General features: G+C 41.2%; 4 protein-coding genes and 1 long non-coding RNA gene across 5 annotated transcripts in view; 2 read left to right on the top strand and 3 right to left on the bottom strand.

Annotated features, from left to right (window-relative positions):
* Positions 1 to 1854: 1854 nt before the first annotated feature.
* Positions 1855 to 15781, bottom strand: LOC115578673 (major histocompatibility complex class I-related gene protein-like). Its single transcript, XM_030411750.1, has 7 exons — positions 15729 to 15781; positions 13488 to 13757; positions 2982 to 3242; positions 2538 to 2840; positions 2300 to 2401; positions 2069 to 2086; positions 1855 to 1904 (listed from the first exon to the last, which is right to left on the bottom strand). The coding sequence occupies exons 1-7, from the start codon at positions 15775 to 15777 to the stop codon at positions 1855 to 1857; spliced, it is 1053 nt and encodes a 350-aa protein (XP_030267610.1). The 5' UTR covers positions 15778 to 15781.
* Positions 15782 to 28440: 12659 nt separating this feature from the next.
* Positions 28441 to 33263, bottom strand: LOC115579323 (major histocompatibility complex class I-related gene protein-like). Its single transcript, XM_030412826.1, has 5 exons — positions 33111 to 33263; positions 31529 to 31795; positions 30843 to 31121; positions 28719 to 29021; positions 28441 to 28574 (listed from the first exon to the last, which is right to left on the bottom strand). Exons 1-5 carry the CDS (start codon positions 33157 to 33159, stop codon positions 28441 to 28443), a joined length of 1032 nt encoding a protein of 343 aa, XP_030268686.1. The 5' UTR covers positions 33160 to 33263.
* Positions 33264 to 41754: 8491 nt separating this feature from the next.
* On the bottom strand, positions 41755 to 45734 carry LOC115578678 (uncharacterized). The gene is made up of 3 exons (XR_003983499.1): positions 42916 to 45734; positions 42345 to 42398; positions 41755 to 41917 (listed from the first exon to the last, which is right to left on the bottom strand). It is a non-coding gene; the product is annotated as an uncharacterized LOC115578678 (long non-coding RNA).
* Positions 45735 to 50026: 4292 nt separating this feature from the next.
* Positions 50027 to 54251, top strand: LOC115578668 (major histocompatibility complex class I-related gene protein-like). Its single transcript, XM_030411746.1, has 7 exons — positions 50027 to 50075; positions 50901 to 51170; positions 51579 to 51857; positions 52041 to 52343; positions 53194 to 53295; positions 53414 to 53428; positions 53521 to 54251. The coding sequence occupies exons 1-7, from the start codon at positions 50027 to 50029 to the stop codon at positions 53592 to 53594; spliced, it is 1092 nt and encodes a 363-aa protein (XP_030267606.1). The 3' UTR covers positions 53595 to 54251.
* A 1429-nt stretch (positions 54252 to 55680) lies between these two features.
* Positions 55681 to 60948, top strand: part of LOC115578663 (major histocompatibility complex class I-related gene protein-like) — an 11967-nt gene continuing 6699 nt past the window's right edge. Inside the window, exon 1 of the mRNA XM_030411739.1 lies at positions 55681 to 55825. Within this exon, the coding sequence (XP_030267599.1) occupies positions 55741 to 55825 (85 nt within the window). The 5' untranslated portion in view covers positions 55681 to 55740. The remainder of the gene's footprint in view (positions 55826 to 60948) is intronic.

The raw sequence follows: 60948 nt of genomic DNA, 5'->3' as shown, positions 1-60948 counted from the left end.
GTTCCACCAGTCATACCATAGATAACAACCTGCTGGTGCGAGGAACCTTTCATGGATCATGTCCAAGATCAATGTGAAAGAATCGGTTTTGGAAATATTTTATGTAGTTAGCTCGCTAACCAGAAAGCTCCAGACACACACCAACACTCCCCCATTGGTCTGAGTTCACAGAGCGAACCACTAGCTGCACCACTACCTGAGCTAACTAGCGAATGGCAGCTACAGTTAGAAGCAGGTAGTGGTTATTCTGGTCATATGCCGTCGACAGATGGCCAATTCTTCACACTGCACCTCTAAGTTTTTAACAACTAGGCTACCTCATGTCTCACTCACATGTAAGAAAACAAAGAACATCATCAAAACTATGTTCCGCACAGATGATTTGACTCATCGGGGCTGCCCCGATAATATCAAACAGGTTTGATGGTCACCAGTTACAATCTGTATTTTCTGAATTGGACCACATCAACTAATGAGAGAGGCATCCTGAAAGTTTGATGATGCAGCTAAGCAAGCACAAACATTCTGGTCCTCAAGGCTAATGTTAGCTAGCCAGCTATTGTTGTTAAAAATCTCAGCACCTTAATGAAGGATAGAAAACCTGCACTCACCACACCTCTCCACTTTGTCTTTCTGCAATGTGATACTCCAGGAAGTTTTTGCACGATGCTAATCTCATGATACATCATCTAATCTCTCATCTTTTTATATCTGCTTACCCATGATATCACCTCAGAAAGATCATGTGTGAGCCAGTTTCAGTCATGTCGTTTGTCCAAATTGCTACAAATTTGACAATGCACTTCCTTCAGTCCTCAGCAACAAACCTGCTGAGTGTGAAGTAGATCAAGTGAACGTTAGCTGCTGCATCTCCGGCGTGCGGCCGTCATGGCAGGCAAAAAGTGTCGATCCCTGAGCCTGCCATGACGGTGACGCGCGGGAGATGCAGCAGCTAACGTGAGTAGTTCAAAAACCTTCTTTTTCATAAACTCTGTGTACACAAACAATGTTCTCAATGCTCGTGTTCATGAGTAGAGACCCTGGTGATGCTACGAGCAAAGTTTCATGTTGTGTCGAGACTTCTTAGTGTTTTGATGCTAACGTGTTGTGCGTTGTGTGTTGTACCCCGAAAACGCAAATACGGTAAATCTTAAAAGTGCCTCTTTCGTAGTAATTATGCTTTTACACAAAGGTTTGACTCATATTCAATCGCAAATAAAGCCTCGATTGCTTTTTGGCGAGAGTTTCACTTTAAACGACCTCATTCCAGCCATTTGAACATCTGGGGCTTACTAGCTGTTTTCTTCTAAGGACAGTCACAAAAATACTTAATTTCAAAGTCCTTCTAAAAAAGTAGTTGACGAGGCCCGATGTAGCCTGTCTTATCATTTCATGCGAGTCGAGTGAAACGGTTGGATTTTCATCTCTTTTTAGCTTAAATTGTTCATTAACAACTCCTTTAAAACAAACTATTTGTAACAGAAAGAACACAAAAAGGCTCAGTACTTCTATTTCCATTCACACGGACAAATCAGGTATAAGAAGTCCCAAAACCAAACAATCGCACTGTCTCTTCACATAGTGAGGTGTATCACTTTGCTTACTCTCTCTTACTTAATACTAATTAGAGCTGCATCATCTGGCATTACTTCAGCTATACATCATTAGAGAAAGAAAAAGACAATCAACAGAACAACCAATCAGAGAGATAGAACATAGAACAGTATCACCTTTTCAATCAGTCCTGTAACTTTACAGTTATTCCAAGAAGCCATCTTTTACTCTTTTACTATCTTTAAGTTCATCAAAGCTAAATAAAGTGTCACCAGGAGAGTCACTGAGTGTGTTTGTCATTCAGGTCTCTGGATTCAGCTGCTCAGAGAGCTCTGTGCTGTTGTCAGGAGCTGCAGGTCAGAAACAAACATCCTGTATTGAACTTTTATGAACAATAAATACAGGAAACAGTGTTGAAAAGGTTCATCTGCACAATAATGTGAAACATATTTAATCTAAAACATGAAGTGTGAGTCAGATCAGCTGAAATAGAACCAAAGTAAGTTTTACTTACAAGATGGAGGGCTGATGGCTGAAATCAGAACAAGACAAATAATTTCAGTCACAGTTGTAAATACCAGATTATCTTTAGTCACTTTATTCCTCTCTTCTACTCACTCAGACTAGACAGAGAGACAGAGTATCTGTTTAGTGCTTCTCTATTCTTAATTTTGCAACCTGAATAAAATGAATAAACTCAGGGACTGAAATGAAAGTAGTGAAATCTTTCCTTTTTCTCTCTCACCTTTCTTCTTTTGGTAAACAATGAATCCAGCAGCACTGACGAGAATGAGAGCAAGAACAACCACTGCAGCAGTGATGAGGACGGTCATGTTACTGGGCTTCACTGTTGAATACAATAAATTAACACTGGTGCAGATAAAGCAGGTTAGAACAAATTAAAACAATTAATTAGTTTAGTATTACTTTTTTGTTATTGTTCCCATGCACTCCCCTTCAGCACCCTGTGATCTCACTCTTACCTTCGTTGCTTCTGATCCGATCTTTCTCCAGTTTGGTGATGATGTCCTCCTTCACACCAGAGAGCTGAAACACACAGTCGTACCTCGTCCAGTCTTCAGGTGTGACTGATGAAAGGTTCAGGTCAACACTCATCTGGAAGGTTCCATCGTGGTTGGGGAGGATCTCTCCGTGGTCCACCTCCTCATGAAGCTCCTCTCCATCTTTCCTCCAGACGAGTGAGGCTCTGTGAGGGTAGAAACCTGTAGCGAGGCAGCTGACTGGAGAGGAGGGAGTCTTCTGGAGGAGAGACACTGAGGGAAGCTCTGGAGAGAGTTTAATGAGTATTAATGGGAACAACAATGTAATGTCAGACTGACTGGAGTGAAAACACAACAGCAGTTCAGTCTGAGCAGACTGTATGAACAATTGTGTCCATTAAACAACATCAGGTCACGTGATTTTACCTGTTCTCAGCAGAAAGCTCCTCCCATAGTCCACATACTTCTTCAGCCAGAGGAAATACTGACTGAATATCATTTTAGCTTTGTCAGCATCCCATTTCATTTTGGTGATGACAGCCTGTGGTTTTGGAGCGATCCATGTCTCTGTCTTCAGGTCAAATGATATGAAGTCTTCTCCATCATAACCATACTGATTAAAACCAATAACCTCTCCGGTCTCATCATCCCACTCACAGCCATTTATCCTCTGTAAAATGTGAACACCTGAGACAGAGACAGAGAAAGAAACACCTCATCACTCATCACGTTGGTTTAACATACCAACAATGAACAGTGATGCAGTGTCGCTGGTTTGAGTCTAAACTATTACAGCAGGGACTAACACTAAAACAGTTTTCTCAAGTTTTGTACAATAACAGTTGGACATATATGCTGGGTGTGACCTGTATGTGTTTCTGTGTGAGACCAAGCTGCCAAATGTTAGTGTGTTTGAACTTATTCTGCCAATTTGCTCCTGACTTGGGGAATCTCGTCGGAGAGACTACAGGAAGCACCGAATGTGACTTGGCGAAGTCATGCGAGAACACTGATTCCGAGGTGTAATAAACATTGCGATTAGCATGTGTCCCGTCCGACTCGAAGCTCCAACTCCTTTTGGATGCGAGCGCGGGATAAGCTATAGTGGACAGGCATGCTGCTATCACACAGCGTTGTCAACCTGATGGAAGGACCAGACCTCTGAATGACTGTCTTGTACAGTGTTCCTCTATGGATCCAAAACAATAAAAGAATATTCCAACAAAAACGAAAGTAAAACAAAAACAGTCTCTGTCTCGTCCAGTGAGGAAAGAACTGAAGCCTAGGCCAAGCGTAGTGAAAAACGCTTCAAATACACCCTTACGGTAAGTACTGAATGAAACCGGAGGGTCTTCACAGCATCACGTTACCCTGGGAATGCGATGTGCAGAGGGGTCTCCTGACCTTTAAACTCTGAGTGAGGTCATGGTCAACCTGGCGGAGTTTCCTGTCCTGTGGCCAATAGGGACCGGGTGAAAGTTTTGGGGTGTGTCATGCCTTGATTGACAGTTCTTGACACCTTTTGGGCTTGGTTCAGTTCCTTTGTTCTTCAACTCCTCATGTTGATAAGGTCCTAGTAGTTAGGCTTTTGATTTCCCCTACAGGCCTTCTCTTTGTTTGAGCTATGTGGCATGAGGCCCAACAGCTGTTTAAATGCAGCCAGTATTTATAATGTGTATCTGCCTGGAGTATAGTTGGTAGGGCTGTAATAAACCAAAGAAATTCTTGGTCGACCGAAGCCGTGAAATTTCGACTAAAAATCGAGTATATATCATAGCCCATGATTTCCAAAAATATACTATGTCAACTAGTGATATCAGCACAAGAACTGTTTAGGGATATTTAGGGGGCCAAGGCCGAGGGGCCAAGGGAACGCAGTGCAATTTGGAGGGTTGGTCCAGACTCCTGCGAATATCTCAGACACAAAAAACTACATATATCTGCCTGCAGGGGGCGCTATAACCTAGGCCAACACGTTTTTGCCTATAACTCCCAAACCATATGTCATACATTCAAAAACCTTGTATCCCCAGATTCCCTGAATGGAGCTGAATCACTTTGCGATTGGCCACGCCCACTTCCGGTTAGGAAGTTTTTTTTGCAAAATCGCAAAAACTGGAAAACCTACTTTTTCAAACTCCTCCTTGGGATTTTGTCCGATCTGTGTGAAACTTGGCACGTACACTCTACAGCTGGATCTGATCTAAAGTTATGAATGGCTACACGGATTTTTACGAAATTTGGTCGGTATGATGTAGGGCCAATCCTGAGGCCATATCTTGAACGTGGTCATGACTGGTCAATGTGGGCTTGGCTTATTACAAGATAAACAACAAACATTAATTTCAGCCAAAATGTTATGCTGAGAGCTTTGAAATGTATATGGTACAGATAGAATAGGACACAGTTCTTCCAGACTACAAATTGTACTTGTACTCCACTAGGTGGCGCGATAATGGATGCAATTGCGTTTTTGCCTGTAACTTCCACATTGTAAATACCACTGCAAACCTTATATCCATATGTTCCCCGAATAGAGCTGGGTTTTCTGTCATAGGACACGCCCACTTCTGCTGCACATTTCTTTCGCTAAAGCGCCACATATGCAAAACTTACTTTTTCGAACTCCTCCTTGGGAATTTGTCCGATTTGCGAAAAACTTGCCACGTACACTCTTCAGCTGGACCTGTTCTAAAGTTATCAAAAGAATTTTGCTCCGTCAAAAAAATGCGCAAATTATTAACGAACAAATTTCTGTAGCTAGCTATAAAGATTTAAACTGTTTGATATCTCGGTCAAATTACATGCTATTAAAGGAGTCATCACCCAGAAATCGCAATTTCTCTCGTTAAATCATGCATATTGGTGTTGGACCTCTGTTGAAACTTGCCTGAAAAGCTGGAGTTTGAAAGTGGCTTATTTTTTTCGCTTTGGCTCTTTTTCCGAACAGGAATAGCGCACAGTAGTGCGCGTTCCTAAAGCATGAGATTTTGACTCTGCTCCTGTGGTGACGTTACCACAGGAGGCTACTTGCATATTAAGCATCGGCTCACAGCCGTCCTCAGCCAGAGTGAGCACGCCGAATCTGCCTATTTCTCTGTCATTTTCACACCATACATCGTTTCCGCCAGCATTAAAACTCAGGTCTTACATGTAAAACACAAGTGTGAAAAGTAAGGAAAAAAAAAAGAATTTACCATTCAGAGACGTCCTGCTGTAAACGTGTCTCTTCCACCGTCTCTGCCTCTTCACTCTCCCGTTCGGTTTCCGACTCCGGCTCGTACATAAATGCCTGAATTCCGTAAGGTTCGTCATTTAGTGTGTGCGCCATGACAGGGGGCTGTTTATGTTTTGGAGTCTGTGTGCATGCAGGCTCGCCCCCCATTCCGGCTCTGTCCTTCCTGCGGCCAATCAACGTGCGCCTCATTACATATTAATACAATGCACATCCGGACCGTTCAAAACCTCGCACATAATCTCGCGTGAGAAAGTCGCGGTATGAAAAAGGGTCAGAACAAGCTCTATGTTTGATTTTTTTCAATAATTTTTTTTCTAATAAGTTTTAAGAATTGATCCAAAGCGATCCAAGAGGGACTGGATATGTAAAAAAAACCAGGTGATGACTCCTTTAACACCAAATTTCAGTTCCTTGGTTGCCATGACACTGGGAACGGATGAGCCAAATTTGGCAAATTTTGGCCACTAGGGGGCGCTAAAAAGATGGGAACTTTATATCTCTTGAACGGCCGATTTTTACGAAATGTGGTCGGTATGATGTAGGGCCAATCCTGAGGCCATATCCTGAAGGTAGTCATAACTGGTCAATGTGGGCGTGGCTTAGTAAAACAAATCCAAATCGGCACACATTCAGCCTTTTGCACTTCCAGTGCACTTCCCATTACAGCGAATACCACGGCTCAGACGTTGGCCTGTGTCTTCACTTTTGCCCAAAGCCTGTCATCCTTTGGGCCAACTTCTGTGGGCTCTGCGGTGCATGGGGTCTGAGTCGCGCGGGGGGGGGTGGGGGCTTGGCCCCCGTTCATAACTACTTGCAGTTCTAGTTAGACAATTGTTTTTGAAATGTTATAATAATTGACAGACACTATCATTTCTGACATCATTTCATTAGAGACTGAACACAGGAGCTCAGCTCCATGGCTGACACGAACTATTAACCTAAAACTTTTACTCTTAAACACAAAAGACAAGTCCACTTTAAGAAAAAATCATTGTTCATATACTTAAAACGTGATATACAAACTGTTGCTTACAAACTTTGCATTCAACTTTTTTTCCATTTTTATAAAATGCTGCCACACTGCTGATGTCCTTGACAGAAATGTCTGTAAATGAAACGCTTAAAGATAAATAAATATTTAACAAATCACAGGACCTAGGCCTTCTAGTACGTTCTTCAATCTGTTTGTCTGTAGGTGGTTGGGCTAATCCAAAACAGTGAAAACAAGGGGGGTGTTCTGAAGACACACTTGTACCTGTGAAACAGGAGTGCTCTGAAAACACCCCCATTAGCACTTGGTACTTTCCTCCTGTTACGGCCCTGAATTAAACAAAACAAAGACTCGAACAAAAAAAAAGGCCAGTAACATATAAAGGACGCCGACTCAGCACAGTCAATATAAATGTGTTTAATTAAAGAAAGGAAAAAGGCAGGAGTTCCTGGTCAAACAAAAAAAAAGAGAGAAGAGACCCCAGACCAGCCTTGGCCGTCGCATCCGAGGAATCCTCCCGACTAAGGCTGCCTAACAAAAGAAACAACTAACCTATTAAGAGAAAAAACAAATAGATTAAGAAGATGGACAACCAGGAACTCATACCCAAATTGAAACAACAAAGGAGAAAACAGCAACAAGACTGTGAGGCCAGCACAGCCTCCCTCCTCCTGCAACACACCTGTAATGAGAGAGAGAGAGAGAGAGAGAGACGCCTGATACCGCCTCCCTTTAACTGCTCAGGTGATTACCCACACCTGAGCTCAAGAAGGCAGAACAGGGTGGAGTCAGGACACACACACATACACACCTGGCCACACGTAACACCCCCACCCTAAACTTGTGAATACCGGGGAGGCAAACTTGAGGAAACCAAAGAGAAAAAAAACAAATTTCACAAGCCTAACAGCGTGACAACGTGTCGGCCAGGACATTGTCCCGCCCCTTAACATGTTTGATCTCTATGTTGAATGACTGCAGGAAAAGCGCCCAGCGCATCAGCCTCTGGTTTGAGTTTCGCATCTGATTCACAAAAATCAAGGGATTGTGATCAGTGTACACAACAGTTGGAAAACTTGCAGAACCGACGTAAACTTCAAAATGCTTCAGAGCCAGAACTAAAGCCAACGCCTCCTTCTCAATAGTAGAATACGCCCATTGGTGCCTATTAAACTTTTTAGAGAAGTACGAGATGGGATGTTCAACCCCATCCAAACCTTCTTGGAGCAAAACTGCCCCAACACCAGCATCACTTGCATCAACAGAAAGTTTGAATGGACGATCGAACATAGGGGCAGACAGGACTGGAGCATTTGTCATCAAGGCCTTAATGCACTCGAAAGCACGCTGACAACCCTCAGACCAACGGAAACACCCCTTTGGGCTCAACAGATCAGTAAGGGGAGCCGCAACTGCAGAAAAATTTCTGCAGAAACTGCGGTAGTAACCCGCCATTCCTAGAAAACGGCGCAATTCCCGTCGCGAGCTAGGAATAGGAAAGGAGAGAATGCCCTCTACCTTCGAGTGCACGGGCCTGACCTGGCCCCGACCAACCACTTTGCCCAAATAAGTGATCGTAGCCTGGCCAAACTCGCACTTAGCAAGGTTCAAAGTCAAATTAGCATCACGCAAACGCCCAAACACAGAAAAGAGCTGCTGAATGTGCTCAACCCAGGACCCCGAGTATACAACAATGTTGTCTAAATACGCTTCACAACCAGAAATACCTGACAGCACAATGTTCACCAGCCGCTGGAAAGTTGCTGGTGCGTTACGCATGCCGAATGGCATCACTGTATACTGGAGAAAGGCGTCCGGAGTCACAAAAGCAGAAATTTCCTTCGCCCGAGGAGTCAGCGGCACCTGCCAATATCCCTTTAAAAGGTCCAGCTTCGTCACATACTTAGCACCGCCAACATGATCTACACAATCCTCAACTCGAGGAAGAGGAAAACAATCTGGCTTAGTGACTCCGTTCACCTTTCTAAAATCGGTACAGAACCTGTCAGAGCCGTCAGATTTTATAGCCAACAGGCAGGGAGAACTCCACGGACTACAACTAAGCTCTGCAATGCCATGCCCCAACATGTAGTCCACTTGTTCCTGCAAGCGTACTCGTCTAGCTGGATTAACCCTGTAAGCATGTTGTTTTATTGGAGCGGTATCTCCTACATCGACATCATGCTGCAACACATGGGTCTGGGAAGGCACATCCGAAAACAATGACATATGCAAATTAATCAAACGGACTACATCCTCACGCTGAGATGGGGAGAGATGCGAAACGCAACCATTAAGGTTAGCTAACATTTCAGAGTTTTTTAAACGGCCATGAACAACAGCGTTGGACAAGGCAACATCACAATCCAAATCTGCAGACTCCAGCAGATCAGCACCGGACAGTGCCGCAGCGGCCTCAGCCTGATCAATAACTTCAGCACCGGACAGCGCTACCACAGATTTCAGCACAACAGGGGATGGTGAAACAGACTCCCTTTCCATATAAGGCTTCAGCATGTTAATATGACAAAGCCTATTCCGCCGTCTGCGGTCCGGGGTCGCCACCACATAGTCACGTTCACTGACCTTCTCCTGGACAACATACGGCCCACTGTAACGTGCCTGCAACGAGGGCCAGGAATGGGCAGCAACACCAACACCTTATCACCGGGGCTGAACTTACGGCTCTGTGCATCTTTGTCAAACCAGCGTTTCATTTTTCCCTGCGCAACAGCCATGCTCTCTTTAGCCAGCTCACAGGCACGGTGAAGTTTTTCACGAAAATTGCACACATAGTCAAGCAGATTCTGAGGCTCGGGGGGCCAACCCACTTTTCCTGAAGCAGTTTCAGTGGGCCACGCACAGTATGGGCAAACACAAGCTCTGCCGGGCTAAAACCCAGTGATTCCTGTACCACTTCGTGCACTGCAAAGAGAAGCAGATGGACCCCTTCATCCCAATCGTTACTATACTCAAGGCAGTAAGTGCGGAGCATAGACTTTAACGTTTGATGAAAACGCTCAAGCGCACCCTGGCTTTCTGGATGGTATGCACTAGAGTAACTATGGGAAATATCAAGTTGTTTCATGACCTGTGCAAAAACCTTGGACATAAAGTTTGTCCCCTGATCTGTCTTTACCACCCGAGGCAGCCCAAACAAAGAAAATAACTTCGTCAGTGCTTTAATGACTACAGGAGCGGTGATCTTACGCAGGGGAATGACCTGGGGGAAACGAGTGGTGGAGCACATGATAGTTAGGAGAAACTGGTCACCAGCCTTTGTGCGGGGAAGAGGGCCTACACAGTCCACAATGACATGTTCAAAGGGTTCTCCAACAATAGGAATCGGATAAAGCGGAAACGGGGGAATCGTCTGATTGGGCTTACCGGACAGCTGACACACATGACAGGTCTGACAGTGGTGACGCACATCCGCTTTAAGGCCCGGCCAACAAAAACAACGCAACACTCTGTCATATGTTTTATTGACTCCAAGGTGACCAGCTAGAGGATTATCATGGGCCAGCTTCAAAACCTCCTGGCGGAACCGCTGTGGGACTACAACTTGCTTCACAACCCCCCAATCATCTTGTGGCTCAATATTAGGCGGCACCCATTTACGCATTAACACACCCTCCTTAAAAAAGTAACTGGGAGACCCACCCCCACCATCATCACCAGAACCCACACCCCTAAAAAGAGAAATAAGTGTGGGATCACGCTGCTGCTCAACAATAAGCTGTTCACGTGACATAGAAAGTTTCCTGTCTGACTCCTCCACTGGAAAAGGGGGAAATAGTGGTGGGGGAGAAACCGGGCCTAGGGAAGAAGCAGGCTGTACAGATAAGTCGCCGTCAGCCATGAAACTATCACCCAACTCCACCTCCCCATCACCAGACCCATACAGCGACTGACATTGCTTCTCTGCCATAGCGCGGGTAATAGCGCAGACGGAGAACACCCCTGGTAACTTTTCCACCAAGTCATCCGGGCACTCAGACTGGGGCACAGCTGTCACTTCAGGATTAAGCAGGACCTTCCCACCCGCCAAGTCGTTCCCCAGGATGAAAGACACCCCCCCCACAGGAAACTCATCACTGACCCCGACAACAACCAGCCCGGTAACTAACTCTGAGTCCAGATAAATGGTGTGCAGCGGAACCCCCACAAATTGCATGTCAAACCCACGGACTAGCACAGTTGACTCAGTTGAAGATGTTTCAGACAGGGGCAACACTCCTTTCAAAATAATAGACTGAGAAGCTGCACTGTCCCTCAAAATAACAACAGGAACTTTCGGTCCACCAGCAGTCAGCGAGACTGAACCCTTCATAATGAAAGGCAAAAACACCTCATCAGGTTTCTCTAGAAGAGATGATTCAGGAGGGGAGAGAGTTGAACTGGACCTGCTGTGAAACTGACCCAGTGAGTGTTCGGTTTTTAACAGATTGACAGCTTTAGGAGACGAGTTTTTTTTGTTTAAAGCGAAACAGTAATCAACAGTATGACCACGCTTTTTACAAAAAAAACAAACCCTGTCACTCTCCTTAACTCCTGACGTCACACCCCCATCCCCACTCCCCTTCTGTAACGCAGAAGGCCTGGGTGCAGAAAAACTGCGCTCAAGGGGGGGCTGCGGCCTATCATAAGTGTCCCTATGCGTCAAAACGTACTCATCTGCAAGCACAGCAGCTTCAGACACATTCAGTGCTTTACGGTCATTGATGTGTGTCACAATCCTTTCAGGCAGGCAATTTTTAAAGTCTTCCACAAGCACCAAATCACGCAATTTATCAAAATCAGAAACCTGCAGAGAACTACACCAGCGATCAAACTAAATTTCTTTCTCGTGGCCAAATTCCACGTATGTCTGGTCATCCGACTTTTTAAAACGTCGGAACTTCTGACGATATGCCTCGGGCACCAACTCATACGCCCTCAGCACCGCCTTTTTAACTTCCTCATAATCCAGGCTCAGCTCCGATGACAAAGATACATAGGCATCCTGAGCTTTACCTGTGAACACGCACTGTAAAAGTAAGGTCCACACCTGTTTGGGCCACTTCAAGGTTTTGGCGACACGTTCAAACAAGGTGAAATATTTATCAACATCTTTATCATTAAAAGACGGAACAAAACGGATGCATTTACCGACGTCAAAACCACTGGAGGAGGAGTGAAATGGGGATGCGGTGGACTGCTGCAGCTCCAGCTCTTTCAGTCGAACCTGCCTTTTTGTTTCTTCCTCCATCTTCCTCACCTCCATCTCATTACTCAACTCCTTCTCTTTCAAATCTAAACGGCGCATCTCAGTCTCCAACTCCTTGAGACGAACTGCTTGACCCACATCAGAATCTGTACCCTTCACAGTCTCTTCACTCCGCAGAAGACCCTTTTTAGACAATACAGACGAGATTTCAGCTTTAAGAGATTGTTTCTTCATTTCCTTTGTCACTGGAATTTCAAGGAAACTAGCCAGAGATATTAAATGCTCTTTGGTACATAAGTGAAACTCCTCTAATGTCGGACAACAAATTTCTCGGCATTGAACTCCATAATGGCGCAAAGAAGAAAAAACACCCCCAAAAAAAAACACGGTGCACGAGTGCGCAGCTTGACAAACACACCAAAACACAGGTTGTAAACACACTGCAAACCAAACAGTACTATGAATGATAGTGCCCACACACACGTTACGACATGGCTTGAACAAAACCAAACCAAGAACAAGCCAAAAAAACGTGTGTCAGTAACAACAAAGGCACACCACAAAGTCACCCAGGTACGGCTTATACAACCTATACAAAAAAAACACCGGCACTCGGTTGGACCCCACAAAAGAAGACCCAACATGGAACGGACGAGCCCCCAAATATGTTACGGCCCTGAATTAAACAAAACAAAGACTCGAACAAAAAAAAAAGGCCAGTAACATATAAAGGACGCCGACTCAGCACAGTCAATATAAATGTGTTTAATTAAAGAAAGGAAAAAGGCAGGAGTTCCTGGTCAAACAAAAAAAAAGAGAGAAGAGACCCCAGACCAGCCTTGGCCGTCGCATCCGAGGAATCCTCCCGACTAAGGCTGCCTAACAAAAGAAACAACTAACCTATTAAGAGAAAAAACAAATAGATTACGAAAACAGGACAACCAGGAACTCAAACCCAAATTGAAACAACAAAGGAGAAAACAGCAACAAGACTGTGAGGCCAGCACAGCCTCCCTCCTCCTGCAACACACCTGTAATGAGAGAGAGAGAGAGAGAGAGCCGCCCTGATACCGCCTCCCTTTAACTGCTCAGGTGATTACCCACATTTGTTCTCATGCACTTTTTGTGTTACTGGGTTTTGACATGTATGTAAATATACTGATCTATATTTGCTGCTGTACAGAAAATCATCCATTCTGTCATCCATCCATTAGATCAAGCATTCCCAACTCAGTAAATGATTAACAGGTTCTCTGATCCTAATGTTTAAATGTGCACACCAGTCAGATGTTCTGTGGTCCGGTCGTCCCCTAAAACAGCTTTAATAAAGTATTCAGTCTTTTTCACTGTGCATGATGGAAACTTTCTTTCAGCGCAAGGAGGCTGATAAAATCAATTCTAAATACTAAAAACAAATCTTACTGAAAAACACTGTATTGATAAAGAAACAGTTCATGTAGTAAAAGGTGAAATATAACACAGTACATACTGTACCTCCAGTTTGGTTGAAGCGCTGTTTCAAAGTATTGATTTCGGATTTGAAATAAGTTTGGACCCAACCAAAACATGCTCCTTTGTACAGCTCCAACTGGTGAGGATCATTTTCCAATAATTTTTTCACCCAATCGTATTTTAATTCCAATATGTTTTTACTGCCGTCGCAGTAAACTACCAGATTTCCATCAACCACTGCAGCTGCAACGTACTCCGGGAAGTCTGGGAGTCCAGAAGATGCTGTGGTGATATACTTCAGGGAGTGTTTTACTGCAGGACAGAAGAGGTTCATACATTCAGTATAAATACAGATCATCATCATTACACTCATCATAAATATGATGTCATGGTAACACTTTAGGTTATGGCCTGCCATCTACAGCATGAATCTTATTATCTAACTAATTTATTACCCATTCTATTATTTCAGGGTTACAATACGGCCCAACAACTACTGAGAAGCATTTTGGTGTTTGGACAGACTTTAAAATGAAGTTATACTCAAAGTACTTTAACGAAGTAAAAAAAGATTAAAAAAAAAAAATCATCATGGCATTATTTTAAGGCCTGTAGCCCTCTGAAGTCCTTTGTCTCCTATGTTTCACACCGCACTTTCAACATATAGCCTCCAGTAACACAGCACAGTAATACATGCTTCAAGACTACAGTATGTTCCTGAAAACAGACTTGGATCTGTGCTTGTTCTAGGGCTGGGCAATACATCGGCAAAATCGATTTATTCGAGTTTTTGGTTTAGGGCGATCTTAAAAAATGAAAATTGATTTTTATTTAACTTGCTCCGCCGCCACTTCTTACTGGCTCCCGTAATTCATAATGGGCTCCGCCCTCCCTGCATTGACTTTCCACAGAGAAACAAACACAACAAACAGCGAGCCAAGAGTTTGTTCCTAAAAAGTCACTGTCTCGTTAGAAGTTTGGTTCTGTAGCGTCGGACCTCGGACAAACAAAGTTTGTTCAAAGGCTTGTGCAACTAAAGGCTAAAGGCAGCGACCAACCCATTAGTTTCAGCTTCACAAACAGACGCATGTATCACAGTGGGACACTTGTTGTACACTACGAGATAACCGTGGCAGCCCACAAACACCCGCTATAAAGCAGCCAACATTAGCGGAATCATGTAATAACTGTGTCCCGTATGACAAGAAAGCAGACCGGTGGACAGCTTTTATGGGTGCAGTCACGTTGCATATTGCTAAAGATATGGTGCCCGTATATGCAGTGGAAAAGCTGGAGGTTCATCCACATGCTGAAAATGTTCGACCGCAGGTTTGTGCTACAAAGCCGCAACGGGTCCTGACTCAAACCAGAGGAAGCAGACAGGCTCGTCTTCCTGGTCAAAAATGTTTAAAACAGACAGCAAGCACACCTCATGTCCTGTACATCTACCAACATGTGATGTTTACTATGTAATGCATGCAGATGTTTAATTTAGTTTACATATCTTCAGGGGTATTAAATACTTTTTTGTAAACAAAAGAACCTTTTGCAAAATGAAGTATTTAATGAAGGTTATGTTAACACTTTATCAATACCAATATGGAAACTGGTCTGTTTTTTATAATAGCAAGCATGAATTTTTTTTTAATTAAAATCGGAAATCAAGGGGCGGCTGTAGCTCAGTGGGTAGAGCTAGTTGACTGGTGATCAGAAGATCGCTGGTTCGAATCCCGGCTCCCCAGGGCGGGACTGAGCTACATGTTGAAGTATCCTTGAGCAAGATACTGAACCCCAAAGTTGCTCCTGATGTGCAGTTGGCACCTTGTGTGAAGGCAGCCACTGCCATCAGTAAGGGTCCTGCGATGAACTGGCGACTCATCCAGGGTGAACCCTGGCCTACGCCCATAGAGTGAAACTGGATTTGGCCCCAGTAAGCCCCGCAACCCCTTAGGGGGGGAAAAAGCGGCAACATCCCGCAACCCTCGCGGAAAAAGAAAACGGAACGGAAATCGAGTTTGGTGTGAAAAAATCAGAGATTCAATTTTTTGGCCATATTGCCCAGCCCTAGCTTGTTCCAAAGTTAAACACAAATCAAAGTTATTTAAGAACTCTAGAGGAACAGTCTAATTCATTTTCATATTATCTGAACCCTGAGCTGGACAGACTGGTTGATCTGAAATATAAAGACAGGCAGCCTCCATCTTCATGTCACTAATTTACTGGTGAACTGTTCTGTGTTTCATAAACTGCTTTCAGGAAGTAATTCAAGGAAAGGTATCTTACCTGAAAATGCAAAGTGGCTCGAGAGAAGCAAGAGAATGAAAATCTTCATGTTTTCATGAGAAGTCAATTTAATCCAACTAACAGCTGAGTTCAGACAGTGGAGTTGAGTCTTCACGGTGTGAATAAATGGAGGAGATTACATGTTTTCTATTCGGATAACACGCCTCCTTCCTTCCATCACTGTGTCTGTAGCTCCCTCCAGTGGGGGTGAGAGGATTAGACAGGAGTAAAAGTTCTTCAACAGGTTTTCCTGTGGTCTTTGGTCTTTGCTAAACTCAAAATAAACTGAAGCTCTTGTACTCACATAATGGATTTTCATATATAGAGGTGTAAATAGATATAAATAGAGGTGTTAAACCTTATTTGATGGCAACTCAACTTCGTGAAGTACAACTTAACACATTTATTGTACATATGTCTGAACTTTGTCTTTATTACACCATCCTTCAGTTGTAGCAAGAGATCAATTGAATTCACTGAGTGAGCTCTGAATGGAAATTGGCTGGTAGAAAAGCTTTTTTTTTTAATTTAAAAGAAATAATGGTTTGTCTTGTTTTTTTATATTACCTGACATTTTGTTACCTGTGTGCATTCAAAACCTGCCTCACTCCACAGTGAACAGTCCCATGTTTCACTTTATGCCGACAGAGTTTCATAACATCAAACAGCTGAACAGTGAAACAGAGAAGCATCAGTGCCGGTTTGGACTGGCCCGGCTTTGTCTTTGACAGGTACAGGATCAAAACACAATGTATATCTGTTTCAGTGGCTGAGGAGGACTTTAACACTGGACCAGTGTCAAACTGTAAAAACGGCTTTTTCACTTTGAGGTCCAGACAAACTTTACATTGGATATATCAACTTATATTCTAACACAGATGGACTTCACTTTGAGAAACTCACCTGAACATATTTTAAGACAGCTCTTGTCTTATAGCATCACACACCTACAGCGACTCACTGCCTTTGTTTCAACTGATGTAATATTCTTTACTTTTTTGAAAGTATTGTGTTTAGAGAGCGGTTCATGAAGAGGAGCGGTCTCAGAAAGTCTAAACACACCTGAGATGATTATCTTTTTTAAAATGTGCTCAAGAAGTTTTTGTCCCTTTTGGTAAAACACATTTAACAGGGTTCGTACACATTTTTCAAGGTCAAATTCAAGCACTTTTCAAGCACTTTTAAGGGTCATTTTCAAGATTTTCCAGCACCTTATTGCTGGGGTAAAATACGTATCTACAGGAATGTATATACTCGTGATTTTTTTCTTCACTTTTTATCACAATTATGTACATTGTATTACGCTGTAAACATCTAAAATTATGTTTCATAATAACAAAAACTTCAGAAATTAATTATCCAGTCTGATCCCAATTTTGTGAAAGACACAGAGTTATAATGTCAAGCACTTTCAAGCACTTAAACTAAAATCCAAGCACTTTTCAGACCTTGAAAACGCAACAGTGAAATTCAAGCACTTTCAAGATTTCAAGCACCCGTACAAACCCTGATTTAATCATATAAAGAACTAAATTTCTATACTGTATAAAGACATTTTCTATTGTAGCCCTCTCACTCAACTCTGTTTTACGATTTTCATGAATACCTCTTTTATGTATCAGACTGCATGGGATATATATTAAAATTGTGCAAATCCAAAACCTTAACAAAACACTGCTAAATCAACATTAAATAATTATAAAATAATGTATCAAAACTGTGCAAAATAGGTCATTGGCTTTTTGTGATGAGTGCTTATAAGCAGCCTGTTTTTGAAATGTGTCCTTTAATGTCTGCCTTACAGAGGTAGAATGAGTTGTAATGGCAGCACTCGACTGGCCAGCAGACCCTCTCTGTGAAAAAAAATGAATGAAAATGTCATTATTAATTATTACTGTCACTGTAACTTAATACTAAAGGTGCAACCAACAGATCACAAAACTCACAATTTAGGTCACATCACTTCTGTGAGGAACAGGTTGGATATTTTTTTTAGATCAAAACAAAAAGGATTATTGTTGCTAAATGAATCATGAATACTCTATTTTGGCTCTTATCTCTATCTAGACACTTGTTATATTCACCATTTTATATTATTCTTTATACCATGGTCTGGGGGAATACTCGATTCTGATTGGCTGCAGGGTGTCCATTAACCCCTGATATGTGGACACCTACTAAGTAGTTCCAGTCAAATTGACTGTTTACCGCTGTAAAATTAATGCGCTAGCTGGCGTATCAAATCTTAATATTATATTTCCAGCACTGAGTGCAGTCTGTCAGTCCTTCAGTGTCTTATCCTCTGAACACCACAAGGTGGCGACTGTAACACACAAGCTGCAGAAAGTTCACTTCCCCTATAAACTTACTGATACGCGGATAATCTCACGTCCCGTTCGATGTTCAGCTCTCTGCTTCAGGCTGCGGCCACAGTAACGCTACACACGGCCGGTCATTTGTTGGTGAAAATCTTGCTATTGATTTGGGGACAATGACATGACTGGTTAGCGAGCTAATCGGGTTAGCTAGCATACTGTTAAATTATATTTAATGTTTGTCATCCGTGCGCAATGTTATTGACTTTGAATCTTGCTAGCATAGCGTTAGCTTTCTGGCTCATTGCTGAGCGGACTAGAATATCTCCCGTTGCCAAGTCGTATCTATGGTCCGTCCTATTTACTAGAGGAGTGAACAACGTTTCCGTTGCATAAGAACCTTATGGGAGGGTAATGATTGTTCCAGGTAGTAGTCAAACCCTCAGGCGTTACCAGGGAAACTAAGTTATGGCTTGTGAAAAACTTTATATTTTGATTGTAAAACGCATGAAAATGTAAATTAATGGTCCGAATTTCTTTTCTTTGGCAAGTGACCATGGTATAAGCGGGGTAATGCCCTTCGAGGTGTCCATAAACAGGAGTTAATGGACTTCGCGGAGGCAACTGTTCTTAGGCCTCCGCGTCATCCATTAACTCCTGTTTATGGACACCTCGTCGGGCATTATCCCTTACTTATATACAGTCTATTCTACAAATAATCCACAAGTATTATATTGGCTGTCTGTCTCTCTGTCTGCCTGATCGTCTGTTGTCAGTGGACTCGGTCAGTCTGATTGGGCAGATGCTGCTGAGCCACAGGTAGACGCTGCTCCAGTGAACAGAGCTCAGATGAAAGTCAGTCATCTCAGTCAGTTTGTGTTCACTAACTCAGTCCACCAGTACGTGTTTGTTTCAAATCCTCCTCACTGCAGCTCTGCATCAATGTTTGGGGAATTATTAGGTTGACTTTAAAAGGTGAAATCTAACATGCCAAATGACAGATCATCTTTGTTCCGTTATTTCACTATCTGGTCAGTTTACATTAGTGACAACAGCAAATTAGACAGAGAAAACTCGAAATGCACATACATCATGCAACCGAGCTAAAGGTTAGCTTACCTTGCATTCGCTGAACAGTTGCGGGTGACGGTCGTAAAGTGAAAGTAAGTAAATTGGAGGTGTTGCCGCCCCTCGCAACAACTTTGTTCTCGCAGCTCCTGCAGACAGGGCTGCCATCCATAACCAGCTGTCCCTGAACATTCTTATAATAACCAGAATACACACAGACTGCAGATTTGGTTCTCTTTGAAGGCAGAAAAATGCCGTGAGGGCCGCTACTATCATGTCCTCCCTCGACATGTCTTCTTCACTACATCCACACCGTGGTTACCAACCGTGGCGGTTACCATGGTAATTAAAACTTAAACGGTAACCTTCACCGTCTGGAATTTTACCATGTTTTACCGTGACACCGGTAACTGTTACATCCCTAAAAATGACTCTGGCTAAATTGCAGAGAGGCCTGGTTAGTTTATTAATTGCAACTTTAGGGCTCTATCTTGCACTCAGCGCAATTGACTTTGTACACTGGCGCTTGTGTAATTCCTATTTTGCATTCGGCGCACATTGGAATTTTCCCTCCGCAGACGAGCGTCCTTAAATTAGGGAATGAATTTGCGCTCCCTGGGGCGGTTCAGCGAAAAGAGGAGGCGTGTTCCGGCGCAAACGTTCACTGGTGCTATTTTGCTGTTTCAGAAAACACTTGCGCCACAGACCAGGAAAAACCTAGTCTAAAGTCAGTGGCGCTTGTTCAGATGCTATTTTAAGGGCGCATGCTTGGCCATAATGTAGCGTGTGCTCAACGTGCATACACTTTGCTTCTCTCATCTACAAGGAAGCAGTTCCCGTTTTTGCAAACCATACAAAAAAAGTTGAAAAGATTTAAACAGAAGAACTAATTATTTTCCCCTCTGATATGTGACGCGCCCGCCGTAACCGTGAGGGTCCGGGAGTGGCAATGCGCGATGTGCTCCTAGTGGAGCGGGTGGACGGAGATGGAGTTGGGGGAGGAGGAGGAGGAAGGGGCACAACAGGAGCAGGTGGTGCGTTTGGAGACTTGAGGCGCAGCAACATCGCCACCCGGTCAAGACGGGCATTAATACCTTGCCGCATCCCGGACAGTGAAGTCCGGTCTGACAATGCTGCCACGGCGTGTAGTGGGTCTGGATCCTCTGCACCTTGGTGTTTGCGCTCATCAGCTGGCCTTTGCGTACTGCTCGGCCCGTGCGCACTGCTCCTGAGGCCCGGTGCAATGTCCTGGGGATGCCAGCCGTAGAAACAATTGTGGCAATTTCCTCCCACGCCCGTTTAACCAAAGCTAATTTGGATGGGTTTCTCCCATCCCCATACAATGACACTTCTCGGTCTTTTACAGCCCTGACGAGAATGTCGGTCTCCTCGGCTGTGAACCGCTCCTGGGGTGCGCCTGGTAAATTCGCCATAATAATAGCAATGCGCCATGGAACAAGCGCACCTGCTCTTAAAGGGAGTGTGAGATGACGCTCTGATTGGTTTATTGCACGTTACGCCCAAACCACACCTATGACTAATGTAGCTACTTAAGACCAACCCATTTTAGATTTGCGCCGGGCGCAAGAGTCATTTATCCCGCCGGCATAATAGCAACAGCGCCTGAGATCCGCCCACAAAGCTACTTGCGTTTTGCGTTTGATACTTGCGTTTCAGATCGTTAAGATAGAGCCCTTAGTGTTATTGAGCATTAATTTTCCCATGCAGTTTACTTTAACTGTAACTTTACCTCTTATTCACATAAACATCATCAGCATGAAAAACACCTTCAAAGAAGGATTTAGCAATAATAAACGGTTTTAATGTCTAAACCTTGTGGCTCATATCTTTCTCCTTTGTTTTGAATCACCTCATAACAGAAATACACACACATTAGAAACCTTCACAATAGTAATACTCCGGGTTTTTGTACTGTTCCAGTTTGTACCAGTGATGCTGCGCATGCGTGAGCTCATACAGAAATAACATTGAACCCGCAGGTCAGGATACTCACCCGAACCACGGAAAAGTGACCCAGCAATTGCTTCCAAAACCTCTTCCCAGAGGCAGCGACGTGACCAGAGACCCGTCCTGAGGCTCGGTTCTGTCCTGAGGCTCAGTTCAGCGACTCCTCCTTCTTCTTCTTCTGGATTTGATTGGCGGCTGGCATCCAGCTTATAGGTGCATTGCCGCCACCTACCGGACTGGAGTGTGGAACGTTAGATGACAGAGAAAAAAAAAATAAATAAAATGAAATAAAATAAAACCAAACCAACCCAAACGAAAACAAAACAAAACCTTAAACCCTATCCATTAAGCCTGTTTCCCTCAAGTATTTACACACATACCTCCTAATGCTTTCTGATCTTTGCAACATGTTCTCTACCGTGACGCTCACTTTTTCCCTTTGCAGTGCTGATTTTAGATCTCTCCTCTCTCTCTCTTATATCCCTTGCATTCCATAAGAACATGCTGCACAGTTTAAGGATGATCACATAGTCTACATTTACCAGTAGTTTGTTTACCAAGTCTGTGTAGCGTGCTGTTAAGCCCTATGTGTCCTAATCTGAGGCGGGTAATGACCGCCTCCTCCTTCCTGCTCCCGCCCACCACTCCTCCTTTTCCCACCTGTTTTTGTATACCGTAAAAGTGTCTTCCTGTCTCATTTATATCCCAATATTCCTGCCAAACCCTTTGCATTTGTGTTTTAATGATTGTCTTTCCTTCTGTTTTCCCTAGTGGAATATTGTTTACTGTTTGTGATCTGAGTGCTTGTTTTGCAAGTATGTCTGCATCCTCATTGCCCTCAACCCCTGCATGAGCAGGAACCCACAGAAAACTGACAGTCCTCCCCCTGTTTTGAAGGTCATATAGCATTTGATGGATCTCCATGATTAGATCTTACCTACATGACTTCATGGTCCTAATACTACTGAGGGCTGCCCAGCTATCTGATGCAATGAGTGCATTGGCCCTGTTGTCTCCCCCTAACCATCTCAGTGCGAGTGTGATAGCCAGGAGTTCAACTGTGTACACTGATGCATGATCTGTTGCTCTCTCCTTAACTGCCACTTTGAACTCTGGAATGTACACCGCAGCTCCAGTGCGCCCATTTTCTGGCTCTTTTGATCCATCTGTAAATATTGACACTCTATTTGGATAATTCTGTTCAATGTATTTTTGCACTATTCCTCCAATATCTCCCTGCCTTGTCTTCTTGTTGAGCTTCTGCTGAATATTAAAATCTACTGAAGGCATCTGGAACAACCAGGGCGGAATTTCTGGTAGAGGAACATTGGAGATATACTGCACGTCACATAAACCAATGCTTTCAGCTTTTGCATTTCCAACCCAGCCTAAAGCTCCTGAAGTTTGACTTGTCATGCTCTGAGCAGTCCTCTAGTATGGCCTTCGCTGGATGAGACATTTTATGACCCTGCAGATAGACCCAGTATGCCAGCATGAGCTTGGTTCTTCTTATTCTCAGAGGTTCTTCCCCCATCTCAACTTGCAGAGCTGCAACTGGAGAGGTCTTAAATGCCCCACTACATATCCTGAGTCCTTTAGCCTGCTCCACATCCAGCTTCTTAAGGTGACTTTCTGCTGCTGACATATATGCAACACTCCCATAATCTATTCTGGCTCTCATCATGGTTTTATATATATTCAATAGCGACTTCCTGGATGCTCCCCAATCACGACCTGATAAGCATCTCAAGAGGTTATTAACACTTTTACACTTATCTTTTGTCCTCTCAATGTGCTGCCTCCAGGTAAGCTTTTCATCAAACAGCACTCCCAAGAAACAAATGACTTTTACTTGCTCCAGCGTTTCACCATATAGCTTTATTGATATTTCTTTATGGCGCTTTGCAAAACATATCACTTGAGTTTTTGCAACTGATAGTTTAAACCCCCACCTATTTGCCCACTGCTCCACTGTATCAACTGCTGCCTGCAGCTTCTTCTGCAGATACTTCTGATTCCTCCCCCTTACCCATAATGCCCCATCATCAGCAAATAATGATTTACTTATTCCTCCCCCCACCTCCTCAAAAATGTCATTAATCATACAGTTAAAGAGTATTGGACTGCATACGCTCCCCTGTGGCGTTCCATTTTCAACCATATATACTGTTGAGTACTCTTTCCCTACTCTGACCTCTATTGTCCTCCCAAACAGGAAACCCAACACCCAATTATACATCTTCCCTCCCACTCCCAATTTATCCAGTTTGATTAGCAGGCCTTCTTTCCACAGCATGTCATATGCTTTCTCTATGTCAAAAAACACAGCAACCACGATCTCTTTATTTGTCTGTGCTTTCCTGACTTCTGACTCTAAGCACAGTATTGAGTCCATTGTATTTCTCCCTTTACGAAACCCACTTTGGTATGAAGAAAATAGATCTCTATTTTCCATGAAATACATTAACCTCTCTGTTACCATCTTTTTCATAGTTTTCCCCAATTGAGATGTAAGTGCTATTGGTCTGTAATTTGATGGGTCTGATGCGTCTTTACCTGGTTTTAAAATTGGCACTATAACTGAGTGCTTCCATGCAGCTGGAATCTCCCCTAACTCCCACACTTTGTTAATTAGTTTTAGTATTAACTGTAGTGACCTGTTATCCATGTTATCTAACATACAGTAGCAGATGTCATCTTTCCCTGGCGCTGACTGCCGGGTGCTGGGGATGGCCCTCCTTAGCTCATACATACTGAATGGAAGATCCAGATTCTCTTCCGTTGTTATTTTTTTCTTGTTAACCCATGTATTATGTGCCAGCATAGTGCTCCTCTGCTGTTTAGCCTCTGCTGATAGATTTCCTGAACTATGAACTTTGATTAGTGTTTCAGCCAATAGCATTGCCTTTTCTATTCCACTAACAGCTGTTCTGCTGTTACTTGTCAGTATTGGGATTTTTGTATTCCTTCTTATTCCACTCATTTTCCTGATCATTCCCCATACATCTGACAGCTGTACCTCCCGACCTATCTCACTACAATATTGCCTCCAGCATGCCCGCTTAGCTGTTCTGACCGTCCTTCTAGCCACTGCTTGTGACCTTTTATACTGAACTAGCGACTCCATAGAATGATGTTTCTTTAACAGCCTAAATGCCCTATTCCGTTCTTTAATTTCTTGTCTGCAGTTTTCATCCCACCACGGCACATTCTTTTTGTTTCTGTATCCCGATGCTTTTGGTATCTCATTTGCCGATTTTATAATAGCTGTGACTACTACCGTATTAAACTCATCCACATCTGCCCATTCCTCTTTATGTACTTGTTCAAATCTTTTCCAACTCAATTCTTGAAAGAGTTCCCAGTTAGCTTTATCAATTTTCCATCTTGGCAATCTCATGTCTTCCTCCCGTTGTACCTCTACTCCAATCTTAACATTGATTGGATAGTGGTCACTGCCCATTGATGTCTTATTTAGCACCTCCCAAGCAGTGATACTTGCCATTTCATTTGATGTCATAGTCAAATCAATCACACTCTCCTTATTTTGTACACAGTCATACCTTGTTCCCCTCCCGTCATTCACACATACTAATCCTTTATCTTCTATAAATTATTCTACTATTAAGCCATTTGCATCAGTTCTCCCACTCCCCCATAGAGTGCTATGTGCATTAAAATCACCACACCACACTACTTTCCCCTGCACTTCCACCATCACCATATTCAGTATATTTACACTTAATCTGTTGCATGGATTGTGGTAATTTATTATTGCTAGCTCATATTTGCCTGTCCAAATCTTTATTGTTATGGATTCACATTCTCTTCCTACTTGAACAGTACTGAACCTTATTCCATTTTTGACAAAGGTGGCCACCCCACCACCTTTCCCCATCTTCCTGTCATTCCTTATAGCAGTGTATCCATGTATTATGAAATCCCATTGCACTCTCAGCCATGTTTCCTGCACACAAATTATACTGGGTTTATCCTGCTGATCTGAGACAAACTTCTTAAGCTCTTGTCCATTGGCTACAAGACTTCTTGCATTCCACTGCAATATACTTATGACCATGATGATCCACCACCCCATAATGATGTCTGCAAACTGGGTGAGCCTCCTTTCAACACTTCCTCCACTTCCTCCCAACCAATGGCCTCAACTCCGAGATATTTCTCTGCTGCTTTTACTATTATTTTGTTTTTTTCAGTTTTCTTGTCTGTTTGCGCAGTACAGTTAATTAGATCAACCATGAGCAGTATAAACTGCCTTTTCTCCACAATCAGTGTGTCCTCTTTAGCTCTGCTGCATCCCTCACATGCTCTCATTTCATTCCTGTCTGCCATCTTAACACTACTGCTGTTTGGCTGCATCCCCACCTTTCTGACCGCTTCCACATATGTGATCCCTTGGGATGTTTTCACTCGCTGCACCTCTTCTGCTCTCTTACTTACTTCACACCCTCTATATGCAGAAGTATGCTCCCCTCCGCAGTTGCAGCACTTGAGTTTAGCTCCTCTTTCACATTTTCCATACTCATGCTCCCCTGCACACCTCCCACATCTTAGCTTTCCCTTGCATACTGCTGCTACATGCCCATATTTCTGACACTTGAAGCACCTAAGCGGCAGGGGAACATAGAGCCTCACATCATAGCTCATATAACCGATAAACACTTTATCAGGGATTCGATCTTCATCAAATGTAAGCAGCACCGACAGACTGTCACATTTTTGGCCCTCTCGAGTAGTTTGCAGGCATCTGACTTCCCTCACTCTTGCACCTTTCACGTTCTCTTTTATTTGCTCAGTGGACACTCTAAGGGGAATCCCAAAAATCACTCCTCGAGTGAGACCCCCACCAGTAGCTATCGTTGCATTTACTCTCTTCCCCTGGATCTTATTCAGTCTAATCGCTTTCTCTAGTTGTGCGCTGTCTCTGCAAAAAATCAGTAGTGCTCCACTGCGCAGAACTTTGGCACTCTTTATCTCTCCCACAAGACTGTTAATCCCCTTGGTAAGGAGAACCGGGTTCCACTCACCGAACGAAGCACCTTCTTGCTCCAGTCTGATGATAACCTTATGCTCTTCCTCATTCCCTCTCGCTTGCTCATTATCTGTCTCTTCTGACATTGAGCTCCTTCCTTTCTGTCCCACTTTCTTGTGTTTTTGCCTGGTTTTCCTATTTTCACTTCACTCCAACTTTCACTTCTCCCGCCACCTTGCTCCATTCCTAACTCACTTCCCGATCCGTCACTTCCTTCTGCCATCTCCTGTCCATTCACAGTCCGGTCGTGCCTACCGGTTGCACCGACTCCTCCGTCCTGCAGCAGCCGTGTCAACGTCCAACCTTGTCTCCTGATTAGCAGTTAGCGATGCTAACCGTTAGCAACAGTCCCATCTTGTCTTCAGTTAGCGCCAGTAACGAGCTCTCACTTCTAAAACACGCTCGGTTACACTTTTAACAAAATAACTAAACAGTCGCACAAACTTCCGGTTGATAACGGTAAATAATACTTTTCCATAAAGTTACTTTAAAGTTTGTTCGGACTTAACGTCTTTCCGCTTCTCTCCGCAGCTCTTTCTCTCCTCATTTCCCTCGCTTTCCCTCTAGTCCCGCCCCCTCTAACAATCCGACAGGTTTATCCCCAATAACACAGAAAATGACTGACACCTGCCCAAACAAATGAGAACACAAAGAACAAAAATCAGAGGCGTTCAAAGGCCTTTCAAAACATAGGACATTTTGGGGTCATTCGCCACATTAACCATACAAATATTAACAGCAGCAATACATTTATAGGCCCACATCAGAACACTTTACCAACTGAAGTAAATGTAATAAACCCATGTAAACAAATTAGCATTACAAAGAGAGTCTTTCTACAGAATTATAGTGCAGTTATATAGGAACATTTAAAAATCTTCTCTCAGGGTACCTCTGTTTTTAAGTCATTTCTATTATTGTTCTGTTATATGTTTCTTGTACATTTCATTTGTGTTAACCATCAGCTCATGTGTTCATGCTAAGCTAAGCTAACCTTGTCTGGGAGCTAACTCTGCTCAGAGTTCACATTGATATCAATCTCCTCATTCAAATCCTCTGTAAGAATACTGAATGTTCAGGTAATATATTGAAGTGTCGTCACAAATGAGCATGTGGACCAAACTTTTTAAAATGTGAAGATTTTATTTAAAAGACATCAGCACAAAAAGAAAGAACACATTTGAGTTTAACATTCATTCATGTTCATCAATGTAAAGGAATTTACATGTTTAGTCTCACAAGTTCACAATAAATTTGTTGATATACATCTCCCACTCTGCTCACACCACTCTGCTTAAAGTCTGGTCACAAGCTGTCCCCTGATTGTTTTGAGTATGAAATCGATAGAAATAACAATCAATACAACAATTAATTAGAGTCTTAGAACAAAGAACAGTCCCACCCTTTCAATCAGTCCTTTTTATATGATGTAATGAAGCGACGCCTGCGAGCTAGTTCAGGCAGTCAACTCGAGCTTCACTGCCATATACACACGTGATATGCTTCTCTCCACAGACCATCCCACAAACGCACCCTCTCTATTGAGCGGGTTATTTAAACGCATGAATTTCGCTTCTCTCCCTCTGGCTCGTCAATGCTGCTGTTGCTCTGCACAAGCATCACCGCCCGCTCTTTCAGCCCACTACCACCCCAGCATCCACCTGCAGGCTCTGTCTAGGGGGAAATACCTTTCATCATCACTCCCCAATATCTCATGTAAACATATCCGCGGGGAGCGGTGAGGTCAGAGCCTAGACGCCAAAACAAATCTAACAATGTTCTGCTTCTAATAAACATTTCAAACGTGAGTTGTCTGACTGAACTTATATTGCAAGAAGTCATCTTTTAATCCCTTACTGTATTTCAGCTATTCAGAGTTAAATAAAGTGTCACCAGGAGAGTCACTGAGTGTGTTTGTCATTCAGGTCTCTGGATTCAGCTGCTCAGAGAGCTCTGTGCTGTTGTCAGGAGCTGCAGGTCAGAAACAAACATCCTGTGTTGAACTTTTATAAACAATAAATACAGGAAACAGTGTTGAAAAGGTTCATCTGCACAATAATGTGAAAGATGTTTTAATCTAAAACATGAAGTGTGAGTCAGATCAGCTGAAATAGAACCAAAGTAAGTTTTACTTACAAGATGGAGGGCTGATGGCTGAAATCAAAACAAGACAAATAATTTCAGTCACAGTTGTAAATGCCAGATTATCTTTAGTCACTTTATTCCTCTCTTCTACTCACTCAGACTGAGTATCTGTTTATACTCAGTCTGTTTAGTGCTGACTGTATTTACTTTCTCTTCACTTCTCTCTTTAATGTGTACTGAATTTTGTTTCTATCTTACCTGTGTTCTTTTTGTAAACGATGAATCCAGCAGCACCAATGAGAATGAGAACAAGAACAACCACTGCAGCAGTGACGAGGACGGTCATGTTACTGGGCTTCACTGTTGAATACAATAAATTAACACTGCTGGAGATGAAACAGGTTAGAACAAATTAAAACAATTAATCTATTTATTATGACTGTTTTTGTTTTTTTCAAATGAATTCATGCACTCCCCTTCAGCACCCTCTGATCTCACTCTTACCTTCGTTGGTTCTGATCCGATCTTTCTCCAGTTTGGTGATGATGTCCTCCTTCACACCAGAGAGCTGAAACACACAGTCGTACCTCGTCCAGTCTTCAGGTGTGACTGATGAAAGGTTCAGGTCAACACTCATCTGGAAGGTTCCATCGTGGTTGGGGAGGATCTCTCCGTGGTCCACCTCCTCATGAAGCTCCTCTCCATCTTTCCTCCAGACGAGTGAGGCTCTGTGAGGGTAGAAACCTGTAGCGAGGCAGCTGACTGGAGAGGAGGGAGTCTTCTGGAGGAGAGACACTGAGGGAAGCTCTGGAGATGAAAGAGAGAGAAATTAAAGAGGAGAGAGAGGAAAAGAAACAAGGTAAAAGAAAGATGAAGAAATTAAATTTGGAATCAAACAGAACAGAAGGTGTGAAAGTGCTTTCAATCCAATGTTGAACAAATGTATTGGATGCATTTTGTTCCTTAAGAAACATCTGCAAATCTGTTAAAATATAGAAAATGATGCATCATATACATCCTTTTTCATTGCTAGCAGACTTTGTGTGCACTGACTATTTTGTTACATCTCAAAATGTGAATATCACGAAAAAGTTCAATATTTTTTGTCACTCTTTTCAGAAAGTGAAAACCATACATCATATAGATTCATTACACATAGAGTGAAATATTTCGAGCCTTTATTTCTTGCAATTTTGATGATTATGGATGATAACTTCACACAGGACTTCAAGCAACGTGGATTCTGTGCCTCTCCACTCTTCCTCCGGATGCTGGGACCTTTATTTCCAAATGTCATGCAAAATGTACTTTTATGGAAAGAGGACTTTGAGCACCATCTGTTGGAGTTGGTCCACTGTGTTTTCCGAAGTCCACAGTCAACGCAGCCATCCTCCTGGAAATTTTAAAGCACTTCATGCTTCCTTCTGCTGACAAGCTTTATGCAGATGCTGATTTCATTTTCCAGCAGGACTTGGCACCTGCCCACACTGCCAAAGGTACCAAAAGCTGGTTCAATGACCATGGTGTTACTGTGCCTGACCTTAACCCCAGAGAGAATCTCTGGGGTATTGTCGAGAGGAAGATGAGACACCAGACCTAACGATGCAGATGACCTGAAGGCTGCCATCAAAGCTTCCATTACACCTGAGCAGTGCCACAAGCTGATCGCCTCCATGCCACTCTGCACTGATTCAGTAATTCATTCAAAAGGAGGCCCAACCAAGTATTTAGTGCATAGAAATAAACATACTTTTCAAAAGCCTGACTTTTCTGTTTAAAATAAGTTACCTTATGTAATATTCTAATTTTCTTTGACACTGAATTTTGGGTTTTCATTATCTGTAAGCTATAATCATAAACATTGCAAGAATAGAAGGCTTGAAATATTTCACTCTATGTGTAATGAATCTATATGATATATGGTTTTCACTTTCTGAAATGAGTGACAAAAAAATATTGAACTTTTTCATGATATTCAAATTTTTTGAGATGTACCTGTATGTTTGTTGGCACATTACTGCTGCAAACTGTTGATCAGGGGAATAGTGTGAAACCAGCAGCATGATGTGAATCATGTCATGTGCTTGTGACGGTTTGTAATAGTGTCGGCCGACTAAATATAGATTTTTTAAAAAGCAGGAGGACAGTGTTGATGGTGGCCAAGTAATGTGATCATGTATCCAGACCACAGTGTAATAATGACAGGGTACATAACAACACATCTGCTACACAGCCTCCACATGATCTGTATACAGACAGAGGAGGGAACTACACCACCACTAAAGACACTCACTACAGTCAGAGAAGAACAATGTCTGTCTGTTCTTATGATTCACAGTCAGGTCGTCAATCACAGTGTCAATGTTCAATGGAACTATTTCTATTGTGAAACACTGAAACTGTAAAATCACTTTCCTTAAACTAACTGTGACATCACAGTCTGAGCTTTGATGGTGAGTGATGTCACCCAAAGATGTCTGTGATTGGTCAGGACTAAAACTAATGTAACCACTACAAAAAAAGCTGATGTCAGACAGGTTGGATTAATAATACAATGACAGTTCAGTATGAGCAGCCTATATGAAGATCACTGTGTCTAATAAACTACATCAGGTCAGGTGATCCTACCTGTTCTCAGCAGAGAGCTGCTCCCATATTTCACAAACGTCTTCAGGTGCTCAGGAAAAGTCTGAGTCAAAACAGTCTTAATTTTTCTTCCTAATTCTTTATTTGCATCCAATAATAGTTTGCCAAGGAAAGCCTCAGGTCTTAGAGCAATCCATGTAGATGTATTTGGATCAAATTCCTTAAAGTCTTCTCCATTATAACCAAATTTAAGAAAACCTTTGACCTCTTCAGTCTCATCATCCCACTCACAGCCTCCCACCACCTGTACAACATGGACACCTGAGACAGAGACAGAGACTGTAATTAACACTGATTCACAGATGAAACATTCAGTGAAAAAATGATCTTAAAAACATTGTACATTGTGTTTTGACTGCTGGTTACTTTTTGGTGTTTTTTTTTAGTTTTCATGAATCAGATTATTATCAGTAGTTTGTGTTGAACAGCTTCAGCAACAAGTCTAACTAGCAGCTGATTAATGTTGACATGATGAATGACAGGTAGTGGCTGGACCACTGAAGACAAAATGATATGATGGTTTACTTTACATGAATCTCTATTTCAGCTTATGTGTAAAATGATGTTAGAGTTTGAACTGATTGGTATCTTGAGGCCCTGGGTCACTTTACAACTAAGATGCAGAACAGTAAAAAGTTAAACAGGCTATAACATGTTACATACTGTACCTCCAAGTTGGCGGAAGAGACCCATCAAACTGTAAGTGTAGGCTTTAAAGGAGTTTGTCACAAAGACAAAACATTCTTGTTTGTACCACTCCAACCGCTGACGTTTCTCTGTGAAGAATGGTTTAGCAAAGTCCTGTTTTAGATCCATCTTTTTGTTGCTGTCACAGTACCCCAACAGAAGTTCATCAACCTCTGTGGTCACCACAACCCTTGGGATGTTTGGGATTCCAGTTGATGAAGTTATGAAAAACTTCATAGAGTGTAGTACTGCAGGACAAATAAAGGAACATATAACTAACACGAATCATAAATATGATGCTAAAAGAAAATATAAATATGTTAGTAAGTGTGTGTGTTTGCATCGAAGGATCAAAATGCAAAAGTTTTAAATGTAATGTGCAGAACAAACAGCCTCCATTCAGTATGAACACACACTCATCATCTCCACACAGAAATATGATGAAGTCAGCATGATTCAGTTAAAAGAGTCTGAACAAGTTGAAACAGGAATGTAGCCAGTAATGGGCCAAGTTTGGTCAGGATGTATTGTACAGAAGATACAAAAATCTATGAAAGAGATAGGGAAAAAATAAAATAAATGAATATCAACTTGAGTTCTTGTGTGTTTTATCTGTTGAAACAAGTTGAAGGAGCCTTCTTTGAGCTGCACTCAGCCAGCTAGCTAGCTGGATTTCCGTCTATATTAGGTTTCTGCCACAACACTGGTTAAACAAAGGTCAAGTTAATGAGTAATCTTTAAAGAGCTGAAGAAAAAAACAAATCACTGCCTCCATCAAGTCCACCCAGCCCAGTTCTTGAGCTAAAATCACTCAGGAGATGGTTAGACCAGCTGTTTGCTCCCCTGAGCCAGAGCCTGATGCAGGTTTACCTGCCCATTTATCTGCAATTGATGAAACACCTTCACAGCCAAATTTGGAGGCATTTCCCGCACTGTCAAGAATGGAAAATCAAGGTGACTTGACCCATCTCTGTGTGTTGGCTTTAGTTTTGATGGCGCCTCCGTTATGTCAGGTAACAAGACAGGTGTGCATGTGACTCTGAAACAATATGTAATAGCTTCATGAGAGGCAACAGCAGACATGCAGGTTTGTGGAAGTGCAAAAAGAGCTCCATGCACGACACTGTGCTCGGAACTTGAGCCATCTGTGGACACAATCTGGAGCTCTGAATCTGGAACACTAAGCAAAATATTGACATTTCTCCATGTAATATTAGAAGTGTTTGCAGAGTGTGTTGAAAGCAGCAGTAAAACAAAGGTTGAGGCTCAGTCCCTGAAACTTCAGATTTGTACTTGTCATATTTGGGAAATTATTTCAGAATCAATTTTGACACACAGGGTTTACAAAGCCCAACATTATCAGTTTCTGAGTGTGCTGTAGAGACGATGTGCTGCTCTTTCTGTCGGTGCAAATATGTTTTTTTCTGAATCAGGATGTAACAGACAGATTTTAGTTGTGTCAGCCTTTATAGACTGAACTCTTCTGGTTGTATCATGTTGTACACGCAATGTTTTGCTTTTTAAGGTGTTTAAAGAGTTTAAAGGTTTAAAATGTGATCTTACCTGGTGATGAAACGTGACAGAAGAGAAGCAACAACAATAACGTTCTCATCTTGATTTGATGAAGACGAGTGAGTGAAGGACCGAGCTGGATCAGCTGTTTCCTGTTATTTTATCCTGGCAGAGGGAAGTGAGAGAGAGTTTCTGTACTGAGAAGAAAAATAGTCCAGACCACCTACAAGTGATCCAGTCCTCACCAACACCCCTCACATACAATAGAGTGTTTACGTTGAACAATACAGTCATCATCTTAAAATAGACCCGACCACAGAGTCTGGGGATCTGCTTTTCCAATGAATTCCTTCACTTCCTTCTTTCCCATAACTATGGTGATTTAAAAAACAAATGGATCAAAAAAACTTTGAGTCAGAGATTGGGTCAGACTTCAGAGTTTTCTTGAGTCTCTCTTGTGAACAGTGACAACAAATTTGTCTTCAAAATAAGAGCTTTACATTGCACCCCATTGGAGTTTAGAACTGAGTTCTTAGTGGGGGGATCTCCTGGATTTGCTGGAATTGCGTCAGGCGCAAGAGTCATTTATCCCGCTGGCATAATAGCAACAGTGCCTGAGATCCGCCCACAAAGCTATTTGCGTTTGATACTTGTGTTTCAGGTCGTTAAGATAGAGCCCAATGTCTTACTATATATTTACTATACTCGTTTTCTGTAAACTGATCAATGTACAAGTTCTAAAGTTAGAGTTAGAATAGTGTGTAATTAATGTCTGAATTCATACTCAAAACAATCAGATTAAAGTAGTGTCTGTACTTCTACTTTAAAAACGTTAACTTTCCCTCCGGACTCGCCATTGCTGCAGATCACCTCTGCTAGTTAGTGTGTGTGTGTGTGTGTGTGAGGCTGCTGTGTGCGTGTGTGGCTTGTGTGTAAACCAAACAATGCCACTGATTGGCTTAAGAACTCTCACTCAACGTTAGCGAGCCAATCATCATCACTTATGCGGTTGTCCCGCCCCTCCCTCCTCCCTCACCGGAGGAAAAAAAACAGCTCTGCAACTCCGGTGGCAGAGAGCCGAGTTGGATGACAGCTTCAATAATCAGCTTCAGTTTGTAACGCGCCACATTTAATAGCCGGTAACGGTAACGGCGTTGTAACGATGGAAATAGTAATAGTTAGATTACCCGTTACTGAAAAAAAGTAACGCCGTTATTCCCAACACTGCTCCTCTCTGTACAATCCAGTTGATCCACTTTAAAGTTCTACTACTTCCTTTTATTTTGTACGATGTTAATCCCTAAGTGGGAAATTCTTTTTTTCACTCACATTACACTCAAGGGCACCTTGGAAATGCCCAGGATGTGAACTGGCATTCTCCATGTGCCAGTCCAAGGCATACTGTTTTGGTCTGAGTGGGACTTGAACCAGCGACCTTCAAGTCCCCAAGCCAAGTCCCTACGACTGACTCAACTTTTCAGTCACATTCATAGTAATTAACTCTTTCCCACTCTTTGGGACATACACACACACACACACACACACACACACACACACACACACACACACACACACACACTGTAAATGAAACTAATGGACTGTGAAGTTTAAAGAGTTTAAAGGTTTAAAATGTGATCTTACCTGGTGATAAAACATGACAGAAGAGAAGCAACAACAATAACGTTCTTATCTTGATTTGATGAAGACGAGTGAGTGAAGGACCGAGCTGGATCAGCTGTTTACTGTTATTTTATCCTGGCAGAGGGAGGAGAGAGAGTTTCTGCACTGACTGGAGATGGGAAGGTTATTCGTTTGTCTTTCACCTGTGAAGAACTCAGTCACGGGCGGGCCCCAACAGGACAGGCCCATCCAGGAATTTGGCCCTCCCAGGAGAAAAAAGCATTATTATTACAACAATCATTTTTGGTTGTGACTTAAATTATCACTATTGTTGTTATTGAATTTAATTTATCAAGATATTTTTTTGTGTATTCAACCATCTTGCAACATTAGTCCTCCCTCTGCTGGTGATCTGAGAGACTGAATGCTTTCACCAGCAGTAACTTAACATGACTCCAGAAACAGCTGAAAAGCAGCATGATGTAACAAACAGCTAAGTTAATTTATTTCTAGTAATTCAAGTTCATTCTTTTAACCAACTAGTGAACAATCTGACTTTTTTTTCAGTACATACAGAGCAGCTGGAAGTTCATGTTTTTCCCCTTCTTTTAACTTACTAGATCCCAACAGCACACAAACTGATTCTTTTTCTATATCTATTTGAATTTTAATGGTCCAACAAAGCTCTGCTTCATCTAAATATGGATTTAAGTTTTACAAAACTCTGATTAGATCTTATCTGAGATTACATTGTTGGTGAAACCCAGCGTGTACTGGTCTTGTTGGTTAGCTTACCATAGCTCTGATTCATCAAAAAATAGCCTACAAAACAAAATGACAATCAAGTTTAGGATTTCAGGTACAAGAAGGAGCCTCAGTGAGTTGTTAGATGAAAAGCTGCAGGCGACAGGCTGAACACCTCCAACCTCTCAGTGATGTAACCAACTCTTTTTACCTCATTAAATGTGAGCGCTTTGGTTTCCAGTTAATTTTCAAATGTATTCCTTTTGAAATTGTCATGACAACTGAAAATCTGCCGCTTGCAGATGAGAGTCGGTCAAACACCAAGGTCGGCACAATATTTCTTTTCAAGTTCTTTATTGTTTGCAAGCAAGACTCACACATCAGCAGCGCAGAGATAACAACTGAAGAGAGGCAGTCTCTCTTCATCCGCTGTAGTAGCAGAAACACACTATTGCAATACACACAATTTCAGCCACAAAACACTTTAGGATGAACTCCTTAACTGAGTTCTTATCTTATGGGGCGCCGATTGTAAAATAAACAGCAACCTTTCACAATATTTAGCAACAAACCACATTTAAAAGACACATGTTAATTTTAAAATGTTACTTTTGACGAGACTTACAGCAATATTTGTGAACATTGTGATATTTAATTCTCTTGTAAAAAAATTATGTCAACGTTAAATCAAAATAAAAAATCTAAATCTAAATGTTAAATATTAAATCTAAATGTTAAATCTAAATCTAAATGTTACATTGAAATATAAATGCTAAATCTAAATCTAAATGTTTAATCTAAATGTTAAAACTAAATGCTAAATGTTAAATCTAAATATTAAATCTAAATGTCACGGGTGAAATGAAATATTTAGCTAATATGCAAATTCACACTGCCTGTCGCCAGAAGTACCGAGTGCTGTGGTGGCTCTACTGTGGTGGATGTTGTATCTGTCTCTAGCCCTTTTCATTTAGATTTAGATTTAACATTTAAAGTAGATAGAAATACCACAGAGCACATATATTCTACAAAGATTTCAGTTCGGACAGAACCAGTCAAACCTGGATTCCTTAAAGTAACCAGTGTGTGTGAGATATTTATTTTATCCACTTGAAAGGGAATCAGGCTACACAATACAAGAGTCACGGCCCTGTTTGTAATACTGTATATAATACCACTAAACAGCCGTTAGATGGCAGCAAAGACATGTATGAAATAGAGGCTGAGAGTTTCACAGCTGCCCGACCCAAAGCTCTGGTATTTGATGACCTGGGAATGAGACTCAACAATCAACTATGTTTCTCCAGAATCATGTGCTGCATGTTTGAAGTGGGCAGAGCTCTAATGGGGAAAAACATGTGATAATATGTCTTTTTTTCTTTGTACTCTTTGGTTGATTTCATTATTGTTGAACGTTGCTCATACTTGATGTTTTCTACTCTCAACTAACTACAGTGAATGAACGTGTTTTATCATGTATTTCACCTTGTGTCTCTCAGTTTTCTATGTTATCATTTGTTTCACTTTCTTTATGAACTTTATGAACGTTATTCTTTGCCTCTGATCACCTCAGAGGCAAAGAATAATTATGTTCTGACGTGTTGAAGGTTTCTGAGTGCAACACCACTGTTATAAACACAAATCTCAGGTCTGTAACAGTCTGTCAGATGTAATGTGGGTGCTAACTACAAACACAGATCATTACGTCAGAACAATGTTGTGTGTTGAAAGCTTGCATGTTAAAGTAAACGTGTACACAACGCTGTGATCCGACCTTCTCACTGAAGTTAACCCAGGTGAGGAAGGAGATTCAGGAGACGTGATTTCTTACGCTAAAGTATGTATAATGAACCTCGATGGAGGAGAACAGGTTTGACAGTACATGTGGTGACAATGTTGTTCTGTGCCAGTTCTGCAGAGACAAACTTCCTGTCTGTGATTATTTAAAGCCCCTGTACGGAGTTTTTAACTGGATATAGAAAAGTCTCTGGTTTCTGCTGATGTGTCTCTGTTACCTACAACAGCAAATGAGCCCATCAGCGTGAAGATACGCTTTTTCTAAGTAGTCTAATTCTATACCTCTGAAAGGCCTTGGTCGGGTCGGACCACTGACGAAACGATTTACGGCAGTCAGACCGGAACTGACGACATTCAGGATACGGCCAAAGTGATACGGCATAGCTGTTTTGTTGCTACGCTAGCCAGTGCTAACCGAGCTAAAACTTTTGTCATGGCTGATAATGAGACAAAGAAAAGAAAAAGAATTAGAACCGAAGACCAACGAAAGGCAGAGAGGGAATCCGATCGAGCTAGGGCTAAAACACGGATAAACATTGGCGATTCCTTCCAGAGATGGAGAGAGTTGCGGGGCTTGAAGGGAGGGTCGGATCCATAATTCGCCCGATTCCTCCTAGACAGGTTTGTAAATTTTATTTCATTTATGAAATGTAATGCGGGACGTAGTTTACAGCAATACATGAATTCATGTTGTTACAACAAAGCTGGCTAACATTACCACTAGATTAGCTCTAGATACTACACTCGTGAAAACGACAACAAACGTCTTAGATCACGCATCCATTTCAGCTGTGTGTATCAGCCCAGCCGACCTGCAACGATGCATCGGTAATATCCTCTGTCATTATAAATGATTCAGTTTCTTACTTAGAACAAAACATCCATCACAATCACTGTGACTTTGCTGTAACGCTAGCTCTGTAGCACCGTGGGTAATATATATAGCTGGGAAATTGCAGTGCAACAGCAGCATTACTTTGTTTCACCGGCGGCATATTATATTAAGTAGAAATACAAATAGACACAGTACCTCGTCCATATGCACGCTGCAGATAGCTGCTAAAAAAAAAAAAAAAGTTTTCAAAGCAAGTCCCGTCGTCTTTCCGACGTTTCCAAAACAAATCTACACGCGCCGGCCAGACAAACGTCTTCACGACAGTGGGCGCTAGAGCTCATGGGAAATGCAGTCTTCATTCCGGCAAAACACTACCGCTTTCGTCCAGCGGGGCTGCCAGAATCAACACTAAATGAAAAGTCTGTACAGGGGCTTTAACTTGCCATAGAATACTTTGTGGAAATGTGCTTACCTGAGTCATGTTGTTATTGTTGGGAGAATATGGAGTTTGAGCCAGTGCGTCTCTCTTCTGAGATATAGTGAAGGATGGTATGGGGTGCCGATTGTAAAGTTGAGCATGCTCAAATAAACAGCAATTTTTCGCCTGTTTAGCAACGAACACCATTAAAAAAATTACTTTTGACTAGATTTACAGCAATATTTGTGAACTTTGTGATATTCACTTCTCTTGAAAAAATATATTGTCAATGTAAAATCTAAATAAAAACTCAAAATCATATATAAATGTTAAATTTAAATATAAATGTCATGGGTGAGGCTAAATATTTAGCTAATATGCAAATTCACACTGCCTGTCACCGGAAGTACCAAAATAAAAGCTACCAAGTGCTGTGGTGGCTCTACTGTGGTGGATGCTGTAGCTTTCAATAGTCCTTTTCACAGAGTCGCCGCATTATCAACGCAGCGGCAGTTCGCCAATGCTCCGATGTTGTTTGTTAACACAGAGCCAAGCAGCGCCGGCATGAAGACAAACTGCTGTGTTTCACACAGAAAGATGGCTCGTGTTTTTGTGTGTCTTTTTTTCAAGGTGTTTCCCAGGTGTCCTCCTGTTAATCTAAACATGAACCTGCTGACAGTTTATAATCATATGGATGCTGTTATAACTTGTTGGGATTGAGATCCTAATCCATCAAACATCAAGCTGCTTGTCTCTGTGTGAAGAAACAACGGCGGAGAATTGGTGAACCGCTGCCGCGGCGATAGTGTGGCCTCAGTCAAAAGGGCTACTGTCACTGTCGTTGCAGACACATTGCTGAACCTCTGTATTGCTGCAAAAACGGACCTACCAGTATTCCCAGCTAAGTGCTAACAGTGCAGCGCAATAACTCGGTCTGACTACCCGAAGAAGACCGCGGATAGCGCTTGTTCGGGTCAATGAGATTTTATGTTGGTACTTCCAGTAGCAAGCAGTGTAAATTTGCACATTAGCTAAATGGTTAACTTCACCCGTGACATATAGATTCAACATTTAGATTTAGATTTAACATTTAGATTTAAATTTAACATTTGTATTTATATTCAACATTTACATTGAACATTTAACATTTAGATTTAGATGTAACATTTATATTTAACATTTAGATTTAGATTGAACATTTAACCTTTTGATCTAGATTTAACATTTAGATTATATTTTTACAAGAGAAGTAAATATCACAGTGTTCACAAATATTGCTGTCAATCTGGTCAAAAGTAACATAAAAAAATTCACATATATTTATTAAACATGGTTGTTGCTAAATGTGGGGAAAGGTTGCTCTTTTATTTTAGCATGCGCGACTTTACAATCGGCGCCACATATCATTGAAATTACGTTGTGCTGAAACAAGTGACAGAGACAACATTCATTTGTTACAAGACACTGCCATCAAAATGATTCTGAAACTGTTATTTTAAGGTGAAAAAGCTCAGTTCAAACAACTTCAGGGTTCATGCTAAGCTAAGCTAACCTTGTCTGGGAGCTAACTCTGTTCAGAGTGAACATTTTGATCCGGAAATGTTCCTTATACCACAAGAGTCCAAGTTAAATGTGTAAGAATTGTTGTTGGAAACATTTTTTAAAAAGATACCTCAATAAAATTACCAACAGGATGTAAAGAAATGACAGATTTGACATTATGATCTCTTTGTTTAGTTACCTCACTAACCAGAAAGCCCTAGACACACACCAACACTCCCCCAGTGGTCTGAGTTCACAGTCCAAACCACTACCTGCACTGCTAACTGAGCTAACCAGCTAATGGCAGTAGGAATTCAACAGAGGGCCAGTTCTTCACACTGCACCATTACATTTTTAATATTGGCCTCGGCTGCCTCTCCAACAACTACCTCATGTCTCGCTCACATGTAAGAAAACACAAAACTAAAAAATAAGATCAACCACGTTTGATGGTCATGGGTTACAATCTGTCGTTTCTTAGCTGGACCACAACAACTTATGAGAGAGGCATCATGAGAGTCTAATGGTGCGACTAAGCAACCTCAAACATTCTAGCCCTCGAGGCTAATGTTAGCTAGCCAGCTAATGTTGTTACGTTAACATAAAATCTCAACACTTGCTCAACTGTTCAACCTGCACTCACCACACCTCCCCACTCATTCAGACTTTCAAACATTTTGTTTTCATTTTGTTTTCTTCCTGCAATATGATACTCCAGGAAGCTCTCTCTCATCCTTTTCCATCACCTGAGAAAGATCATGTGTGAGCCAGTTTCTTGTCTGGGGAAATTTTGTCTGCACTTCCTTTGCCATTCTTATGCAACAGCTTGCTAATGTTGTATCAATGGGTAGACAAACATGATCTTTGTTTATCTTTTTTTTTTTTTACATATAAGTTTAGCTGAGGTGTTTCAACATGGCAGACTCTCATGACTGCCTCATCCAGTGTGCTGATCCTGGAGCTGTCAGGGGAACCTGCCATCAACAGTATGTGTTGAGTAAGTGTTCCAGATCAGATGACCACCTCTGTCAGTCCTACATCAGCTGTGTGTATTAGTGTTAAACTGCTTGACCTCATTCGACTGGACACAAGTGTTACACCCTGTTCAGCAACATCAGTACATTCCAGATGTTTTTATTCAATGAGCCAGTTATCAGGTCAGAAGGACTCTTTCTATAGAATTATGGTGCAAGTACCATGTAGATGTTAGTGAGGATCACCAAACAGTTAGGAGTCAAACAGAAACAGGTGATATTGATTATTTATGTATGTCTCTTGTTCATTCCATCTGTGTTAACCATCAGCTCAGATCACTACTGTGAATAAACATGTTTCAACATGTATCTCACTCTGAGTCTCTCAGTCTCAGTTTGTTTCTCTTTCTTTCTAAACGTATCTTATGACCTCCTCACAGGTGAAGCGTTACAGGACATCAGTCAGTCAGCTGTTTAGTTGTCAGAAGGCTCCTTTAACAGAGATACTGGTTCTCTGTTTAAAATCTTTTAACCTACTGAATTCATGATAAGCTAAGCTAACCTTGTCAGGGAGCTAACTCTGTTCAGAGTTCACATTGATATCAATCTCCTCATTCATATCCTCTGAGAGAATACTGAATGTTCAGGTAATATATTGAAGTGTCGTCACAAATGAACATGTGGACCAAACTTTTTAAAATGTGAGGATTTTATTGAAAAAACAAAAAAAATATCTGAACAAAATGAAAGAACAACACATTTGAGTTTACATGATTTACATGTTTATTTACATAAGTTCATAGTTGTACATTTGTCCATATACATCTCCCACTCTGCCGGAATCTTCACTTGAATCCCACAGATCACTGAGCAGTCCAACCACCATCGTTGTCTGTCTGGTTCAACCAGTCGTACCATAGATAACAACCTGGTGGTAAGCGGAACATTTCATGGATTGTGTCCAAGTTAAATGTGCAATGTATAAGAATTGTTGTTGGGAACACTTAAGAAAGACACCTTATAATATTTTGAAGTCGCACAGATTTTATTTTGGGCACATATGTGACTAGAATGGTTGTAATTTCAAGCCCTGAAAAATATTACTTAATTACTTGAATTAAAGAAATATTAAGATACTCTTGAAAATATTTGGGTCAGGCTAATTTGGCTTTTATAAATATAGCTTGGCTTTCTCCACTTTCTAATCATTACTCTCCTCAATAAAAGCTCAAGTTAAATAAGTCTTATATGATACACCTTGACTGAAATGTTTCATATTTCATATTCAGTTCCATAAAATTCCAAGACTGTCTGCATCACAAATGACTCTATCCTGTGAAATCCTTTAGACTCACCATTCCAGTAAAGGTCTCCCCCCTCTCACTCCCAGTGCTCCTCTGCCCTGACTCCTACAGGTCAACAGGGGTGGTGGAGTGATTATCATTTGTGTATTATTATTATTATAGAGTGCACACTTAACTCTATAAACAACCAGGGCCTTCACAATGCATGTCAGACTAACTACCAAGCTAAGTAGCAGCGTTCTTTTAGAGCTGGAATGTAACTTTTGACTGAGAAACAACAAAGTTGAGACATGCACAGAGTTTGTCAATAGCAGGGGTGCCCAACCTTTTTTTGACCCAAGATCTTGTCACACAACCACTAGACATCACATTACAAACCTTCCCTCTCTCAAACACACACAAACACACACACCCACACACACACACAAATTCCTCTCATATAGTTTGCATAGTGCGCTGTAGCAAAAACCCGCTCTCTCTGCTCCTCTCTCACTTTCACACACACACGCCAATCTGCATGATGAGCAATAGCCATAACTGACCTTAATATGAACCAAACAGAAAATAAACCAGATACAAAACAGGTAGATCTCTGAGTTTGAAAAAAGGAAATCACTCCTACCTTAGTGGGAGACCTGGCACTGGGAGGAGGAGGCTAGCTTCCTCGTAGTCAGAGGTGTAGGAGCTGGTTGCAAGGCGTAGGCAGGCTGCAAGGTGGTCGTCAGTCATTGTCGATCTGTACTTGGACTTGATGATTTTAATGTGTGAGAAAGCAGACTCGCACAAATACGTTTTATCCAAAAAGAGCTGCCAGGTTCAAGACACATCTTCTGAGATTAGGGTACTTCACCTCCACCAGTAGTTTCCAGAACACTACATGCTCTCCAGGTTTAGCGGATGTTGATCTGGCTTTGATCTCAATGTAATTTTGCAACGTCAGAATCTCATCCTCAAGAGCGGAGCTTTCCAAGTCGAAAGGTGATTTGACTTTGGCAGCAATGTCACCAACATCAATACTTGCACCAAATGGATAACACATATAGCTGGCTACGGGCTCGAAAGATGCCAAGTCAGCAAAACGTCTCTCAAACTCTGATGAGATGCTCTGAACATGCTCCTCATAACGTGCACTGTCAAGCTGTGTCACACCTTTACCTTGACGTAGTTCTGCTTGCATGTGAGGGAAGTTGTGCAGGTTACCACGCTGCAGCCTGCTGGACATCAGCTGTAGCTTGCTTTTAAACGTGTTCACTGAACTCATCATGTTGACCACATCTTTACCCTTACCATGCAGCTCTAACTTCAATTCATTGAGCTTGCCAGTGAAATCAGTGAGGAAAGATAAATCTAAAAGCCTCTGGTGGTCCTCTTGCTTTGTATGGTAATCCACATGTTACGAAATCTTCAGGAAGTCCTTGATTTCAGACCAAAGCTCCGTAAATCTGGCCAAATATTTATCTTTGCTTAACTACCTAACATCCGTGTGAAGCAGCAGGTGTGTGTGCTCAGCATCATTCTCCTCCAAGTGAGCACGGAAAAGCCTTCTCTGCAGACTCCTGGCCCGAACTGCACACACAATCTTCATCGCAATATCCATCACTTCTTTCATATTTAAAATCTTTCCACGCAACACTTGCTGGTGAATTATACAATGATAATTCAGGATATCCGAGAAAGATTCACTTTCTTTGCACAGTGCAATGAACCCACTGGTACGGCCCATCATAGCAGGCGCCCCATCAGTTGTGATGGAGATTAAGCTTGAAGAGCGGCAGTTTTGTCTTGCTAACAAATCCCATGAAAGAATTAAAAATATCCTCAGTTCCTCCTCCACATCCACAGCCATTCCCTCACATCGCTACACTCCTCATACAACAACCTCATGTCTCGCTCACATGTAAGAAAACAACGAACACCATCAAAAGTAGTTAAATAAACCAGCTGTTCCTCACAGATGATCTGATAATGTGCTGCTCTGAACTGCTCACAGACTCTCAAACATTCTGCTCGTGCTAATGCTAATAACTCATCTTTTTACATCTGCTTCCCCATGACATCACCTGAGAAAGATCATGTGTGAGCTAGTTTCAGTCATGTCATTTGTCCAAATTGCTACAAATTTGACACTGCTGAGTCTGAAGTAGATGATTTGAATTACATATAGCCTACAGACAAACGTGTACAGTTAGATGAATGTAAACAACAAACATGGCTGATGTCAGTAGTCACCACTGTCAAACTAGCAGGTTAGCATTGGGAAATATTGGCTGCTTCTTCTTTGCCATTCTTGCTCGCTTGCTTATATCTTTAGTAGTGGGTAGACAAACATGTAGTCCAGACCTGGTGGCCCGTTGGCCAGATGAGGCCCTTTAACAACCTCATTCCAGCTATTCGATCATTTTGTTTGGAGACTAATTAGCCTATTCATTCGTTTTTTTTCTGTTGTCAATTACTAAAAATACTTAATTTCAAAGTCTTTCTAAGAAAGTAGTTGAAGAGGCCCAAAGTAGCCAGTCTGATCATTTCATACGGGTCCAATCAAACAGCTAGATTTTCATCTCTTTTTAGCTTAAATTGGTTAACAACTCCTTAAAAACAAACTATCTATACAGAAAGAACACAGAACTGGTCAGTACTTCCATTTACTTTACATAGACAACTGACAGCACACCAACAAATCAGGTGTTAGAAGTCCAAAAACCAAATGATCTTATATTACTGTCTCTTCACATGTTGAGGTGAATTATAATTAAACGTGGCCTCACTAGAATCTGTCTTGAAGAAGAAAAAACAAACAAAAGCCTTTCTAGCTTGTCTAAAAAAAGAGCTTCTCAAAAACAAATACAAGGGTGGCACCAACCAATAAACCTAGTGTCTCTAGACAAAAGTACCTATTAGATGTTTGTTCCTTAAGCAACATCTGCAAACCTTTTAGAATATTAAAAATGATGCATCATATACATCCTTTTTTACTTGCTAGCAGACTTCATCTGCACTATTTTGTTACAATACTATGTTTGTTGGCACATCACTGCTGCAAACTGTTGATCAGGGGAATAGTGTGAAACCAGCAGCATGATGTGAATCATGTCATGTGCTTGTGACAGTTTGTAATAGTGTCGGCCGACTAAATATAGACTTTTTAAAAAGCAGGAGGACAGTGTTGATGGTGGTCAAGTAATGTGCTCCATGTATCCAGACCACAGTGTAATAATGACAGGGTACATAACAACACATCTGCTACACAGCCTCCACATGATCTGTATACAGACAGAGGAGGGAACTACACCACCACTAAAGACACTCACTACAGTCAGAGAAGAACAATGTCTGTCTGTTCTTATGATTCACAGTCAGGTCGTCAATCACAGTGTCAATGTTCAGTGGAACTATTTCTATTGTGAAACACTGAAACTGTAAAATCACTTTCCTTAAACTAACTGTGACATCACAGTCTGAGCTTTGATGGTGAGTGATGTCACCCAAAGATGTCTGTGATTGGTCAGGACTAAAACAAATGCAACCACTACAAAAAAGCTGATGTCAGACAGGTTGGATTAATAATACAATGACAGTTCAGTCTGAGCAGCCTATATGAAGATCACTGTGTCTAATAAACTACATCAGGTCAGGTGATCCTACCTGTTCTCAGCAGAACGCTCCTCCCATACTTCACAAACTTCTTCAGCTGCTCAGGAAAAAACTTAATCAAACCAAACTTAAAGCGTTGTGTTAAATCTTTATTGGTGTTCCACATCATCGTGATGTTGAGAGCTTCAGGTCTTAGAGCGATCCATGTAAAAGTATTCAAATCCAATTTCATGAAGTCTTCTCCATCATAACCAAACTGAGAGAAACCTTTGACCTCTTCAGTCTCATCATCCCACTCACAGCCTGCCACCGCCTGTAACAACATGGACACCTGAGATAGAGACAGAGACTGTAATTAACACTGATTCACAGAGGAAACATTCAGTGGAAAGATGATCTTAAAAACATTGTACATTGTGTGATGCACTTCTCTTATTTTAGTCGTGTGCCTTCATGAATCATCAGATTATTATCAGTGCAATTCTTTCTACAGGCTGAGCAATGAAACCGTTACACGTTAAGAGTTACAATGGTTGATGTTCTTGGTTGCTCAATTAGTTTGTGTCTGACAACCCCAGCAACAACAGTCCATGTGTCATCCATTCATTTAATTATTCAATCTGATCTGGCAAAACTATAAATAAAAAAAACAGTGAGAATTTCATTCATGCGTTTTCTGTACACGGCTCACCACCATGTTGTCAGTTGGATTTTTAACCAGTGCAGCTTTCAGGGGGCGGCCATAGACGTCCCTGTGTTTCATTTTCAGATTTGGGATTTGATTTGATTGGTTTTCAAAATATTTAGATCCATTTTCATCAACCATATAACCATGATTATAACCATAACACATCAACATGAATTTAACACTACAATTTATGAGAAATTTTACTGGGGACACACTGAATTTCACTGTGACCCTCTCAAATGTCCACCTGAGGTGCTGAGGTTTCACTATATCAAAAACCTAGAATGTTACATACTGTACCTCCACTTTGGTTGAAGCGACTCATCAAAGTGTTAATCAAGGCTGTGAAGGTGTTTGGCAAGACGTGGAAACACTGTTGTTTGAGCAACTCCAACTGCTCAGGATCTTTTCTATAGAATTCTTTCGCCCAGTCTTGTTTCTCTTCTATCTTTTTGTTGTCACAGTAACCCGCCAGAAGTTCATCAACTTCTGTTGTCGCCACAATTTCTGGGAGGTTTGGGATTCCAGTTGATGCAGTCATGAAATGCTTCACGGAGTGTAGCACTGCAGGACACACAAAGGAGCTGATAAATAACACTAATCAGTAAGGCCCATGTCCACATTTTGATTGACAGCTGCTGATGCCATGGTAACAGAGGGGTGAATAACAAGCTTACAACAGGAGGATGATAAAAGCACAACACATTCATTCATCTGCTGAAAGAAATGGACTTTTCTGTCTGTTTATGTTTCCTTCTGAAAATGCTCAGGATGAACTGACAGCCAAAACAAGCTTAGCCTCCATTGTCTTGATTACCATGGTGACAGGTGATGAGCTGTGACCGATCGACGCAGGGTTCGAGTTATAATCTGAGTTCTGAGTGCTTGTGCAGCACTTTGGAAACCTTGTGTTTGTTTAAACTCGTGCTATATAAATAAAGTGGATTGGATTGGATTGTTGGGGTCTCTAGATAACTACCCTACCTATTGGAGCGGTGATAGACAAAAATAACAAATAATAAACTGACATACATCAGAAGACTGAATTTGCCCCTCCAGTTGTATTGGTGCCTATGAAGACAGTTTTGCATGGTTTCATGGTAACATTTGAAAAATGATGCTGGTGTGACAGGTCGTCTCCCTCCCTGTCACTGTATGGCACTGTGCCAACTCTCTGAGCGTCCTGATTGATGCGCCCTTACATGTAGAGGTGCAGACACACCTGTCTCATCCTTTCCCCCCGGTGGCTGTGGCTGATCCTTTGTGGATGTTTGGCGTGGCCCTCGCGGGTGTAAGATCCTCCTCAGCCAGGTAATGCTCTCTGCTAGTCTTCCGTTGTTCATGTGTGCGTAAAATGGGCATTTTGGTGACGCGATCTCCGCCCTTTGCAGCGCAAGCGAGCCATCATTCCTCCGTCGCGCTGGGGCGTCACTGTAGCTTTGCGGAGTGGTATGTATGAGTCTATTTATCTAGAAATGTTGTTTATAATTATATTTTGATTTTATTTGTGTGCATTTCTTTCTTTTCGTCCAGCCACCTGTCCCGGGATCCACGCTGCTGTTTCGGCTCTACTTAAATGTTGAATGTCTTTGTCTCTCCCTGAAGACTTTCAGTTTGTTAATGTTCAGCCGTTGTGGCTCCCTCATGAACGTGTCCTGTCCCGAGCTATTACTATTGATTTGGCTCGGACTGCCCAATTCTGAGCCGGTTAAAGGGCATTCAACTGTTTCCTGTATTAAAGAATAATTCATTTCTATTTTGTTTCTGAAAACTTTTGATTCTTTTTGCTGATTTACTTATTTTTGTGAAATAAAGTGTACTCACTTTAATTTGAAAACAGTCTCTCGCCCCGTGGTATCATCGAACTTGTGTGACCTTGGTTATTATAAATCAATTTAGAATTTCCTGGGGATTAAATTACCACAGGTGGCGGTGTTGCAACACCGTAGCTCCCCCTCGACCACGCCACACTGAGAATAAAACACTGTGGAAGGGGCCTGTATGTTTGTTGCGCAGGAGCAACATGCAAAAGTTTTAAATGTAATGTGCAGAACAAACAGCCTCCATTCAGTATGAACACACTCATCATCACCACTCAGAAATATGAAGTCAGTATGATTCAGATAAAACAGTCTGATCAAGTTGAAACAAAGGTGAAACTAATCTTGCAACAAAAAGAGTCGAGTGGACTGCGGTTTAAAGAGTTTAAAGGTTTAAAATGTGATCTTACCTGGTGATGAAACGTGACAGAAGAGAAGCAGCAACAATAACGTTCTCATCTTGATTTGATGAAGACGAGTGAGTGAAGGACCGAGCTGGATCAGCTGTTTCCTGTTATTTTACCTGTACAGAGGGAGGAGAGAGAGTTTCTGTCCTGACTGGAGATGAGCAGGTGACTCGTGAGTCTCTCACCTGTGAGCTCAGACTCAGAACATTGTGCAGATCCAGTCATGGGCGGGCTTCAGCCGGCCAGACCCGCCCATCCAGGAATTTTACCCACCCAGGTGAAATCAGCATCATCATTACAATAATCTCCCCCCCCCCCCTTATTTATTATGATGATGTTATTGGATTTGATTTATCAACATATTTATTATGTATTTAACTATCTTGCAACATTATGGTATGGAATATCCTCTTATTGTGGGATGAAAGGAAGAAAGAATTCCCTCCCTTTTATATGATAATATGGTTGAAGTCCTCCCTCTGCTGGTGATCTAAGAGACTGAAATGTTTCAGCAGCAGTAAATTAACATGACTCCAGAAACTGCTGAAAAGCTGCATGATGTAACAGTCAAGTTAATTTAATTCTAGTAATTCAAGTTAATAGTTTTAACCCACTAGTGAACAATGTGAAATTTTTTTCAATAAATACAGAGCAGCTGGAAGTTCATGTTTTTTCCCCTTCTTTTTACTTACTAGATCCCAACAGCGCACCAACTGATTCTTTTTCTATATCTATTTGAATGTTAATGGTCTAACAGAGCTCTGCTTAATCTAAATCTGGATTTAATCATTTGAAACCAAATTTTACCAAACTCTGATTAGATCTTATCTGAGATTACATTGTTGGTAAAACCCAGCATGTACTGGTATTGTTAGTTATTTTAACGTCCCTGTGGTTCATCAAAAAATCACCTACAAAACAAAATGATAATCAATTTCAGGAACAAGACGGAGCCTCAATGAGTTGTTAGATGAAGAGCTGCAGGCGACAGGCTGAATACTTACAACTTTTCAGTGATGTAACCAACTCTTTTTACCTCATTAAATCTAAGTGCTTTTATTTCCAGTTAATTTTTAAATATATTCCCCTTGAAATTGTCATGACAAACTATTCACCCGCCCATCTTCAGTCAGTACAGAAACACTTCCTCCTCCCTCTGTGAAGACAAACAGCAGGAAACAGTTGATCCAGCTCGGTCCTTCACTCACTTGACTTCATCAAATCAAGATGAGAACGTTATTGTTGTTGCTTCTCTTCTGTCACGTTTCATCACCAGGTAAGATCACATTTTAAACCTTTAAGCTCTTCAAACTTCACAGTCCACTCGACTCTTTTGCTCCAAGATTAGTACCACTTTCCATTGAATAGACACAACCTGTATTTTGGGTGTGACAGGGCAAAATTAGGTGGGCCATCTTTTCCCAGAACAATCTTTTGGACCAAAGTCTAGTTTGTTTGACTAGTGTGAGCTCTCTGTACCTTGTTCAAGTAAGGTACCCTTTCTTGGCCTTGGTACGGTTGGAAGAGGTGTGCATCAGCACAGTATAGTCGCTGACGCATGAGAACAAGCACAAGCACAAGCAAGGTTGTGCAATGTGGACGTGTGCTATCACGCTACGTTCCATAATCAAGATAACCAGGAATGTGAGGGCGCCGTCTATGACAATAAGCAACATAAAAGTCAGTTAAGTCATGGTCTCTCTGTTGTTCTACATTGTGCTGCGACCGCACGATGACATAGATATCTGTGTTCAGGCCTACAGTTACCTGCTAGTCTCCCATTAAGAGAAAAGAAAATGTTTAAACAAAGACACCATTGATAGAGGAGCCAACCACTGTTTTCCCAGTGTGAGACTTTGAGTGTGCCTTTAACTTGCTCATTGAACGAGCCATTTTCTGTTTTATTGTTTTTCTTTTGTTGTACAGCAGTGTTGGGTAACGTTACTTTTAAAGGTAACTCATTACGTTACAAGACAAACACGTTATGTCAGGGCATTATCTACTGAGAAAAGCAACACGTTAGAGTATTTCAGAGTTTGTGATGAGTGATGATAATGTGTGTATATCTATACTGAATGTATAAACCTTGTTTGTCCTGCAGTCAAACACTCCCTGAAGTTTGTCTTGACTGGATCGACTGGACTCCAAAACGTACCAGATTTCATGGCAGCTGTACTGGTTGATGACGTTCTGGTTGGTTACTGCGACACCAACAGAAAGATTGTAGAAGCAAAACAGGACTGGGTGAAGAAATTATTTGAAGACGAACCTCAGCACTTGGAGATGTTCACTCAGCAATGTGTTGAGGGGACTGCAATCTACTTTAAAAACACTATTGACAACTTGAAACAGCAATACAACCAAAGTGAAAGTAAGTATTGTGAGGGTACATTATATATGTACATATATATATATACACATACCAATCTGGGTAGTTGCTACTTGGATGCCAGTCATGACCCAGGTGCATGTCAGACTACAACACAGTCAGCCAAGTTTTCTGTTTTTTTCACCGTCTTGCACCTGGACCACTTTTGGTAACAGTTTAAAAGTTTCAACTTAGTTTCATCTTGACATTTGAAATGGTCTGGAACACAGCATTAGCTATGGAGACATGTTCAACCAAGCATCAGAGTGTGAAGGCAAGGGGATGTGACCTGTTATGTTCACACAACAAATGACAAAGTAGTAAAGTGTCAGGCATCAGTTTCCATTGAAGATTTCATCTCTACATTATTTCTGATTTCAGTCTCTGTTTCTTTCTCTGTCTCTGTCTCAGGTGTTCACATTTTACAGCGGATGGATGGCTGTGAGTGGGATGATGAGACCGGAGAGGTTGTTGGTTTTAATCAGTATGGTTATGATGGAGAAGACTTCCTATCATTCGACCTGAAGACAGAGACATGGATCGCTCCAAAACAACAGGCTGTCCTCACCAAACTGAGATGGGATGCTGACAAAACTAGAATCAAGTACAATCAGAATTACCTCACAGAGATTTACCCTGAGTGGCTGAAGAAGTATTTGGACTATGGGAGGAGCTCTCTGCTGAGAACAGGTAGAATCACATGACCTGATGTAGTTTAATGGACACAATCATGTTCATACAGTCTGCTCAGACTGAACTGTTGTTGTGTTTTCACTCCAGTCAGTAGACACTGACATTTCTTTCCATCAATGCTCAGACTGTGATAGCCCATGTACACTTACACTAGAAATAGTTTCATTGATCTCTCTCCAGAGCTTCCCTCAGTGTCTCTCCTCTGGAAGACTCCCTCCTCTCCAGTCAGCTGCCTCGCTACAGGTTTCTACCCTCACAGAGCCTCACTCGTCTGGAGGAAAGAAGGAGAGGAGCTTCATGAGGAGGTGGACCACGGAGAGATCCTCCCCAACCACGATGGAACCTTCCAGATGAGTGTTGACCTGAACCTTTCATCAGTCACACCTGAAGACTGGACGAGGTACGACTGTGTGTTTCAGCTCTCTGGTGTGAACGAGGACATCATCACCAAAGTGGAGAAAGGTCGGATTGCGTACTGCAGGGGTAAGAGTGAGCCTAATGTCATGTATAGTTTGTGTGTTACGTAGTAGGATATCTTGGAAATTGCACAACAGATATCCTTTAAGTGTGGTGGACAGTTGGACCAAAACAAAGAAAAACTTAGAAATTGGTCTCTGTGTTGCAACTACTACTTCAATTTCTACTTTATTGCCCCTTAGGGGAAATTTTTCTCACAGCCAGGTAAAACACAAAACACAGACATAAACATAAAAAATAATAAATATGTACCAATATGTAAAATCCTATGCAAAGTCTTGTGACATCAGGAGAATGTCTAATTTCATAATTTTTTGGAGGGGGCATTTTTGTGCACTTTTTAAATTGGAGACAGTACTGAGATGACTGGAAATGAGAAAGAGATGCAACAAACGTCCCTGTCACGTTCAAACTGGAGACGTTGTGTATCATGAGCTGCTGCTGCTGCACTTCATGAAACATCATTTGTGATACGTTGAACTATTCATCTACAGGATGACTAAGTGTGACATTTTGAAAAACATCTTTAAAACAACTTCAACCGCATTTAGAAGGCAGATGTGTGATTGCGTTTAACATATGTGTGACACTACACTATAATGGTAATTTTGTAAGCCCATGCATCAAGAACAAGGAAGAAGAGTGTGGGACAGTTGGCACCACCATGTGGCCATTTATAAGTACTTTGTTTGCTGTGATGAGATGCAGTGCAGTGAATGAATACGAAGGTAAGGCGTTGTTACTGTAAAGGATTATCCCAAAGGTCATGAATACTCTTCCAGAACCAACAGCATGGCTTGATAAATTGCACCAATGTGAAAGGACTCAAAGTGTGAATGTTCTGTTCTGGTCCCAGGTCCTCCCATAGGACTCTATGCAATTATTGCAGCCATTGTAGTGCTGATCCTCCTGTTGATTTGCACTGTGGCTATATTCATCCGGAAAAGAAAAGATATTGGTGAGGACCAAACATACATTTATTCCCCCAGATCTCGCCCTCATAGTCTTTTCTCTCCTTTATACATTCCGAAATGTTAGTCATTTTCTAACATTATTTTCTCTCATCTGTATTTCAGGGTGCTGTATCAACAGTAAGTATTTTGGACAAGCAACTAATAACTAATAAGCAATAACCGATATGAGAAGATGTCACTTTCACTTTGTTTACTGCCTGTCTTAACAGGGTCAGATCGGACCAGAAGGCTGAACTCACAACATTTTCCAGACTCTGAGAGAAAAACATCTGGAATGTACTGATGTTGCTGAAGAGGGTGTAACACTGGTGCCCAGTCAGACGAGGTCAACCAGTTTAACACTAACACAAACAGCTGATGTTGGACTGACAGGGATCATTACCCTGTTAATTATAACATATAAATATGAGTATTTCACAGTTATTATAAACAGTATTGGAATATTGTGTTTATTGACAGTAATCTTATAAGTTCTGATGACATATTTTTTACTTAAAAGTTAGTAAACAGTTACTGTTTACTTTTTAAATGGAAATACTATTTTTACACCACTTAACCAGCCCCACCACAATCATCCCCGCTCACAGAAGTATTCACATGATCTACATTAACATGGTGTGATACCTATAATCAAAATGTTCCAATGACAACATTACAAATCTTTGGTCATTTCTTTGATCAGTTTCTTATGCAGACACATTTTATTACAATTCCAATTAAATAGTGATTACTACAGTAATGTAATTAACAGCTGTTATTCTGATCTGAGGATTAATCATTAACTGTATATCAAAGATAATGTTAAAGAGATCATTGTCTGTTCTTAAATGATTGACAGACTGATCATAAAATTGTAACGCCATCTCTATGCCGATGATACACTCCTGTACTGTTGTGCTAAAACTGCAAATAAAGCCACTGCAATTCTCCAGCAAGCTTATGACAAACTGCAAGATTCTCTTTTTTAACCTAAAAATACTCCTTAATACAAACAAAACCAAATGCATAATATTCTCAAGAGCCAGAGATATTGCTGTCATTGGTCTGTATGTTACCACTCTAACAGGACACAGTATTGAAAGGGTGTCTGAACAAAAATATTAGCACGACTGGGGTAACGACAACAATGGATTGAACTCAGATACACAACTCAACACAGAGTTAGGCAGGGTAATAGTCTTTACTCAAAAAATAGATTCGGTACACGGGTGGTCAGGTAGCGGAGGCAAACAATTCAGGCAGAAGCGAGGTCGATGGAAACACAGGCTGTAGTCAAAATCAGGAATCACTAGTAGACATTTGGAACAAAGGCTTGGATGCTATGCACGGGCAAAACGACGAACTTGCAACAAACAGGGGAAACACAGGGCTATATATACACACACAGAACAGGTGAAAGTAATCAGGGCAGGGACAGACAATCAGGGAGGAGGATAAAAACACATGAACAGGGAAGGGGGATCTGAAACGAAAGGAGAGGTAAATACACCAAGATACAACAGGGACAAAGCTATAACATGGACCGAGTCATACAAATATTTGGGTATCTGGTTGGATCAGAAAGATACCTTTACATTTCATATCAACACACCTGTCAGCAAGCTAAGACAAAAAATGTGTTATTTATACAGAAACCAAATGTTTTGCAGTAGAACGGATCACTGAAGCTGTCTTTTTACTGATCCTGGATTATATTGATGTTATCTATAGACATGCTTCTGTCTCCACTCTTAGTCCACTAGACTTGGTTTATCACTCCACCAACAGATTCAATACTGGTGACTATTATTCCACTCATCATTGTATTCTGTATGAAAAAGTTGGATGGCACCTTTAATTGGATGGTGCCGTTTAAACTTGACACAGTTATACCTATAGTTCAGTTTAAGACTGTGATTACAAATTTCGTTTGAGTGAATACGTTTCAAACTTCTTATCTGTTATCATTTTAATGTACCCATTCTGTTTATTCGGTCTGTGATCATGTTCGTTGTTTCTGTTTGTTATCACATTTTTGCACCTGTTTTTTTTTTTTGTATTGGTGCTCTTGACCTCACTGGAAATGACGGCCGTCCATGACGGATTTAAATAAAGGTTGAATGAAAAGGCGGTCATGTTAAAGCTTTTCCTTACACTACAGACGGATATCTACTGGGGATGTAAATGTCTGCACAGTAATACGTTCCAGAATGTGTTTTCTAATACCGAATGAAGTGAGGAAATGGATCATTGTGTCAGACAGCTTTCATAGTCTACGGGAGGGGAGGAGTCAGAGAGAAACTTAAAACCTGCCCTCCAGCAGGTAAAGTTCACACAGTCAGTTAACTGACCCAGAATTTCAGTTATTGCTCCTTCTGGAACAGAAAACCCAGAGTTTCCCTCATCTCAGGATTAACAGACTGAGAGTTTTCACCTAATCTTTCTGAAATATGGGTCTTATTTATTTTCAGCTTTATCTGAACAAGATAAGAACGTTGTTTTTGATGCTTTTCTTTTGTCACAGTTCATCAACAGGTAAGATCACAGTTTGTTTCATTACTCTATATAATGTTTGATATATGATCAGTGCAAGGGACTTATCTCTTTAAACAACCCTGTGTTGTGAAATGCTAAAACATAATGAACCTTTTTCTTTGTGTCTACTTAAAGAAAGCTGCTTTCCACTCAGCTCTGCATGTTTGTTTACATGTAAAACAAAGTCACGTTTACAGTAAACGAGCTGTCCTCAGAAGGAAAATTAGACTTTTTATAGCTAGAAAAGGTGGCAGGGTCCGCCAAATATAAACAAAGTAAAACAGTAGAAAATTGTGTTGTTTATTAAGGTCAGTTTATTCATTCAGGCATGAAAACTGTTTTTTATTTAGTTTGTTAAGCATAAAAAATTCAGTCAATGAAGATCTTTTTCCTCAGATTGAAATTTTATTCCCCAAAACTACATAGTGCACCTTCAAACACACCTACTATATACTGAATACATCATATTTGTGATGATTGATGATAATGTGTTTATATCTATACTAAATATATAGACATTGTTTGTCCTGCAGTCAAACATTCCCTGAAGTTTGTCTTGACTGGATCAACTGGACTCCCAAACTTACCAGATTTCATGGCAGCTGTGCTGGTTGATGACGTTCTGGTTGGTTACTGCGACACCAACAGAAAGATCGTAGAACCAAAACAGGACTGGGTGAAGAAATTATTTGACGACAAACCTAAGCACTTGGAGATGTTCACTCAGCAGTGTGTTGGGGGAACTGCAATCTTCTTCAAAAACACTATTGACATTTTGAAGCAGCAATACAACCAAAGTGAAGGTAATTATTGTGAGGGAAATTCTCAAATGTCCTTTATTATTTTGATGTGTTGTTCTTACATATGAAATCGAATAATATAGATACAGCATTATTATGTGTAAAGTAAAATCTTATCATGAGCTCCATCTTATGACAATCATGTGGTTGCAGAGTATGAATAGATGTACTCATGTATTGTACATTGTAATATGCTGTGAAAATTAACATAAGAAAATTAATTGAGGAGTTCATCCTGAAGGGGATTGGTGAGGGCTCTTCTGTGTATATGTGTTCTGAAAATAGGTTAATGTATGACACACAACAATGATTAAAGTGTGTAGGAAGTTGTATGTGTTTCATGAGGCGGATGTGGAGATGATTGGAATGGTGCTTTAAGTAAATTCCTGTGCAAACCTGTGACTATGCCACAGTAGTGAGTATTAGTTTCTGCAGCTATAAATTATGAGGAGAGACCACCTCTCTTCAGTCATCATCTATGTGCTGCTGATGTGTGACGTGTGATAAAGAAATATTGTGTCAAACTTGGTGTTTTGACCAACTTTCATCTGCACTCGACAAGTGACACAACACTTTTTTCTGCTTTACTGCTCAGCATAAAGTAAGCATAACATCTGTTTGCCAACAGTGAACCATCCGGGTATGTGCTACTTGCATGCCAGTCGTGACCCAGGCGTATGTCAGACTTTCAGAACTGTCCAAGAACATTTGAAATTAACATACTAAGCTTCCTATAAGCCAATAAAAGTAGTCATTGGAATATATAATCACAACCACTTTATTTGGTGCACCTGTTTCTTTACCAAAAACCTTCACGAGTGTGCGATTGTCTGACATCATGAAACAACAATTTATACTTTATAGTGCAACTTTCCACCTTGCCCTGAGGGTAGGGTGCACTACCTGAGTGCAGAATTTGTGTGACCTTTTGTAACAGTCAGCCATTTTTCTGTTTACTTTTGCCGTCTTGCACGAGGAATACTTTGAGGTCAGAAGCTGAACGTTTCAACTTAGAAATCCTGACCTTTGACATGGTCTGGAACACAGCATTAGCCATGTAGACATGTTCAACCAAGCTTCAGAATGTGTAAGAACGGTGATATATGTGACTTCTGTAATGTTCATATGACAATTGTCAAAGTAGGAAAGTGTCGGCGTCAGTTTCCACTGAAGATTTCATTACTATATCATTTCTCAATTTCTGATCATTTCACTCTCTGTTTCTTTCTCTGTCTCTGTCTCAGGTGTTCACATTTTACAGAGGATAAGTGGCTGTGAGTGGGATGATGAGACCGGAGAGATTGTTGGTTTTAATCAGTATGGTTTTGATGGAGAAGACTTCATATCATATGACCTGAAGACAGAAACATGGATCGCTCCAAAACAACAGGCTGTTATCACCAAACTGAAATGGGATGCTGACAAAGCTAGAATGAAGTTCAATCAGAATTACCTCAAAGTGATTTTCCCTGAGTGGCTGAAGTTGTATTTGGACTATGGGAGGAGCTTTCTGCTGAGAACAGGTAGAATCACCTGACCTGATGTAGTTTAATGGACACAATCATGTTCATACAGTCTGCTCAGACTGAACTGTTGTTGTGTTTTCACTCCAGTCAGTCTGACATTACATTGTTGTCTCTGTTTATTTTTTATAGCTGTAAGATTCAATGTCGTCCTAACCAATCAGTAGACACTGATATTTTGGCTGTTCTGAAAATGTCCATCGATGCTCAGAATGTGATAGTCAGAGAACACTTCGCATTAGTTAAGTCAGTTTGTAGTCTCAGTGTTTCAAACTAGAAATATTTTCATTGAACTCTCTCCAGATCTTCCCTCAGTGTCTCTCCTCCAGAAGACTCCCTCCTCTCCAGTCAGCTGCCTCGCTACAGGTTTCTACCCTCACAGAGCCTCACTCGTCTGGAGGAAAGATGGAGAGGAGCTTCATGAGGAGGTGGACCACGGAGAGATCCTCCCCAACCACGATGGAACCTTCCAGATGAGTGTTGACCTGAACCTTTCATCAGTCACACCTGAAGACTGGACGAGGTACGACTGTGTGTTTCAGCTCTCTGGTGTGAAGGAGGAAATCATCACCAAACTGGAGAAAGATCGGATCAGAACCAATGAAAGTAAGAGTGAGTCAGAGGTTACATAGTAAGGTACCTCAAATATTGCACAACAGATTTATATGAAATTTGATGGAAAATTAGATATGTAAAAAATAATCCTATGGTAAGTCTCATGACATCAGGAGAATTTATAATTTCATTAATTTTTGAAGGGGGCAAATTTTATGCAATTTTTAAATTAGAGACAGTACTGAGATGACAGGCAATGAGAAAGAGATGCAACAAACGTCCCTGTCACGTTAAAACTGGAGACGTTGTGGTTCATGAGCTGCTGCTGCTGCACTTCATGAAACATTATTTGTAATATGTTGAACTATTCGTCTACAGGATAACCGACTGTGACGTTTTCAAAACCTGTGATACATTTTTATAACAACTACAACCACATTTTGAAGGCAGTTGTTGGTCTTTATTCTGAGAGGCCAAGCAAAGTTTGATGGCTTTGAATGTACAGGTGGCACTACATTAAAATGGTGATTTAGTAAGCCCATGCATCAAGAACAAGGACAAAGAGTGTGGCACCACCATGTGGCCATTTATAAGTACTTTTTTTTTTTTACAGTGGCAGAAATCTTTCCTCCTGGATTTCTTGGTTCAGTCGTGTACTCAACTTTCACTTGACATATTTCTGCCTATGAATGAATGAAAAGATAAGCTATTGTCACTGATAAGGAATATCCAAAAGGTCATGAAAAGTCTTCCAGAACTAACAGCATGGCTCGATAAATTCCACCAATGTGAAATTACCCAAAGTGTGAATGCTCTGTTTGGGTTCCAGATCCTCCCACAGAAATCGATGCAACTATTGGAGTCACTGTAGCACTGATCCTCCTGTTGATTTGCACGGTGGCATTGTGCATCTGGAGAAGAAACAATTATGGTGAGGAACAAAGATAATTTTACTCCCTCAAACCCCGCCCTGATAATGGTCTTTTCTCCACTATTATTCATTCTGAAATGTTAATATTTTTTTTCATTGTTTTCTCTCATCTGTATTTCAGGTTTTTGACTTGGCAAAAAGTATTTTGAACAATCAACTAATCACTAATTGCCAATAACCAATATGAAAAGACTCTTCAGTGGAGTGGGTGAAGGAAGGACAGTCTTCTTTTTGGCTGATAAAGCTGCAGTATGGAACATGCAACATGACTTAATGATGGCGTGAGAATGAAAGAGTGAGAACAAAATGACAAAAGTGTGCACGTTGTCTGTTAATGAAGTATAAATATAACATATATGTAAAAAATGAAAAACAAAGATCAGGTTGTGATTTCATAAAACTGATGATGAAATCAAAACCCAAATCTATAGATTTTTATGAAGCATTTATGTTGTCTCAACATGACTTTTAGAAATATGTCCGCTTAATTTTATTGTAAGAATTTCAATGATTGTAATCAATGTTTCTTAATATTGTTCCTTTACATTTGTTTGTCCCTGAATTAAGATAATAACATTCAGATATTAAGTTCTTCACAGTCATTATATACAATATTTGAATATTGAGTTCATTGACAGTAATATTATAATTTCTGGGTTACAGTTAGAGCCATCTCTATGCTGATGATACTGTTCTGTACTGTTGTACTAAAACTGCACATGAAGCCGTCACAATTCTCCAGCAAGCTTTTGACAAAATGCAAGATTCTCTTTTTTAAACTGAAATTAGTCCTCAATGCAAACAAAACCAAATTCATGATATTCTCTAAAGACATGCCTCTTACTCCACTAGACTCAGTTTATCACTCTGACCTCAGATTCATCACTGATGACTGTTATTCCACTCATCATTTCATTCTGTATGGAAAAGTTGGATGGCACCTTTAACTTGGAACATTTTACAACATACATTTAAACTTGACACAGTTATACCTATAGCTCAGTTTAACACAATGATTACAAACTACTCTGCATTGAAGTGTAGCTGTTTTTAACAACGTGCTGTCCTGTATAGTTGTTTATTGTGTATCTTTTATACACTTTCTGTTTTATTTGTGGTTTTTCATGTTCATTTGATGCAGTTTCTGATCATTTTCAGCACTTTTTTCTATTTATTTGTATTCTCGTATATTGTTTATTATCTGTTATCATTTTAATGTACCCATTCTGTTTATTCACTCTGTGATCATGTTCGTTGTTTCTGTTTTTTATCACATTTTTGCCCCTTTTTTTTTTGTATTGGTGCTCTTGACTT

Source organism: Sparus aurata, chromosome 3, assembly GCF_900880675.1.
Source record: "Sparus aurata chromosome 3, fSpaAur1.1, whole genome shotgun sequence".
In the NCBI taxonomy this organism is placed as follows: domain Eukaryota; kingdom Metazoa; phylum Chordata; class Actinopteri; order Spariformes; family Sparidae; genus Sparus; species Sparus aurata.
Note: the sequence above shows the minus strand (reverse complement) of the source record. Positions and strands in the feature narration are given on the sequence as shown.

Excerpts from the sequence above, each read along its gene's own strand:
- LOC115579323 (XM_030412826.1), bottom strand. The coding sequence starts at position 33,159 with ATGAGAACGTTATTGTTGTTGCTTCTCTTCTGTCACGTTTCATCACCA. Across the intron at positions 31,796-33,110 it reads CTGTCACGTTTCATCACCAG|TACTACACTCTATGAAGTTT; the intron begins GTAAGATCACAT and ends TTTGTCCTGCAG. Across the intron at positions 29,022-30,842 it reads CAGCTCTCTGCTGAGAACAG|AGCTTCCCTCAGTGTCTCTC; the intron begins GTAGGATCACCT and ends TTTCATCTCCAG.
- LOC115578668 (XM_030411746.1), top strand. The coding sequence starts at position 50,027 with ATGAGAACGTTATTGTTGTTGCTTCTCTTCTGTCACGTTTCATCACCA. Across the intron at positions 50,076-50,900 it reads CTGTCACGTTTCATCACCAG|TCAAACACTCCCTGAAGTTT; the intron begins GTAAGATCACAT and ends TTTGTCCTGCAG. Across the intron at positions 51,171-51,578 it reads GCAATACAACCAAAGTGAAA|GTGTTCACATTTTACAGCGG; the intron begins GTAAGTATTGTG and ends TCTCTGTCTCAG.
- LOC115578673 (XM_030411750.1), bottom strand. The coding sequence starts at position 15,777 with ATGAAGATTTTCATTCTCTTGCTTCTCTCGAGCCACTTTGCATTTTCA. Across the intron at positions 13,758-15,728 it reads GAGCCACTTTGCATTTTCAG|TAAAACACTCCCTGAAGTAT; the intron begins GTAAGATACCTT and ends TCTGTCCTGCAG. Across the intron at positions 2,402-2,537 it reads TCGGATCAGAAGCAACGAAG|TGAAGCCCAGTAACATGACC; the intron begins GTAAGAGTGAGA and ends TGTATTCAACAG.